At 29.6% G+C, this 72,089-nt stretch overlaps 2 protein-coding genes, 1 long non-coding RNA gene and 2 pseudogenes across 4 annotated transcripts; 2 read left to right on the top strand and 3 right to left on the bottom strand.

Annotated features, from left to right (window-relative positions):
- Nucleotides 1–19,361: 19,361 nt before the first annotated feature.
- LOC145960907 (aminopeptidase N-like) lies at nucleotides 19,362–40,157 on the bottom strand (annotated as a pseudogene). Its single transcript, XR_014435490.1, has 12 exons — nucleotides 39,644–40,157; nucleotides 39,027–39,531; nucleotides 38,707–38,893; nucleotides 37,947–38,097; nucleotides 36,520–36,613; nucleotides 35,271–35,647; nucleotides 31,510–31,787; nucleotides 30,129–30,310; nucleotides 29,621–29,956; nucleotides 29,468–29,533; nucleotides 26,910–26,913; nucleotides 19,362–19,487 (listed from the first exon to the last, which is right to left on the bottom strand). The product of XR_014435490.1 is annotated as an aminopeptidase N-like (transcript).
- Nucleotides 21,475–22,298, bottom strand: LOC145960808 (uncharacterized). The gene is made up of 3 exons (XM_083080513.1): nucleotides 22,292–22,298; nucleotides 22,052–22,197; nucleotides 21,475–21,846 (listed from the first exon to the last, which is right to left on the bottom strand). The coding sequence occupies exons 1-3, from the start codon at nucleotides 22,296–22,298 to the stop codon at nucleotides 21,511–21,513; spliced, it is 489 nt and encodes a 162-aa protein (XP_082936639.1). The 3' UTR covers nucleotides 21,475–21,510.
- LOC145960915 (uncharacterized) lies at nucleotides 24,929–25,963 on the top strand. Its single transcript, XR_014435495.1, has 3 exons — nucleotides 24,929–24,982; nucleotides 25,073–25,266; nucleotides 25,835–25,963. It is a non-coding gene; the product is annotated as an uncharacterized LOC145960915 (long non-coding RNA).
- Nucleotides 26,925–27,744, top strand: LOC145960807 (uncharacterized; annotated as a pseudogene).
- A 1,951-nt stretch (nucleotides 40,158–42,108) lies between the features above and the next one.
- LOC145960579 (aminopeptidase N-like) lies at nucleotides 42,109–56,018 on the bottom strand. Its single transcript, XM_083080152.1, has 12 exons — nucleotides 55,971–56,018; nucleotides 54,273–54,798; nucleotides 53,663–54,160; nucleotides 53,343–53,529; nucleotides 52,549–52,699; nucleotides 51,074–51,167; nucleotides 47,309–47,670; nucleotides 44,533–44,810; nucleotides 43,099–43,280; nucleotides 42,600–42,929; nucleotides 42,437–42,506; nucleotides 42,109–42,234 (listed from the first exon to the last, which is right to left on the bottom strand). The coding sequence occupies exons 1-12, from the start codon at nucleotides 56,005–56,007 to the stop codon at nucleotides 42,109–42,111; spliced, it is 2,841 nt and encodes a 946-aa protein (XP_082936278.1). The 5' UTR covers nucleotides 56,008–56,018.
- Nucleotides 56,019–72,089: the final 16,071 nt, after the last annotated feature.

Raw genomic sequence — 72,089 nt, 5'->3', positions numbered from 1 at the left:
ACCGTGGTGCGGGGGGAGTGACGTCACGCGCGGGGAAGGAGGAACTGCAGCGCTCGGTGAGTGACGTCACACGCGAGGAAGGGAGTCTGCGAGGAGAAGGGGGATCCGCGGAAAGAAGACGGTGGTGTGAGAAGGATAGCGCTACGTGTGGGAAAAGGACAGCGCTACATGTGGGAAAAGGATAGCGCTAAGTGTGTAAAGAGGACAGTGCGACAAGGATGACATCAACGTGCGACAAGGATGGTGCAATGTAAGATGGCGTGAGAAGGACGACGCAAAGGTAAGTGAGCGACGAGCATATGAAAGAGAGAAAACGACAATAGCGCGAGAACAACGCGTGCGAGAGAGAACGATATCGCTATACTTACAACTAGCGCAAGAGAGACGCAAGGGATGGGAGCGCAAGGAGAGGCGCGTAAATAATTGCAATTTTTTTTTCGTTACAATTAAAAATATGTAGAATTTATTTAAATGTGTGTATGAGTATTACAAATTGTGTGTGTGTGTGTGTGTGTGTGTGTACTTAATATTAAAATTTAAAAATTAATAAAATATAGGGAAAGAAAATAAAATGATGAATATAAAATAATGCGGACGGTGCGCCGGGCTGTAAGGGGGAGGCAGCTCCTGAAACAGGAAAAACGCTACATTAATTTTATCTTAATTAAAATAAAAAAAATAAAAAAAACTAATTTAAAAATTTTAAAAAGAAATATGTACCTTAGCCCCCTGGAACTGCAGAGCCGTACCAGTATTCCAGTAACCGTCTTCTTCTTTCCTCTCCCAGTCTTCTTTGTATTTCCCGTATTCTCTCCTCTTCGATTATTCTGTTCTCTTCGTATCTTATAACTGATAGTTCGCAGCTTTCGTCAAATAGGGACTCCATCCCGAAGAGCAGCCGCAGATTAAAAATGTCGAGATATCTCCACGATCCATTTACATCATTATCCTGGCGACTCTCCGGGGTGTCGCCCCATTCCTCCGCGAGATCGTGTCGCGCGTTCCAGCGCTCCGCCCGCACGTTGCGTCGATGCTGTATGTTGATGAACCCGGGAATTTTGACATCATCGGGGTACTATAAAATAATATATATTAAAAATCCACATACACATACGCACAATTGTTTTCACAAAAACACTACCTACCTTCCAGACAAATACCACTTTTAGTATCACAGAAAATAAGAGCTCTACAAAACTCCTCTTCCAAAATGAAAAATGAAAAATAGAATCCATTTTATTTGCAGCGTAAGAAATAATCACACACACACACGGAAAAAGAAATACCACGGTTAAACTCGCTGACGCTCTCCTTTCGGACAATACACGACTGAGATTGAAATCGAATGTTACTCTCCGCTGTAAGAATTATAAAGGTCTCAAAACTGGAAGGGTTACACTAGTGTACGAATATTTTTTACACCCACTGTATATATTAACCATTCATGATCCTTTCATGGTCTTTTTCTACGCTCGGTATAAACAATATGAACAGTATTCCTATGAAGAGAAATGGATCTTGGAACCTTCCTTCTTTTTATGTTTTCTGTTTATGATATCAATATTCGACTGCTTTACACCCTTGCCGCGCGTGTGAGAGAGAACGCGTACAAGAGAGAACGATAGCGAGACTTATAATTAATGCGAGAGCACGCAAAGGATTGGAGCGCAAGGGAAAGGCGTGTAAATAATTGCAATTTTTTTTGTTACAATTAAAAATATATAATTTATTTAAATGTGTGAGTTTAATAAAAAAAGTATACAATATAAAAGAAAAAATAATATATAAAATAGGCCGTCGGGCTATGTGGGGAAGCCGTTTCTGAAAACAGAAGAAAACATATGCATTTCATTAGTTTAAATTATTTAATAATTTATTTTAAGATACTTTTGATATATAATAAATTAAAAGATACTTACAATGTTATCCATGACTCATCTATTTTAATTTGTGCAAATAGGGCACATGTTGCAGGGCAATATTTGATTCAAACATTTTTTTGCACCCTTTGCATGACATATTATCCATATTGCTACAACCTATGGTTCTATGTTCCCGAACAGAACTAGTTTCTTCAAACTGATACGGGTCTTCTAGAAAGCATTCGGTACAATATTTCGATCCATTTTCCATATAGTAATAAGAAATGCAACATATCTTTGTTGCTTCGTTTAATGTTATTATTTCAGGTATGCTTAAATTTCGCTGTTTCTTTTGTAACTTTTCATCAAGAATATCGTCACTATTGTCACTATCGTAATCACTGTCCTTCGCCAAGGGTTCTATTTCTATATTATTGAACTTGTAAATTTCTATTTCCCTTTTTAATAATAAATTGCAGATTATAATTTAAACATTAATTGCATACATGTGCTATGATAATTACGTTTAGATTATTTTCTAATGCAAAGTATATAAAATGTTTTATCAAATATACTACAATGATCAAATTGTGTATGTGTAGGTGACAGAACAAGAATTAATAGACTTAGTGGCAAATAACATGATGATGATCAATACAAACTTCATGCTGAAGTGATATTTCTGAATGCTTTTCCACGTACAAATTCAGGAAAGAATTAAAAGTTATGGCTAAGAAATTAATTTCAGAGCAAAAGGATAAATTATAATTATATTTTTTATAATTATTATAATATTGAATTATAATTTAATATTTTCCATATAACTGTGGGCATATATAAAACTTAAACATATATTGTTAGAAATTTCTTTCAAGTTATTAATAAAATAAAAATCATACACATTTAAAGGCAATGGAAAATGGAATGTATATGTATATATAAATATATACACATATAAATAAAATTAATAAAATCTACATATGCACGTCTATTTTCAAATCTTTTTCCTTTATGTATTTTTTTTTTATAATATAAATGTATATCTCTTCTATACGAAATGATAATTATAATGATCAGTTTTATTATCGAGAAATATATGTTAGGCCATTGATTCTTATTTTCATTTAAATTTAAAATAAAAGCGTTCTTATAATTCAAATGTAACTTCATTTTAATATTTCAGAGTAATAATGTTGATCATGTTTCATACAAATCGTTATGGTATAAGAAGTATTTTTACAGAAAGACTTAATATATGTTGCATTGCGATGTTAGCAGCTTATATCCGTAACTGTACCATGCATACTACCGATTCTTTCAATTAATTACTATGCTTCTGTAAGTTATACTGGGATACCTGAGATAATTTTGGCGATATACATAATTTAACATATTTCTAACCATTTCTCTTTGCAACAAAAACACAATGCAAAAATTCCTAGTAAATAATAGTTGCTGTTTTCGAATTATAAATATTATTATTTGTATATTTCAAAACAAATAAATTTCTGTTTGCAGAAATATTTGTTACTTAAATTAAACTATAAAATTAAAAATCATTTATGTATTGGGAAAAATAATTAGTTAATTAATCTATATATGTTCAAAAACTATATAAAAATCCTAATTTAACTATAATAAATTTTGTCGAAATATATTTGTTGAATATGTATAAATCTTTGTTTCATTATTCAAATTGCAATTCTCTCTATATCTACAATTAATATATCTTAAATTCATATTTGATCAAAAATAAATGCACATAGGCGAAAGTGAAAGTAAAATAAGTAACATAAAATTAAAACATATAAGTAGATAAAAATAATATAATATATAATATATAATATAAGAACGACCAGAAATGTAAAACTTACTGCTCGCATATGTGTTAAATTAAAATTAAAATTTGAATGGTGTAGACTTCATTGCCGGAGCGTTTAAAATTAAATAAAATGAATCCATTATATATAAACTCAAGCTACAAATTTTATTTATCTGTTTTGATAATTCCTCATATATTTTGCGAATCTTTATTAATTCTTTTGTAATATTGCATAAATAAATAATTAAAAAAAAAAATAAGATAAGATAGCAAAAATGAAAAGAAGAAGTAGAGATATAGTAGATAGAAAGGCAAAAAAATTAAGAAAGGAATTCTGCGGATCTATTAAGAATTTTTAATAACTAAATGTGTATTCTTTTACACTGCATTTAAGTACAGTGTATTAAATAAAAAATTGATAGCATTCGATCGATTTGCATTTCGATTTCGTTGAAAAATTAGTTTCCAATTTTTTTTTTTTATATGTTCCGCTTTATTATATGATGGGCATTAACCATAAGTTTTATAAGCAAAAAAGAGAATATGAAAATCAATAATCTATCTCTTTAGCACATACATGTATAAATTTTGTCTAATTGAAATAAAAAAGTTCCATATTTATATCAGTCACGTAATATTTTTAAGGAAATCACAAAAATTAATGAAATATAATCAAGCAATTATTGAATATGTCATATTGAAGTGTATACTAATATCATATTCAAAAAATTACATAATTATAAAAAATATATAATAATGAATAATAAATCTTTTATTAAAAATAATTTATAGGCAAAGAAATTTAATTAAAATCATAAAATGCCGGAAAAATTATTACGCTATCCGAATCGTTATGTGGAATATGTAGTTTAGGCAAATACGCTTATTGTTTGACAGAATAGAATGTTGGAATGCGCAGCAATTTCTTTCTAATTAGTTTTTATCTTCTTGCGTTTTACAAAAAAGTATCGTATATATTACTTCAATTTTCTCTCTCTTTTGTTTGATATATTTATTCAAATCTTATCTTCTTATCTTCTAACAATACAAAACAATCACATCTTCTTCTCTCTTAAGCATATAATAAAAGTAGAGGTAATATATTTTTACTGTATGGTACAGTAACTTTATGGAATAATATCTTCCAGTACGTTGATAATAGGACATCGTCAGTATTCACTATAGTGATTACTACATAATATTGTACCAGTGAGTATAATTTTTAGCATATTAAGTGTATTCATTCGTTACAAAAACTTTTTACAAGCAGTATACAACTAAAAAAAGAAAAGCAAGTCAACATTGTTGTCGACGTGTAAATAGGAACGAGTGATATTTGGTTTTCTCAAGATGCCTCGATTACTAAGGAATTATTCAAAACTTTTTGTTTTGGAGAAACTGAAATGAGGAATGAAATAAGGAATCGTGTTAAGAATGGAATGAAATATACAGCTCAGACTTGATAAACGGTTTTTTATTTTTAATTTAGACGCACGCTTCTATTTAGAACCTATGCAATTTAAATATAATATATTTTTGAATGTTATTAAAGATCGTAAACCTACATTGTATATTTAATATCTTAACAATAAAATATGCATTTTTTAAATTTGTATGATTATATAAAACTATTTTAAAAAATTATGAATTTTAATTTGTTAGTTTTATAATTTTATTAAAAAATTATTATCATAATATGAAATATGCGACAGTGTCTAAACACTATACTTTCTATGCACTAATTTTAAAATCGTAAAAATGCTTCAAATTATGCTTTTTACCAATTATATCCCAATCACTCTTGATTTAATTTTAAGCTATGCAATACTCATTTAAAAGAAGATTCATTTTATTTTAATGAAAATGTATATTATATCCACTTCACTAATTTAATTTTCGTTTAATTAATTGAGACGACCAAAATAAAATTTATTCAGTGCAATTATTTAGGGTACAGTGCTATTAATCGCTAAATCGATTTTTAATTGAATTCAATGTTTCATACCTAGGATCTAAAATTCAAATATTTCCGGCAAAATGGATGATTCAAAGATAAATGCAAAAACAAATATAATCTTATATAATATTTAAATAGCAAACTATACTGTCAATATGAAGTGAGATATGCACAGAGCATTAAAGATATGAGATGCAAATTTACTAGGTTTATAAAAATTTTATAATTAATTAAAAAAATAAACATCTATTATTTTTAGAATTTTACTGTGGAAAATAATGTTTATGGCTGTCGAACGGCTATCGAACGGGTCAGAAACGACTGTGAACGAGGCTACGGACTACCAACAGGGCCAAGGACGGCAACAAACGGGTCAAGAACGTCTATCGAACTCCAACGAACGGGCCAGGAACATCTATCGAACGTCTATCGAACGCCAACGAACGGGCCAGGAACGTCTATCAAACGCCAAGCGAGGAAGCGAAGAACGACTGTCGAATGACTATTGAACGTTTGTCGAATGGAAATGAACGACCGTTGAACGGTTATCGAACGGAAATAGTGTATGTGTGTGTGTGCGTGCGTGCGTGCGTGCGTGCGTGCGTGCGTGCGTGCGTGCGTGCGTGCGTGCGTGCGTGCGTGCGTGCGTGCGTGCGTGCGTGCGTGCGTGCGTGCGTGCGTGCGTGCGTGCGTGCGTGCGTGCGTGCGTGCGTGCGTGCGTGCGTGCGTGCGTGCGTGCGTGCGTGCGTGCGTGCGTGCGTGCGTGCGTGCGTGTGCGTGCGTGCGTGCGTGCGTGTGTGCGTGCGTGCGTGTGCGTGCGTGCGTGTGCGTGCGTGCGTGCGTGCGTGTGTGCGTGCGTGCGTGTGCGTGCGTGTGTGTGTGTGTGTGTGTGTGTGTGTGTGTGTGTGTGTGTGTGTGTGTGTGTGTGTGTGTTGCCATTTCTCTAAACTATGTTGTTTCTTCGCTTCCTCGGTTATTCCCGATCGTCGATCCATCGTTGTTTCGATTCGTCGATCAAACGATATGTGCCCCGAGTATCACCGTGCGTTTTATCATTCGTTGCCACTCTTTAGCTCTTCGTTTCTGAGCTGTTCACTACCGTTTGTCGTTTTTCAATAGCCGTTCTGTATCGTCCGCTACCGTTCGTAGCCGTTCGACAGCCGTTCGATAGCTGTTAGTTGCCGTTCCTGCTCCGTTCGATAGCCGTTTCTGACCCGTTCGATAGCTGTTAGTTGCCGTTCCTCCCCCGTTCGACAGCCGTTTCTGACCCGTTCGATAGCCGTTCGTTAGCTGTTCCTGCCCCGTTCGATAGCTGTTCGCAGCCGTTTGTTGCCGTAATTGACCCTGTTGGTAGTCGCTTCTAAGTAGTCCGTAGCCTCGTTCACAGTCGTTTCTGACCCATTCGTTGGCGTTTGATAGACGTTCCTGGCCCGTTCGTTGGTGTTCGATAGACGTTCGATAGACGTTCCTGGCCCGTTCGTTGGAGTTCGATAGACGTTCTTGACCCGTTTGTTGCCGTCCTTGGCCCTGTTGGTAGTCCGTAGCCTCGTTCACAGTCGTTTCTGACCCGTTCGATAGCCGTTCGATAGACGTTCCTGGCCCGTTCGTTGGCGTTCGATAGACGTTCGATAGATGTTCCTGGCTCGTTCGTTGGAGTTCGATAGACGTTCTTGACCCGTTTGTTGCCGTCCTTGGCCCTGTTGGTAGTCCGTAGCCTCGTTCACAGTCGTTTCTGACCCGTTCGATAGCCGTTCGACAGCCATAAACATTATTTTCCACAGTAAAATTCTAAAAATAATAGATGTTTATTTTTTTAATTAATTATAAAATTTTTATAAACCTAGTAAATTTGCATCTCATATCTTTAATGCTCTGTGCATATCTCACTTCATATTGACAGTATAGTTTGCTATTTAAATATTATATAAGATTATATTTGTTTTTGCATTTATCTTTGAATCATCCATTTTGCCGGAAATATTTGAATTTTAGATCCTAGGTATGAAACATTGAATTCAATTAAAAATCGATTTAGCGATTAATAGCACTGTACCCTAAATAATTGCACTGAATAAATTTTATTTTGGTCGTCTCAATTAATTAAACGAAAATTAAATTAGTGAAGTGGATATAATATACATTTTCATTAAAATAAAATGAATCTTCTTTTAAATGAGTATTGCATAGCTTAAAATTAAATCAAGAGTGATTGGGATATAATTGGTAAAAAGCATAATTTGAAGCATTTTTACGATTTTAAAATTAGTGCATAGAAAGTATAGTGTTTAGACACTGTCGCATATTTCATATTATGATAATAATTTTTTAATAAAATTATAAAACTAACAAATTAAAATTCATAATTTTTTAAAATAGTTTTATATAATCATACAAATTTAAAAAATGCATATTTTATTGTTAAGATATTAAATATACAATGTAGGTTTACGATCTTTAATAACATTCAAAAATATATTATATTTAAATTGCATAGGTTCTAAATAGAAGCGTGCGTCTAAATTAAAAATAAAAAACCGTTTATCAAGTCTGAGCTGTATATTTCATTCCATTCTTAACACGATTCCTTATTTCATTCCTCATTTCAGTTTCTCCAAAACAAAAAGTTTTGAATAATTCCTTAGTAATCGAGGCATCTTGAGAAAACCAAATATCACTCGTTCCTATTTACACGTCGACAACAATGTTGACTTGCTTTTCTTTTTTTAGTTGTATACTGCTTGTAAAAAGTTTTTGTAACGAATGAATACACTTAATATGCTAAAAATTATACTCACTGGTACAATATTATGTAGTAATCACTATAGTGAATACTGACGATGTCCTATTATCAACGTACTGGAAGATATTATTCCATAAAGTTACTGTACCATACAGTAAAAATATATTACCTCTACTTTTATTATATGCTTAAGAGAGAAGAAGATGTGATTGTTTTGTATTGTTAGAAGATAAGAAGATAAGATTTGAATAAATATATCAAACAAAAGAGAGAGAAAATTGAAGTAATATATACGATACTTTTTTGTAAAACGCAAGAAGATAAAAACTAATTAGAAAGAAATTGCTGCGCATTCCAACATTCTATTCTGTCAAACAATAAGCGTATTTGCCTAAACTACATATTCCACATAACGATTCGGATAGCGTAATAATTTTTCCGGCATTTTATGATTTTAATTAAATTTCTTTGCCTATAAATTATTTTTAATAAAAGATTTATTATTCATTATTATATATTTTTTATAATTATGTAATTTTTTGAATATGATATTAGTATACACTTCAATATGACATATTCAATAATTGCTTGATTATATTTCATTAATTTTTGTGATTTCCTTAAAAATATTACGTGACTGATATAAATATGGAACTTTTTTATTTCAATTAGACAAAATTTATACATGTATGTGCTAAAGAGATAGATTATTGATTTTCATATTCTCTTTTTTGCTTATAAAACTTATGGTTAATGCCCATCATATAATAAAGCGGAACATATAAAAAAAAAAAATTGGAAACTAATTTTTCAACGAAATCGAAATGCAAATCGATCGAATGCTATCAATTTTTTATTTAATACACTGTACTTAAATGCAGTGTAAAAGAATACACATTTAGTTATTAAAAATTCTTAATAGATCCGCAGAATTCCTTTCTTAATTTTTTTGCCTTTCTATCTACTATATCTCTACTTCTTCTTTTCATTTTTGCTATCTTATCTTATTTTTTTTTTTAATTATTTATTTATGCAATATTACAAAAGAATTAATAAAGATTCGCAAAATATATGAGGAATTATCAAAACAGATAAATAAAATTTGTAGCTTGAGTTTATATATAATGGATTCATTTTATTTAATTTTAAACGCTCCGGCAATGAAGTCTACACCATTCAAATTTTAATTTTAATTTAACACATATGCGAGCAGTAAGTTTTACATTTCTGGTCGTTCTTATATTATATATTATATATTATATTATTTTTATCTACTTATATGTTTTAATTTTATGTTACTTATTTTACTTTCACTTTCGCCTATGTGCATTTATTTTTGATCAAATATGAATTTAAGATATATTAATTGTAGATATAGAGAGAATTGCAATTTGAATAATGAAACAAAGATTTATACATATTCAACAAATATATTTCGACAAAATTTATTATAGTTAAATTAGGATTTTTATATAGTTTTTGAACATATATAGATTAATTAACTAATTATTTTTCCCAATACATAAATGATTTTTAATTTTATAGTTTAATTTAAGTAACAAATATTTCTGCAAACAGAAATTTATTTGTTTTGAAATATACAAATAATAATATTTATAATTCGAAAACAGCAACTATTATTTACTAGGAATTTTTGCATTGTGTTTTTGTTGCAAAGAGAAATGGTTAGAAATATGTTAAATTATGTATATCGCCAAAATTATCTCAGGTATCCCAGTATAACTTACAGAAGCATAGTAATTAATTGAAAGAATCGGTAGTATGCATGGTACAGTTACGGATATAAGCTGCTAACATCGCAATGCAACATATATTAAGTCTTTCTGTAAAAATACTTCTTATACCATAACGATTTGTATGAAACATGATCAACATTATTACTCTGAAATATTAAAATGAAGTTACATTTGAATTATAAGAACGCTTTTATTTTAAATTTAAATGAAAATAAGAATCAATGGCCTAACATATATTTCTCGATAATAAAACTGATCATTATAATTATCATTTCGTATAGAAGAGATATACATTTATATTATAAAAAAAAAATACATAAAGGAAAAAGATTTGAAAATAGACGTGCATATGTAGATTTTATTAATTTTATTTATATGTGTATATATTTATATATACATATACATTCCATTTTCCATTGCCTTTAAATGTGTATGATTTTTATTTTATTAATAACTTGAAAGAAATTTCTAACAATATATGTTTAAGTTTTATATATGCCCACAGTTATATGGAAAATATTAAATTATAATTCAATATTATAATAATTATAAAAAATATAATTATAATTTATCCTTTTGCTCTGAAATTAATTTCTTAGCCATAACTTTTAATTCTTTCCTGAATTTGTACGTGGAAAAGCATTCAGAAATATCACTTCAGCATGAAGTTTGTATTGATCATCATCATGTTATTTGCCACTAAGTCTATTAATTCTTGTTCTGTCACCTACACATACACAATTTGATCATTGTAGTATATTTGATAAAACATTTTATATACTTTGCATTAGAAAATAATCTAAACGTAATTATCATAGCACATGTATGCAATTAATGTTTAAATTATAATCTGCAATTTATTATTAAAAAGGGAAATAGAAATTTACAAGTTCAATAATATAGAAATAGAACCCTTGGCGAAGGACAGTGATTACGATAGTGACAATAGTGACGATATTCTTGATGAAAAGTTACAAAAGAAACAGCGAAATTTAAGCATACCTGAAATAATAACATTAAACGAAGCAACAAAGATATGTTGCATTTCTTATTACTATATGGAAAATGGATCGAAATATTGTACCGAATGCTTTCTAGAAGACCCGTATCAGTTTGAAGAAACTAGTTCTGTTCGGGAACATAGAACCATAGGTTGTAGCAATATGGATAATATGTCATGCAAAGGGTGCAAAAAAATGTTTGAATCAAATATTGCCCTGCAACATGTGCCCTATTTGCACAAATTAAAATAGATGAGTCATGGATAACATTGTAAGTATCTTTTAATTTATTATATATCAAAAGTATCTTAAAATAAATTATTAAATAATTTAAACTAATGAAATGCATATGTTTTCTTCTGTTTTCAGAAACGGCTTCCCCACATAGCCCGACGGCCTATTTTATATATTATTTTTTCTTTTATATTGTATACTTTTTTTATTAAACTCACACATTTAAATAAATTATATATTTTTAATTGTAACAAAAAAAATTGCAATTATTTACACGCCTTTCCCTTGCGCTCCAATCCTTTGCGTGCTCTCGCATTAATTATAAGTCTCGCTATCGTTCTCTCTTGTACGCGTTCTCTCTCACACGCGCGGCAAGGGTGTAAAGCAGTCGAATATTGATATCATAAACAGAAAACATAAAAAGAAGGAAGGTTCCAAGATCCATTTCTCTTCATAGGAATACTGTTCATATTGTTTATACCGAGCGTAGAAAAAGACCATGAAAGGATCATGAATGGTTAATATATACAGTGGGTGTAAAAAATATTCGTACACTAGTGTAACCCTTCCAGTTTTGAGACCTTTATAATTCTTACAGCGGAGAGTAACATTCGATTTCAATCTCAGTCGTGTATTGTCCGAAAGGAGAGCGTCAGCGAGTTTAACCGTGGTATTTCTTTTTCCGTGTGTGTGTGTGATTATTTCTTACGCTGCAAATAAAATGGATTCTATTTTTCATTTTTCATTTTGGAAGAGGAGTTTTGTAGAGCTCTTATTTTCTGTGATACTAAAAGTGGTATTTGTCTGGAAGGTAGGTAGTGTTTTTGTGAAAACAATTGTGCGTATGTGTATGTGGATTTTTAATATATATTATTTTATAGTACCCCGATGATGTCAAAATTCCCGGGTTCATCAACATACAGCATCGACGCAACGTGCGGGCGGAGCGCTGGAACGCGCGACACGATCTCGCGGAGGAATGGGGCGACACCCCGGAGAGTCGCCAGGATAATGATGTAAATGGATCGTGGAGATATCTCGACATTTTTAATCTGCGGCTGCTCTTCGGGATGGAGTCCCTATTTGACGAAAGCTGCGAACTATCGGTTATAAGATACGAAGAGAACAGAATAATCGAAGAGGAGAGAATACGGGAAATACAAAGAAGACTGGGAGAGGAAAGAAGAAGACGGTTACTGGAATACTGGTACGGCTCTGCAGTTCCAGGGGGCTAAGGTACATATTTCTTTTTAAAATTTTTAAATTAGTTTTTTTTATTTTTTTTATTTTAATTAAGATAAAATTAATGTAGCGTTTTTCCTGTTTCAGGAGCTGCCTCCCCCTTACAGCCCGGCGCACCGTCCGCATTATTTTATATTCATCATTTTATTTTCTTTCCCTATATTTTATTAATTTTTAAATTTTAATATTAAGTACACACACACACACACACACACACACACACAATTTGTAATACTCATACACACATTTAAATAAATTCTACATATTTTTAATTGTAACGAAAAAAAAATTGCAATTATTTACGCGCCTCTCCTTGCGCTCCCATCCCTTGCGTCTCTCTTGCGCTAGTTGTAAGTATAGCGATATCGTTCTCTCTCGCACGCGTTGTTCTCGCGCTATTGTCGTTTTCTCTCTTTCATATGCTCGTCGCTCACTTACCTTTGCGTCGTCCTTCTCACGCCATCTTACATTGCACCATCCTTGTCGCACGTTGATGTCATCCTTGTCGCACTGTCCTCTTTACACACTTAGCGCTATCCTTTTCCCACATGTAGCGCTGTCCTTTTCCCACACGTAGCGCTATCCTTCTCACACCACCGTCTTCTTTCCGCGGATCCCCCTTCTCCTCGCAGACTCCCTTCCTCGCGTGTGACGTCACTCACCGAGCGCTGCAGTTCCTCCTTCCCCGCGCGTAACGTCACTCCCCCCGCACCACGGTTCCCCTCGCGCCTCACCCCCCCTGAGAGGACCTGCGTTAGAACCCGCCTTGTATACCTACTCGCCGTTATAGCCCAACAACCTCATGAGCATTCACATTAAACCTGTAAACTTTGAACTATAAACCCGAAAACCTGGACTGAAAACTGTATATATGGGTTTTTGGGATCGCTGATGCTCATGAGGTTGTTGGGCTATAACGGCGCAGGGTTTGGAATTCATCATGTCATCTTAAAATGACCGTAACTTTGCAAGGAAAAATCGTAGATGACCATTCGACAGCTCATTTTGAAGGGAAAGAGTAGTACTAAATGATGCAATTAGAAGAAAAGAGCTAAAAAATTTTGTGCGTCCTGTACATAACCTCAAAAGTAGCCCAAAAAGCCATTTTTCGAGTATATAACCTCAAATATCTCAAAATCCTGACGTGATGGGCCAATTCTGACCTCGGATTCGCATTCTACGCAGAAAATTACTTCGGAAATGACCCCCAGCTGCCCAACAACAAAACCTTGTAGACCTGTGTAATTATTGTCTGTAAAGATTGCAACGAAATGATTATTTATTATCTTAGATTTCTATCACTTTGATTTTTGATTAAATTATACACATCGCTAAATATGCATTTTAAGATCTATCATCGCGACACAATTTTGCGTATTATTTAGCATATATAAAATTATTAAGTAATAATCATATCAAATTATATAATATCTTATATAATATTTCTATAATTTCTAATATACTTCTCAAATTACGCGTTTAGAAAAGGAATTTGATGAAGCTTCTCGCATCACTATTTTGTTCGAATTCATTTCGCGAATGATAATATAACTAAAACATGTAAATATTAATGCGTTATATGTTGCAAAGATCGGACGCGGTATTATTATTAATTTATTGCAAAAATATTTCATATATAGCATACATATACGCGCGAAATATTAAATTAATTTAGAAAAGTATTTTAAATTATTGATTAATTTACTATACGATTGATGTATCACGAATCTTTATATTAATCGACTTTGCGATTTGACTGTCAGACTGAAAACAACGAAATAAGCATATTTAGTCAAGTTAATATTTTTTTTGTATAATATCTATATATATGTTATGATTATTATATAAATAAGACATCTAAATAATTTTCTTTTTTTTAAGAAAGAGAAAAAGGGAAAGAGGAAAATGACTCGCAGTAATATTAATTACAATATACTTTATATACAATATACTTACTGTTGATGTATGTATATATAGTATATGTGTATAAAATACAAATCTCGTAAGATCAAAAATTAATTAATTGTTAATTATTAATCATAGCTAATTATATTTAAATATTAGTTGCAATCACGTTTAGAAAAAGAATTTAACAATTATAAGGAAACGTTTCGTACGATTATTTCACTGCTCGAATATCGCCGTTCGAATAATAACAAGGTTGTACTACATAAACAATAGCGCGCTCCCCTCTAACGCTTGATTATATTGTCAAGGCCATACATACCATGTTATTGAAAATTTATTGCTGAAATATTTTATACTGTAACGTATATATACAATATACAATATATTGAATATTAAATTGTAAAAGAGTATTTTAAATTAAAAATTAAAATTATTTATTGTAAATTAATTATTAAACGATTATTTGGAGAACTTTTTGTCGTGATAATTATTCGAATGTTTTGATTCCATATTTTGATAATCGAAAAGTAGATCATTTCGTTATGATCTGTACGTACAATAATTACTTCTTTAATAATACATACAGTCAAATATATTTCGTCTATGATAAAGTATAATTTATTATTTTAGGTTCAACGATTTTTACTTGAGAGAGGGAGAGAGAGAGAGAGATTAAATAGATAAATTACGTGAAATATGCGAAATCTATCGCATTATATATAGTTGCATATTATTTATAAAATTGATTATTCATTAATTATACATTAATTATTATATCATTAATTATATTGAAAACATAACGATATATTAATCAAATGACCATAATTTTGCTAATTTCGCGATAGTAATTTTTTAAATTAAAGACTAATATGAATAATAAATAAAAAATTTATAAATCACTCACCGCGCAATTTCGTTTCTCCGTATGTTGCCCAATCTCCTTTTCTTCCCTTATTCCTTTGCTTTCTTCATGGCACTCACACTCACTCCCGAAAATTAATAATAATTAATCATATGTGGAACGATCGTGAAATACTTTGCACGGCACTCCCGATCGCGGAATAATACACAAGAAACACACTTTATTATATTGGAAGGGATAGATAACACGAGGGAAGTACGATTTTCGCTCGACATTTATACGAGGTCAAATTCAATACTGCTTGTTATAAATGCTATTTTCATTGTGATGTATGTATTTTAACACGAATTATAAGATCGAAAAGTTAATGTAATTAAAGTAATTAATGTAATGTAATTAATGTAATTAAAGAAGTCATCATATAGTAATCATTTAATTATTAATTCGATAATATACGAAATATTTCGCACCACTACTTCATTGCTCGAGTGTCGCTGTGCGAATGAAACTAAGGCCGCGGCATGTAAACATTAGCGGGCTATTATTTACACCGTCAAGGCCGACACCGTGTTATTGTCTGTCATATCGAAATATATTTTACGTACTTTAACATATACAAATAAGCGAAATATTAAGTATAGAAGTATTTTAGAGATTATATAGATTAAAAAATGCATCACGAAGCCTTTTATAATAATTACTAAGATCTGTGATTTCATTGTTTTACTACGCGTTCTCAATCCGAATTATATTAAATTTAAATTATCGAAAAACAGAATGATAAAGCAATAATAATAGAATCGAAAAATTAGTCTGACCTCATAGATCGAAAACCGTGTTATTATTATTTTTTTACCAAAACATTTTTCAAAACTATGGCATATAAACATTAGCAGGCTATTGTTTACGCCGCCAAGGTCGATATTATTGTCTGTTCGTCATCGAAATATTTTATTTTAACATATATATATATATGTGTGTGTGTATATATACGCGGAATATATTAAAATATATAGAAATATTTTAGATTATATAGATTTTTTAAATTATATGATTATTTATTAAAAGATTGCTGTATCATGGAGCCTTTGATTACATATTAATTGTTTGGATCCACGATTCAATTATTTTACTGCATGGTTAGGGATATGCACTTTATGCTTTGAGCATAATAGCATAATGTGTCAAAAATTGTTCTTAAGCTCTAATTTTGATAGTTATGCATAGTACACACTTAATATTGATATTAAGTGTGTACTATGCATAACTATCAAAATTAGAGCTTAAGAACAATTTTTGACACATTATGCTATTATGCTCAAAGCATAAAGTGCCTATCCCTATGCATGGTCCCACACAGCACCAAGTCGTCTAAAAGTACTACTAAAACTGGACATTTTTTTGTCACAGACATCTTTTACTGACATCGTTAAGTCGACGGAAAGATGGCTAAAAGTCGTCTCATGACCCGAATTCAGTGACTTTTTAATCTTGTCCATATGATGACTAAAAGATGACTTGATTCATTCTATATAGATTATCGACACTCGATAGTAGGAATACTTCAATACACGCAATAAATGGATTATTTCTCTCATTTATCCGCCTAATTTCTAATAATCCGTTTAATATTCTGAATCCCAACAAGGGATCCAGATTATTAAATAAATTATTTTAAATTCCATTTGTCAGAAATTAAACTGATAAACAGTAATGTCAAGAAAAGGATGCGGCTCACACGTATACAATCATTCTGCATAGCACATGTATGTGGCTCTCTCTGATTGATGCGTGCGAGCAGTATCCTCTTTCTGGCATTACTGCTTGTAAAAGGCAAAAATATGCTTCAGATCTTATATTAATTGCTAATTCTTTATATACATTTCGTGATAAATATTAAATACGAGATAAGTTAAGAGTGGCTCGCCGCGTAGCGGCAAGCGAAGAAACACGTGCCACATACTATTATGTCTCTTTTATGTCATCTTTTTCGACAAAGCGAAAAGATGTCTTTATAGACATCTTTTCGTTTTGTCGAAAAGATAACTTAAAAAAGACATCTTTTCGTTATCTTTTAGTATAATGTGCTGTGTAGAGGAGTTATCAGTTATTAATAACACGACGTTCGGTCTTGATGACGTATGCGCGCTATTGTTTATATAGGCGACGACCTTGTATCATTCGCACGGCAACATTTCAGCGGTAAAGTAATGATACAAAACGCTTCGTATTATTGAATTGAATTCTTTTCCTAAATGCGATCGCGATTAGAATCGAAATATAATTTGCTACGAATATTACAATTAACAATTAATTAACATTTAATAAATAATGAAACTATATGAAACTATATAGCGACGATAAATCCATCGAAAATCAAAACGCGATCCTTCATCATTGTAAATAAAAATTGAAGCGAAAAAGGCAAAAATTTACGGATAATTATTTCTCTAACATTGCATAGAATCAAATTCGATTTCGCCCGATGTTTTAAACTTTCATAAAATGCAAGCATATATATTATATTAATTAAACGATTGCTGTATCATCACTTTACATTACTTTAATGTTTTAATCTTATGATTCGCGTTATTGTGCATATATTATACATCAACAAATAGAAATAATTAATTAATGTAAAGATCGAGTGGTGCATGATTTTGGCTTCGTTTAAATATCGAGCGAATTGTAATATTTTTCCTTTCTTACAATATAATAAAATACGTATCTCGTATGATTATTTTGCGATCGGGAGTGCCGTGCAAAGTGTCTCGCGGTCGTTTTTATACGACTGAAATATAATTAATTGTTTGTTCGCGAGTGAATGTGAGTGCTACGAGGAAACAGCAAAGGATGAAGAAGAAAGGAGAAAGACATCTGGAAAAATATCGGACAGCCAAAGAGCAGTGAGAGAGCCTGAAGCAGCCAGAGAGATATGCGGTGAGTAATTTATAAAAATTATTTATTATTTATATATACTATTTTTAAAATAGATATAATGGTTATTATTTTTTTATCGTTCTATTTTTCGACCATTTAAATATAATTCGGATTGAGAACGCACAGTAAAACAATAGAATTGTAGATCTAAATAATTAACTTAAAAGCAGTGACAGCTAAAACTTTTTGCAAGTTAATAAGGGACATGATAACATCCTTGATAACATATGTCAAGGTCATCGAAATTAGTGAGATCGTCGCTAACATGCAGATTTACTATAATTTTATAGCTATAATATAAAATTAATTACACAGTAACTTTATAATACCAAAAAGAAATTTAGCTTATAAATTTTCTATATGTCAAAAAATGTCAAAAATGGTCGAAACATGCTATCACAGTACAAACGTAAATGTCTTTATTTCTATTAACTGTAATGTATGCAAAAGATAAAAATAATATTTACAATAAAAGAAGTTAGTCGATTTGAAAATTAAAGAAAGTGTCTTTTATAAAATAAAAGCGTTACCTGTTAATCCACACAATTTTGAGTAGGAGTATAAAGCCGGTTCTAATCCTCTCAGGGGAGGTGAGGTGCGAGAGGGGATCTCAGTGAAGCCGGGGGGGATGACATCTCGTGGGACGTAAAAGTAATACAATAATATAAGAAATATAATATGTAATATAATATAATATAATATAATACAGAAATATAATACAATATAATACAATATAATATGTAATATTATAATATAATATTAGAAATTAATATAATATTAGAAATTAATAATATAATATTAGAAATTTGTAATATTTATAATATGAATTATATTGTAATATAATATAATATTTTTATACAATATTATATAATACAATATTTTTAATATTATATTGATTAAATATATACAATTAAACAATTATTAACTTTTATATAACATTAGTGAATAATTAAATATATACATTATAAAAATTATCACAATCATTTATGCTGTATTTTTAATTTCTAAACAGTTAATGTCTTAGAAATCTAGTTATTCAATTGTTGAATAAAGACCGAAAATATTTTATATCTTTTTCGATTTCCGACCAGCGTGTTTCTATCTTGTATTCAACAGTGGAAATGATTGAATTATTTAGCTCCTTTTTTACGAATTTCTTTATCTAAAATGGATTATTTTAATAATTATCATCAAAAAATGATTTCGTATTTTTAATAATTGCACTGTCACACATGCGAAGTATTATTATGTGAACAGAACTATAGAAAAATATTATATAAAATATATAACACTTATAGTGAAAAGTAAATTTTAAAATTAACACTCAATAAATATAGAAATATAGAATTTAATTTATTTAAAATTTACCTCGCCCAACTGTCCCTTAGAATACACTGAAAAAACTGATTGGTAATAATTATCAAATATATTTAGTTGTGAATTTTAATTGAATATTTGATAAATATTACCATATTTGATAATAATTACTAAATCTTCAATTGATCTAGTTGCAAACAAATTTTGTTTGCAATTGAATCAATTAAACAATTTAGTAACAATTATTAAATATTTAATATTTATCATAAAATCTTTGATGATTGTTATTAAATATTATATGTATTAAACTGTTGTAAATATTACTAAATTATTCAATTTAAGATTATTAGATATTTGATAACTATCATTAAATGATTTAGTTTAGCCAACATGTTTGATAAAGTAATTGGTAATTATTAACAAATTTTGGTAAGATAGTCGTGTAAAAGAGTTGGCAATTATTGCCAAAATTAGCAGTAATTATAACTAAATCATGATAACGAGAAATTAAAAAATCTGGTAATTGTAATTAAATGTTTGATAGTAAAAAATAATATATTTGATAAGTATTATCAGATATTTGGTAATTATAACTAAATCATCTTAAGGGGAAATTAAAACTGTGATAACTATTACTAAATGTTTAATTTAAAAAAATAAGCAATTTTATAATAGTTAATAAATATTTAATTACTAGAGCTACATATTTAGTTAAAACAAATGAGCAATTTATTTACTATCACTAAATATTTAATTGAAATAAATAAATGATTTGGTAATTATTAATAAATATTTAAATAAATAATATTTTTAATATTATGATAAAAAGTGGTAAAATATGTGAAATAAATTTAAAGACAAGTCAATATTGAAATATTGAAAAAGATTTATTATAATATTTATATAAGAACCATTTTTTTAATATTAAAATACATATATAATATATTTATATATATATTTTTTATAATTTATATTTTAGAACAAGTGCGTGCGTGTTTTATCAGAACATTAATATTAACGCTAAGATATTATTTCTTAAACATCGAACATTGAAATAAAATATCGACCTTCGCCTGAAATATGAAAATTGCATGTCCTCACATTACATTCTTTCGAAACATCAACTGTGTAAATTTCATATGTACTATTCTCACGTGGCAATTCGATTTCATAAGCTTTAAAATGAGTATCTAAACCAAAAGTAATACACTTTTTATATACAACATAAAAAAATTCTCTGTTCTTTAAAATAATACATTGCATTATCCCGAATGACAAATTATTTTCATCAGCATTAGAAATGATCACATATTTAGGTCTAAAGACAACGCTGTTATATCGAATCCATGCAACTTCCATTAAAATGTTATCATCTACTTGAGATACATTCGTAAAAATTGAGTTGAAACAAGTTGCCAATGTCTTCCTACGAATGAGTGTTATTAAATGCGCATCTGAATCACTTGATACTAATCTTATTTCTGGACCTATTTCAATTATATCATTAAGCCCTCTTTTACAAAGAAATCTATAACAAGAATGTAATTGCAATTTGATCGCTAATGTTAATGTTATATTTTTCTCTGATGTTACGATAGACGCATAATTCTTCGAAATTTTATGAAATTCCTCATATAAAACCTAATATTAATGAGAAAAAAGTTCGGTGGCATATACTATATATATATGTATGTAAGTGTGTGTATGTGTGTACATATATATATATATATATATATATATATATATATATACATTACAATAATTAGCAATAAATCAATATTACTAAATAAAAAATAATAGATTTTCAAAAAAGCAAATGATACAAACAAGTTGTGAAAACAAGTTTTCAGATTTATACACAATGAAGACTAACCTCTTTTTATTTTATTTAATGCGGTGCATAGAAAGGGAATGTTTTCGTCCCAAATTGTACGGATCTCATAAATTCCCCACTGAATTAAATACCACATATTTTCACATTCTTTCGGATAACACGCATTAAATGTTACAAAAATCTTAAAAAGTACATCCAATGCTTTTAATACCGTCGGCATAGAATACAATGTTGTATCGAGCCGAATGTATACATTTTCGATTGCAGTTATTTCTGGTCCAACGATGATTATAAAAGGTTGCATCGTAAGGTTCATTTGACGCATTTTATTTTGTTTGTCTTGACATATTTTTTCAATATCGCCAGGTACCTAAAGTAAATTACAAATCGTAAGAAACCTCTAATTATAAATGTTAGTTTAACTTTAACAAATCTTTTCAAAAAATTGAAAAAGCGCCCAGTAAAAATGTCTGTTGTAAAAAGCTTTTATAGACACATCAGTGTCTCTTGATAAAATATCAATTTCGATTTTTCTTTTTATTTCGGATCTGGAACAAGAATGGAATTTAACTTACTTTACAGTGTATTAGAATTCCTTCCTGACTTTCCGAGATTGTAGGTTTCCACATTCTTTTCTTGTTCCCAATTTTAAAAGTAATTTTACTTGATTTAGGAGCTACAACACTTATTAAAAGCCATATTTGAAGGGCTGTTTTCGAATCTACGAGGAAATCAATAGATATGTATTAATAAAAAAAATATTCATATACAGAGTGTCTAATAATGATATACAGGATGTTTCAGACCACCCGTACCACCCATTTGGAAACTAGAGAAGTGGTTATTTCAAAAAAGTAAAAACATTTTCTTTATAAATCGGGTGCGCTCTATCGAATGGTGATATTTTCAACTTCTGGTTCCGGCCGGCAATAGGCGATTCAGACCGGAAGTGCATTTTTTAAATGGAACCCCCTATTTTTCATTACATATTCTTGTAGCTCATCTCGAGAGCTTTCCGAAACACTATAATTAAGTTAGTTTTCATTAAGTACTTTCCGAGTTATGAGGCTTGAAATCATTTCTTAATTTTACATAAACCATAAAATATCTTGTAAAATATTCATTTTTCGATTATCTTATCTTAATACTTTTACGTACAAAATAATGAGAGGAATCAATTGGTGTAATTCTGCGTATCCATTCTGGCATCACTGGATCTCATCCGTAACATTCTAGCATTTTCCTCATTGTCGAAGTAATCGCATCGATTATTATACGCATTTATATGTGAAGACTAATTCTGTTCAAAATCGGATATTTCGAAACATTTCGAGGAAATGGATTTTCTTTTAAAGAGTTGGGGATTGCCTCATCTCTATGATATTTTTCAAGGTAATTCTAATTTATTATTTCTTTTCAAATAAAAATTTCTTTGTAACTATAATATTATCTTATTTATTATTTAACCAACCTTGGATATTTTTGATTTACGGTTATTTTTTATTACGATCTTTTGAATCTTATTTGTTGTGCACAATAAATTAATACATTTTTATAAATTATAATTTATGTAAAGAATATATAAAAATATATAATATATTTTATAATATAATTATATAAATATATAATTCGTTTTTTCTTTTATTTTATTTACACTGAAGTTTGATATATATTTATATTTACATTTGGCATCTTCTTATATTTAACATTTTATATTTTCTTTATATTTTCTTTCTTATATTTTACATTTTATATTTTCTTTATGTAGCGAATGATATTAAAAGTGTAGATGATTTGGGCGATCTTTTAAACGAATGTAATTCGTCTGATTTCAATAAATTGATTCCCAACGTTTTAAATCGATTCAAACTACGCAGACATTTCAATGAATACAATGTATGTTTTCTAATATTTTTTCTCTATTTTTTTATAGTAATTATTATGTAATTAGACTGACTCTATTTGCTACTATTTTTAATCAGTGTAATTATAAAATGAAAAAATAATAAAAATTTGAATTATTTTTACAGATTCGCAATAAAACAGTCGACTTTGATTGTTCAAGTTTTAGTACAGAGAATAATAATATAAATAATTCAATTCTTGTTGATTTAATAAATCTTCCAACAAAACCTGAGAATGCTATTATCATAGAAGATATTAGCGATAACTGTCAAAATGTGAATAATTCTTTAGTCGAAAATAAAGAAATATTACCATATGAACCACCTATAGAGAAAACAAAACTAAATATCAAAACAGTGGAATTTAATTTAAAGGAAATATTATCAAAAACAGCTTTCGGTAATTCTCTGATACTAATAAATGAACATGGAGGAAATATTACGTCTCAATGCCAATCCATTTTATGTGATATAATTATATCATATCATTTTTATCATATCATAATTAATTTATTCATATCATAATTAATTATATCATTTTTATTCATATCATAATTAATTATATCATTTTTGAATTTAAATATCAAGTATATTTATATGTTAATTTGTCTATAATTTTTTATTGTGTTATTCATTTTACAATATTTTATCTTTTATGTATTATTTATGTATGTTTTATGCTCTTTATTACTTTATAACTCAATTACATATCTATATAATTTTCAAAGTAATTTTTATAATAATTATTAATACTTTTGATAATATTATCAAAAAATTTGTTTACATGTTTTTATTACATAATTATTTTCATAATACTTATTGACGCCAACTATTATATACTATATACATTTTTGTGCAATCCATATACATAGTTAAAATATTTATCTTATATATTTTAAACGTAAATAAATATAATAAATCTGGATTGATAACAATTTTTACATTCTTTGTTAATATATATATATATATATGTATATATATATATATATATATATATATATATAAATTTTATAAAAATTATTTTTCATTTTAATATATTATTATATATTATTATATATTACATATATATTTACATATATTACATACATATTACGTGTATATATATATATATATATATATATATATATATACGTATTATGTATGTAATATATGTAAATATATATGTAATATATAATAATATAATAATATATTAAAATGAACAAATAATTTTCATAAAATTGATTAACTAATACAAATATAAATACAAATCATTTTAACTTGTTTAATATTTACTAAAATATCTTTTTCATTTGAGATCCAATAATCTATATTTACTATATCTCTATATCGTGATATTTACATGTTAAATTTTCTTTTTTTAAAGAACACTTCAAAACGAAGATTTTGCTAAAATTACAGAAGAAATAATTGAGTTATTTCCAAAAGAATGTAAAGAAACTTACTATATGCCACCTATACGAAAAAAGTATTCAAAAATTGATAAAGCTGGTATCTCAAGAGGAAAATTAGTCGATAAATTTCGTAACGCATTGAAATTTATCCGTTCTGCTGAAAAGTTGAAAAATAATAACCACATTGAACAAAATGTCATTGTAAGCCAAGGTATTAATATTTTGTATTAAGATTTATCATGGAATTGTTGAAAAATATATAACTGGTCCAATAAATATTAATTTTTTTAATGCTTCTCAGCTGATGATCAACAAATCGCAGAAGAACATAGAATTTGGTTGATCCATAACCAAAAACCACAGAATGAAGTTGATGAAAAATGGGATGCGTCATATATATTACGCGTTGAAGATTGCGCTAGTAAAACATACAAGAATGTTAATGACATATTCATAAAGTGGCCTATATTGAAATTGGATTCTTCTTATATATTGGTAAATGTCTTTATTTTGAAATAATATAATAAAATAAGGCTTTATAATAAAATAAGACTATATTTAAATATAAATAACAGAGGATGAGCTAATAAGACTCAAGCACGGAAATGAAGCGTATGATTTTTTCGTTTAAAATCTTTATTAAAGGAAGTGAACATTTTGGTCCTTCCTTTGGGCCTCAGCACAATTGTGATAAAAAGTTGTTTCAATTCTGCATCATCGTCTCAATATATTCCATGAGCTCTCTATTAATTTATTAACTCTTTTAATTAAAATTTGAAATGATATAATGTGATACAATGATATTAAAATAATTGAATGATATAATGTGATACAATGATATTAAAATAATTGAAACAGTGCCGAGGCAGTGATTAAATTAATTAAAAACTGTTATAACAATAAAAATGCTCTTTTAAAAATACTTTTAACTGCAAATTTTACTATTACTACTAACAACTACAAACAAAATACTATAAATTTGAGTATTAAATCTTTATTAATAATTTATTAAGGTGCTAAATTCACCAGTTTTAGGTATGATAATTTGTATTTATTCTTATAGATTGAAAGGGATTTTGATCGAAAATTTCCTCAATATAAAGAAAAGTTATTGAAATCTTGGAACGTAAATTTTGAAAAATTTTTCACTTATTTAAAAAAAAATTTATCTGCAGGAGGGAACATTTATGAAAGTTTAATGAATGCACAGCATTTAAACTTAGGTAAATATTTGTACATTAAAAGTTTTATTTTGATTTGTAATAAGAACGATACACACATTCACATACATATGTTTCATATACAGGGTGTTTCAGACCACCCGTACCACCCATTTAGAAACTAGAGAAGTGGTTATTTCGAAAAAGTAAAAACATTTTCTTTATAAATCGGATGCGCTCTATCGAATGGTGATATTTTCAACTTCTGGTTCCGGCCGGAAATAGGCGATTCAGACCGGAAGTGCATTTTTTAAAATGGAACCTCCTATTTTTTATTACATATTCTTGTAGCTCATCTCGAGAGCTTTCCAAAACACTATAATTAAGTTAGTTTTCATTAAGTACTTTCCGAGTTATGAGGCTTGAAATCATTTCTTAATTTTACATAAACCGTAAAATATCTTGTAAAATATTAATTTTTCGATTATCTTACCTAATACTTTTACGTACAAAATAATGAGAGGAATCAATTGGTGTAAAGAAAACATATAGTTGTTTCGAAGAAGAAATATGTAATTTACAATTAACAATTACATATTTTTTTCTTAAAAATAACTCTGTGTTTTCTTTACACCAATTGATTCCTCTCATTATTTTGTACGTAAAAGTATTAAGATAAGATAATCGAAAAATGAATATTTTACAAGATATTTTATGGTTTATGTAAAATTAAGAAATGATTTCAAGCCTCATAACTCGGAAAGTACTTAATGAAAACTAACTTAATTATAGTGTTTCGGAAAGCTCTCGAGATGAGCTACAAGAATATGTAATGAAAAATAGGGGGTTCCATTTAAAAAATGCACTTGCGGTCTGAATCGCCTATTGCCGGCCGGAACCAGAAGTTGAAAATATCACCATTCGATAGAGCGCACCCGATTTATAAAGAAAATGTTTTTACTTTTTTGAAATAACCACTTCTCTAGTTTCCAAATGAGTGGTACGGGTGGTCTGAAACATCCTGTATATCATTATTAGACACTCTGTATATGAATATTTTTTTTATTAATACATATCTATTGATTTCCTCGTAGATTCGAAAACAGCCCTTCAAATATGGCTTTTAATAAGTGTTGTAGCTCCTAAATCAAGTAAAATTACTTTTAAAATTGGGAACAAGAAAAGAATGTGGAAACCTACAATCTCGGAAAGTCAGGAAGGAATTCTAATACACTGTAAAGTAAGTTAAATTCCATTCTTGTTCCAGATCCGAAATAAAAAGAAAAATCGAAATTGATATTTTATCAAGAGACACTGATGTGTCTATAAAAGCTTTTTACAACAGACATTTTTACTGGGCGCTTTTTCAATTTTTTGAAAAGATTTGTTAAAGTTAAACTAACATTTATAATTAGAGGTTTCTTACGATTTGTAATTTACTTTAGGTACCTGGCGATATTGAAAAAATATGTCAAGACAAAATAAAATGCGTCAAATGAACCTTACGATGCAACCTTTTATAATCATCGTTGGACCAGAAATAACTGCAATCGAAAATGTATACATTCGGCTCGATACAACATTGTATTCTATGCCGACGGTATTAAAAGCATTGGATGTACTTTTTAAGATTTTTGTAACATTTAATGCGTGTTATCCGAAAGAATGTGAAAATATGTGGTATTTAATTCAGTGGGGAATTTATGAGATCCGTACAATTTGGGACGAAAACATTCCCTTTCTATGCACCGCATTAAATAAAATAAAAAGAGGTTAGTCTTCATTGTGTATAAATCTGAAAACTTGTTTTCACAACTTGTTTGTATCATTTGCTTTTTTGAAAATCTATTATTTTTTATTTAGTAATATTGATTTATTGCTAATTATTGTAATGTATATATATATATATATATATATATATATATATATATATATATATGTACACACATACACACACTTACATACATATATATATAGTATATGCCACCGAACTTTTTTCTCATTAATATTAGGTTTTATATGAGGAATTTCATAAAATTTCGAAGAATTATGCGTCTATCGTAACATCAGAGAAAAATATAACATTAACATTAGCGATCAAATTGCAATTACATTCTTGTTATAGATTTCTTTGTAAAAGAGGGCTTAATGATATAATTGAAATAGGTCCAGAAATAAGATTAGTATCAAGTGATTCAGATGCGCATTTAATAACACTCATTCGTAGGAAGACATTGGCAACTTGTTTCAACTCAATTTTTACGAATGTATCTCAAGTAGATGATAACATTTTAATGGAAGTTGCATGGATTCGATATAACAGCGTTGTCTTTAGACCTAAATATGTGATCATTTCTAATGCTGATGAAAATAATTTGTCATTCGGGATAATGCAATGTATTATTTTAAAGAACAGAGAATTTTTTTATGTTGTATATAAAAAGTGTATTACTTTTGGTTTAGATACTCATTTTAAAGCTTATGAAATCGAATTGCCACGTGAGAATAGTACATATGAAATTTACACAGTTGATGTTTCGAAAGAATGTAATGTGAGGACATGCAATTTTCATATTTCAGGCGAAGGTCGATATTTTATTTCAATGTTCGATGTTTAAGAAATAATATCTTAGCGTTAATATTAATGTTCTGATAAAACACGCACGCACTTGTTCTAAAATATAAATTATAAAAAATATATATATAAATATATTATATATGTATTTTAATATTAAAAAAATGGTTCTTATATAAATATTATAATAAATCTTTTTCAATATTTCAATATTGACTTGTCTTTAAATTTATTTCACATATTTTACCACTTTTTATCATAATATTAAAAATATTATTTATTTAAATATTTATTAATAATTACCAAATCATTTATTTATTTCAATTAAATGTTTAGTGATAGTAAATAAATTGCTCATTTGTTTTAACTAAATATGTAGCTCTAGTAATTAAATATTTATTAACTATTATAAAATTGCTTATTTTTTTAAATTAAACATTTAGTAATAGTTATCACAGTTTTAATTTCCCCTTAAGATGATTTAGTTATAATTACCAAATATCTGATAATACTTATCAAATATATTATTTTTTACTATCAAACTACTATTTAATTACAATTACCAGATTTTTTAATTTCTCGTTATCTTGATTTAGTTATAATTACCAAATATCTGATAATACTTATCAAATAATACTTGTCAAATTACTTTTTATTATCAAACATTTAATTATAATTACCACGTTTTTTAATTTCTAGTTATCATGATTTGGTTATAATTATCAAATATCTTATAATACTTATTAAATATATTATTTTCTGCTACCAAAATTTGATTACAGTTATTAAAGTTTTGTTAAACGAATCAAATTTGTAATTGAATGAATTAATTTTAAATAGTCTAAACTAAATATTTTTTTATTTACTCAATTAATTCTTTTTGTAATTGTTACCACACTTTTAATTAGCACTATTTACCCAAATCATTTAGTAATTGTTATTAAATTCTAGTGTTTACTACTAAATTCTTTTTTCAGTGTACGCATTGTTAATTACAACAGTTAATGTCACAATATCATTGACTTTCCTATGAAGAATAAAACAATACATTTATAATTCATTCAATAAATCTTCATGTCTATGTGTAATGTATCTTTATTAAATAAATCGTTACCTGTGTCTTATTATTTTGTAATTATTTAATAAACTTGTAAGCATATATTTAGTATGCCTCTCAATGACAGAAAGAAATATATTAGCAGTTAAGACATAAGCTCGCTCTATCGATTCAAATAGAAGATGAGATATATTATACCAAGGTTTAAATAAAATTTGTGATAATTTTTTTTCTAAATAATTGATTATAATTTCAGAATTTTTACTGTAAGCCAGACATTCTAAAATTGTATCATTTCCATTGATATAATCATTAAAAACTTTATTCCATGTATCACGATCTGCCGTTTTCAAACCATTACAATATGTCCATCTCTTCCATCCAGGCAAAAGTCTACAGAAGACAGTCCAGAAAAGAAGTAAAAAACTTCTAACGAAATTGTGTTAATAGTTTTTTTAATATCTTATAAATAATTATTGACATAAGTGATAACTAATTTCTCAAACATATGCAAAATATAAAAAATATTCCTATAAAAAGAATTAAATATTATGAAAAGAATTACTTGTTTTCTTAAGGATTTGCTAGATGCCATTTCAAATAATGTGTAGATTCTTTTTTGCAAGGATAATCACTTATAATACATTCCCACTTTGCGAGTTCTTGTTCTAAACATTTAGTATGATCGTTAGTGTTATTTTCGTCATACAGATTCCAGTTACGCACAAAATCAAACTTTAGCACGCCCTAAAATTTAATAAGTATCATTATATTTAGTTTATTCATTATTTACAAGAACAAATAAAATCTACGCGCAAATAAACATTTTTACTAAATAATTTTCTTTATATTTCTTTAATATTTATGTGACTTCGTAGCATCAATACCATAATAACCAAATTTACCAATTTCTTATTTGGGTGTGAATAATTGTGTATATATTTTATCATCTAAATAGGTATGGATTTTATATCATCTAATGAATTCTTAACACATATATATTAATATACAAAGTGTTTAATAAGAATGTGTTAACGCTTGTAAATGGGTAGAATGTAACAAACTGAATAGAAAGGTCCTTTATCATTTTGCAATTTTCTTAATAATTATTGAAATAATTAATTAAAATTAATTAAAAAGGTAAATAAGCGCGCATTTCGCGAGGCTAAATCGTAGGATATGCGCAGTAGGAGTGTCAGCGGCTAGTGTCGCATAACAATGAAAAAACAAGAGTCGAAGCACGCGCGATCAAGCTTTACGAGACGCTCTGTATATATATTTTAGTCTATGCATATTGATGTATCGATGATTTTGATATATAATTAATTATTTTTTTAATTTAAATCTGTGGCATATCAATATAGATTTTAAGTGTTTCAAACTTTAAATCAATTAATTTTTTTATCAAACAAGCATTTACAAGTGGATTATTATGTATTAAATTATTAAGTGTTATATAATGTAACAAAATTATCTTAAAATTATAAATCAATTTCTCTGCAAAATGTTTGTATATTTTTAACACAATAAGCATTCTAATACTACGGAAGAAAATTAATGTAAAAAAGATAATTGTTATACTGTGTTCTATAAATTCCTAAAACACTCATTATTAATTACATAATTGATCATCAATTAGCATATAAATCCTAAAATATTATTTTTATAGGAAAACGACTTTATGAAAAATTCAAAATTTAAAATGTGATTATATTAAATTTAAAGAAAAAAACATATATAAGGGCCTTTTGAATTTAAATTTCTGACTTTTGAAACAAAAAAAATAAATAATAATGTATAATTAATTTTTTTGTTCAGCTTACTACATATATCTATTTTAAAAAAATTCATTATTATAATACGAAATCATTATATTATGTAGAAATAATTGGTGAAATAATGGATGATATTTTATAAAAGAACTGTTATTATATCTATATATATACCTTAAATTCAGGATAAAAATCCAAGAATGGAAAGATATTCGACAAAAATTCAAAAGCTTTGAACATAGGATACCATGCTATATAATCTTTTTCCTGTGCCAAATAAGAAGCGAGTTCCCAAAATATGGAGAATTCAAGTTTCTTCTCTATCGCAAAATGAAACGCATCATTGATGATTTGCGCCCGATTGAGAACATGTATATTACTATAATTTTCAGAATGTAAGTATTGTGCAATTTTTCGCCAATTCGCAGTATCATAATTGACGCGATAATATCCTGTTATAAAATAAATTACTTTTGTCGATTATTAAATACTTTGAAATAATATATATTAATTAAATATATTTCGAGATGTTAAAGATAATTCGATATTAAATATATTATTATAATTAGAGATATCTGCATCTTCCGTTTTTATTATTTAACATAAAGGCTGTATCAGCAATTCTATATATTACAGCAAGAATTAAAAATTTCAAATATATTGATAAAATTTCAATATTCTTGTAATATCTTTTGTTATATCTTTTCTTATATTATATATATTTCATGATTATTTTTAATTAAAACTTATGTCATATATGATACCTAGTCTGATATATATGATATATATATATATATATATATATATATATATATATACAGGGTGGACCATTTTAACCTTTAATGGAGAATAACTCGAAAACCAAGCCCGGGAGAGAAAAATGTTTCAGACAAAAGTTGTTTGGTTTCGAGGGGGCCATAAGATGGTATCATTGGTTTGACCTTGAAGAGTTATTTGAAGGTCACATGAAGGTCACCTTCAATTTCTTAAATGGAACCTACTATTTGTCATTGCATATTCTTGTAGCTTATCTCCAGAGCTTTCCAAAACACTATAATTAAGTACCTTTTCGTTAAGTACTTTTTGAGTTATGAGGCTTGAAATAATTTCTTAATTTTACATAAACCGTAAAATATCTTGTAAAATATTCATTTTTCGATTATCTTACCTTAATACTTTTACGTACAAAATAATGAGAGGAATCAACTGGTGTAAAGAAAACACATAGTTGTTTTGAAGAAAAAATATGTAATTTGCAATTAACAATTCCATATTTTTTCTTAAAAACAACTATGTGTTTTCTTTACACCAATTGATTCCTCTCATTATTTTGTACATAAAAGTATTAAGGTAAGATAATCGAAAAATGAATATTTTACAAGATATTTTACGGTTTATGTAAAATTAAGAAATTATTTCAAGCCTCATAACTCAAAAAGTACTTAACGAAAAGGTACTTAATTATAGTGTTTTGGAAAGCTCTCGAGATAAGCTATAAGAATATGCAATGACAAATAGTAGGTTCCATTTAAGAAATTGAAGGTGACCTTCATGTGACCTTCAAATAACTCTTCAAGGTCAAACCAATGATACCTTCTTATGGCCCCCTCGAAACCAAACAACTTTTGTCTGAAACATTTTTCTCTCCCGGGCTTGGTTTTCGAGTTATTCTCCATTAAATGTTAAAATGGTCCACCCTGTATATATATATATATATATATATATATATATATATATATATATATATAATTGGATAATTCTGAGAATTTGGATATACAAGGAATTTTGTACTAATATAAAGTGATTTAAACTACAAACATGATATATATGTACTGAAATATATACAGGGAGTCATGGAAATTTTAGCCCATACGAAGTAAGGAGGTAGATTGGCTCAAATTAAGAAGGAAGGACTTGTACCGTTTTGTGATATTCGCAATAATTAACGAAAAATTAAATAAAGAATATCGGCCAATCTGCGTGAGTAGAAGCGCGCGGCGACGAGAGTCGTCCCACTGTAATCCTATACTAGGCGCGCGGCGAAGCGATGGGCGGATCGCTCTCCGAGACATGATGGTGGCGTGCGATATATCGCAATACCGCGCCGAAAAATGACCCGTCCTTTTAGTGGCGAGAAAATGATGCGCTATCATTTCCACACCACCTTGCGGTAAATAGCATGGTGCGCTTTTTTTATAGTGGTTTCCCCCATAGGCCTATTCCACTCTCAATTTAAATATTTGTGAAAATTGTTCAAAATTTTACTGTACGCTGAATGTATCGTAAATGTAAAAAATTGATGATGACAGTACCTTCACAAAAATTGATCCGTGGTTGAAAATCCCTCGATAAAATGTGTTACACACGTTGGTAATGATACGGACCGTAATCCATTACACGTAAAGCGTGATGTACTGCGTATCGCGAAAAACCAAATTCGTGTGCCACATGACGCACGCTAGTTCCAGGATTTTCATAAAATGCTTCCAGAATCCTTTCTTCATCTCGTACACGAAGACGTACTGCTGGACCGGTTATCCCGATATTATGCACGACATCCAGTTTCACATAATTATTGCACAACACGTAATATTGTACGTCCACTTGGTTTTCGTACACGCCCGGGAAATCATTCCACGTAAATTGCGGCCGCGCGATAAGTATTTTCTCCGGCTAGCCCGTATGCCACCATCATATCCGTATATTCCTGCAGAGTATACTTCATTTTCACTGTTAATTTACTACGCGAACACATGATTTTTACTAAAACCGTCTCAGCTCTCGCAGGCTGTTGCCAGAGTGCATACGCCAGCAGCATGCAACTACAGCTGAGCGGACATGTGAGTGTAATCATAATGCGCAGGCGCGGAGCTCACACGTACGCTTAAACTCGCATGTCCGCTCAGCTGTAGTTGCGTGCTGCTGGCATATGCACTCTGGCAACAGCCTGCGAGAGCTCAGACGGTTTTAGTAAAAATTTTGTGTTCGCGTAGTAAATTAATAGTGAAAAAGAAGTGTATTCTGCAGGAATATACAGGCTAGCCGGAGAAAATACTTATCGCGCGGCCGCAATTTACGTGGAATGATTTCCCGGGCGTGCACGAAAACCAAGTGGACGTACAATATTACGTGTTGTGCAATAATTATGTGAAACTGGGTGTCGTGCATAATATCGGGATAACCGGTCCAGCAGTACGTCTTCGTGTACGAGATGAAGAAAGGATTCTGGAAGCATTTTATGAAAATCCTGGAACTAGCGTGCGTCATGTGGCACACGAATTTGGTTTTTCGCGATACACAGTACATCACGCTTTACGTGTAATGGATTATATCTGTATCATTACCAACGTGTGCAACACATTTTATCGAGAGATTTTCAACCACGGATCAATTTTTGTGAAGGTACTGTCATCATCAATTTTTTACATTTACGATACATTCAGCGTACAGTAAAATTTTGAACAATTTTCACAAATATTTAAATTGAGAGTGGAATAGGCCTATAGGGGAAACCACTATAAAAAAAGCGCACCATGCTATCTACCGCAAGGTGGTGTGGAAATGATAGCGCATCATTTTCTCGCCACTAAAAGGACGGGTCATTTTTCGGCGCGGTATTGCGATATATCGCACGTCACCATCATGTCTCGGAGAGCGATCCATCCATCGCTTCGCCGCGCGCTTAGTATAGGATTACAGTGGGACGACTTTCGTCGCCGCGCGCTTCTACTCACGCAGATTGGCCGATATTCTTTATTTAATTTTTCGTTAATTATTGCGAATATCACAAAACAGTACAAGTCCTTCCTTCTTAATTTGAGCCAATCTACCTCCTTACTTCGTATGGGCTAAAATTTCCATGACTCCCTGTATACTTGAAATTATATACAATATAAATAGACAATAAAGATATAAATTTATTATTCACTATTTACCAGCTTGTTGTAAGTTGAAAATAATCCATTCATTTTTCTCAATAAAGAGTTGCAGCTTTGAATGCAATGGTGTTAACCAAATATTTGTAAAAGTTGTATTAGAAAAATCGAGTTTCGACTCCGTAGTATAAGTAACAGGTATATAATATTGTTTCTGATGTAATATGTGTAATTCTACCGATACGGTTACAACAGAAGAAGAAGAATCATTAGCAGAATAATTTCGTGTCACCTCCAATACAGAAGGATACCTCTGCATAATCCACGAATCTATCGTGTCTTTTATATTAAAATCATACTTGGGATCCAATTTAATCATCTTAGATCTCAAAACGTTCCATAAATGATCGGAAGTTGTTGCTTCAGGCTCATGGAATCTATAAGATTTAACATTATGATAATTTTAACACTATATTAAAATTAATAAATAAATAATAAAAAAGAAAATCAAAATTTACAAAATTTATTATCGTATTTTAATCTATAATGTAACTCCTGCAGAGATAGAAATTCATGAACATTAATATAATTCTATATAGTATATATTATTCTATATATATATATATATATATATATATAGAATAATATAAAACTTCTATATACGTATATATATGTATATATATATATATATATATATATATATATAATTTTTATTTTAAAAATAATATATATATATTTTTATATATATTTTATATTATTATATATATATATATTTTTTTTTCATTTTTATAACATAAAAAAATAATAAAAATATATATACATATATGTAATATATACTTTTAGTATATATTTTTAATAAAAATATTTTATTTATATTTTATGTATATATTTTTATTTAATATATATTAATATATATTTACTAATAATTATGTTAGCATTTGTCGTGACTGAATAAATAATAATTTAATTTTTATATTACAAAGATTTTAAAATGTTTATATTGTATGTTTGTAAAACTAGATTCTCGAAATTATTTAATTTGAATTGTTTGTTATTTAGAAAATATAAATCTCTATTATACATATATTTATTAAGAAATATTCAAGTTGAAATTTACAAACTCGACAAAAACTCATAAATATGAAATAACAGTATAAATTTGAGATTTCAAATATCTGTCTTGTAAACGTTACAATGGGATAAATATCTTATTAAATTTATTATATATTTCGATTTCCTTTTCCTCTATGATGTATATTATTACATTACAATACATTATACTTACTGTGGTGCTGCAGTACTGTTGTACTGTTGTGTATAAATATTATTCCAATATTTGTTAAATTCTTTTAAAAATATATCAGGTGGCAATGTTTGTTCTAACATGCGCCATATAATGGATCCTATAATGTTTAAAAGAAAAAAAATTTAATATATTTAAAATCCCTTTACTGAAATGCGCAATAGAGGTTTGTGAATATATTTGTAACTAATAAAGCTAAATATATCACACACAAAATTTGTGTAATTAAATCAAAGTAAACAGCTATAAAAAATTGTTAAATACATTTCAACGAAATAATTTATAATAATAGATAAATACTGAATGATGTAATATTTGTTAAAAATAAATTTTTTCTTAAACAATTATAAGAAATCATTTTATATTTTATTATGATTTTTCGAAGTCTTAGATAAACATGTTGTAATTTACAAAACTATACATTATAAAATTATATAAAAGTTATATAAAGTTAAATTTTAGTTAGATATTTTTCATATTATTGTTTTTGCTAATATTATAATAAAATCTATTAAAAATAATAATAATTAAATTAAATTTTACAAATAAAGGGCCTCGTACGGTTCTTGTGGAAATTGAATTTCGATGAAATTTGCTGAAACTTTGGAAATAAATAGTTTATGTGAAAACGCGATAAAAGTTAAACAAATGTCAAAATATAAATGCGATATTGGTTGATAAAGTCGTTTCGTCGCTACAAGTCAATTTATTCAAATATCGAAATAAGGCGATATTAAGGAAAAGTAAATAATATATTAGAATAACACAGTTCATTTTTATTAATACATTTTACTTATATATTTACATGGAAAAAATGTGTGTCGCTGCATCGCCGCTGTTGTCGCCATGCTTTGATATTTGATAAAATATAATTAATTTAAAAAAGTATAGTAATATGGATTTTTCCTAAGTCTCCTCCTTCGGATGAAGGAAAGGTACAACTTCCCTAATTCTTTCAAAAGACTAGCCCTTCAAAATAATTGAACACCTGTTTCATGATTTTTAGTAATTTTTGAACCGTTTATGAAATATAATGGATGGGAACTTTATGGACACTCTATATATACATGCATGTATATTTTTTCCACATAATACCTATATATTAATAAAAGTGATAAACTGTGCGTGATTCTACTCAATAATATATTATTTATTTTCCTCAGTACTATTGAAATAACGCTTTATTTCGACATTTGAACGCTTGTAGTGACGAAACGGTTCCATCAAACGATATCACGCTTATTGTGACCTTTGATTTGCCACATAAACTATTTATTTCCAAAGTTGCATATTTCACAAAGCTTCAAATTCAATTTCCATATGAATCGTACAGTGTCTTTTGTTTAAAAATGAGTTTTCTCATATTTTATAAAATAAACATTCAAAAATTAACAATTATTTAATTCTTTATTTATGCAGTGTTATACGCATACCTTTGATATGAGTAAGAGAAGAGTGTAAATAATTTTCATAATAGCTTTTATATACTATAGTAGAATTTATAACAACGTAAGTATTTAGATAGAGTAATTCATGTTGAACTTGAACTACAAACAAATCCATCATTCGAGAATTTGGCAGAGCCTAAAATCAATTCGATATAATCATAACTAATCATAAATAATCAAAAAGAAAAAGTTTTCGGTACATATCTAAAGTAAAATTAATAGTTTTGGAATTAGGCTGAAAAATGAAAAATAAAAAATAAATTCAAAATTGGCACATCAGAGCTACAGCGCGGTAGTTGGAGCGCAGGGAAGAAATAACACTTCTTTCTTTTTGAGGATGGATCAAAAGAAGATCCGAAACATTTGCCCGTTATTTTTAATTTAATTTTAAGTTTTAAGTAAACAAATAATAAAAAAGAAGGAAATGTTATTTCTTCCCTGCGCTCCAACTATCGCGCTGCGGCTCTGATGTGTCAATTTTGATTTAATTTGTTAAGAATAAAGATTTTATGTGTGTTTGAGTGTATAAATATATTTTTCTACGATAATTTTAATATATAAATATATATTTAGTTCTTATAAAATTTCATTTACTGGAATTTCTAGAAATTTAAACGACTTGGATTCTTATTATTTCTTATAATTAAGAAATAAAACAGAATATTTGCACAAATATTTAATAATTATCTACATTGCTAAACGGTTAATCATTTGACTGCGTATTCAAAAAGCGTAATAAAATAACCTTGTCGATAATGTATGCTTGATAATACATATTAAATCCTTCGTTTAACCATGTATGAGACCATAAGTGAGTTGGTTTGAACAGATTTCTAATATATTTTTGTACCATCCCACGTGCAATTAAGCGCGCAATTATCGTTTTGTATGCGACAGAATCTAATTCTACATTATAAGTGATATCTGCTTCTCTAAAAATAATTATACTAATATGTATGAAAAATTTTGAATATTAACACAATTTCGTATGTAAATAGATTATAACATGATAGGTAATTAAAATAATTTTTAATATAGCGCGCTATTTTTAATTACATATATTACCGATAAAAAATGAAACCGAAAGTCTGTTTGATTTCATCTTGTAAATCCGGGATTACGACATAATCCACTTTGCTCTCAAATGAAACAGAATTCTGCTCAAGGGCTTTCCTCAAAATGATCCATTTACGCATGTATACATTAGCGGAAGAAATAACAGTTTTCGCAAATTCTAGATGCGGTTCCGATTCTGGTCTGAACCATATGTCTTGACTAAAATAACCACGCGAGATGTTGATTTGATGAAAATCGGATACCAGAAACGCTACACTATCTATGGAGATCAAAGCAGTCTCGTGAAAATATGTCCACATCATATGTATATCATCCAATTTAGTTTCTCGTATCGGCATATTTGACAAAGCTTTGTATTTTGGATGATGCATTATAGAAATAACAAAAATAATTCCTAATTTAGGCTTGTTCCAATATGGAAATATTCTCTATTTTATGCTCTATTTTTGCTTGATATTTGTTTCTTCGCTGGATACCTGTTGCGATTAACCACCTACCGTATTTTAATGACATGCTTTAGATAATGACTAGTTTTAGATATTTGTAAGCGTAGAATGCACAAATATAAAATTTAATTTGATATTTCAATATATTCTTCTACTTACTCTTTTTCTCCATCTATTTATGTACGGAGTTCCGAAAGATTCTCCTATGATATTAATTTTAAACTCTATATACAAATCGTACATTCCATGCAGCAAGATATCACCGAAATCGAGCACGACAATATTGCTTTTATCATGATTTGTTGGTTTTGCTTCATAAATCATACTCTTATTTTGAATTAATATTAATTTCGATGCTATTATTTTCGTTGAATTCGATACATAAGTTTTTATGTTTTGCATAAGAAATATTTAAAGTAATTATGCATTCGCTATCGAGATGATTATTGAATAACATTAACTTCATGTTATAATGTATCGGAAGTATATAATCTGATATATTGCTTGATTTGTCGTTTAATACACTGCGCACGATTTTCGATTCTTCATCGATTTTTATTCCTTTGATTTTTGATTCTTCATCATGCATAGGACTCGCTATTGCCATTTTGGTAATGTATATTATACTACTACATAATAATAGTTTTAAGAATGTCATGTTAAATTTCACTCGGATATCTATAAAAAATATTTCTTCATTAAAAACGAAAGTATTTACAAGGAGTATGCAATAAAATCGACTTTTGTGTGAAAAAACGTTCAAGAGAATTTACTAACTTTTGACAAGAAAATACGATAAATATAAAGAAAGATTAAAATAATATAGTTTAATAAATAAGGGAATGATTAGAAAAGATAAAAATAAAATTTACTGAAACGACATATGAAATATTTTTCTTGGATTTGAATATTAGGAGACATGATGGATGTATTTAGATAATTCCAAAAGGACAAGCACAATAAACATAACTCTTATTTATCTCAAATTTAGTTATCTTTAAGATTTCTTCTAGTGCAATTACATATTTCGGTATCTTGCATATTGTGACATACATAACAAATTTTGAAAATATTAATCTTTTTCTTATACATATATATGTTATATTTAAGCATTAAAGTGTATAAGAAATGAAGGAATATTCTCAACAATGGGATTTTATAAGTAATATGGATTGTACGTTTACTAACATGTTATTCTCAAGATCAATCTGTTCCGTAAGTGAGAAATGTATTAAAAACATATACACAATACACGTATAACGAAAATCAAATATTATCAAATATTTGAAATTTTGATGATGTAGCGAATTGGATCAAACATTCGGACAAAATTCTAAAGAGAACTATCTTAGTATTTTTTATAACACACCGTTTTGAATAAAATGTTAATTTTTCATTGTTTGTTGTTCATTCATTCATTACATATCCAAATTAACATATCCTTTTCTGGTCCTAGACATTCATTATAAAAAATATTTTAAAAACAAAACACAGGTAATATTATTATTAAAAACACAGGTAATATTATTATTAAAAACAAAACACAGGTAATATTATTACGTTTTTAAGATAGATAATGTTATAGCTATAATATAAAATTAATTACACAGTAATTTTATAATATCAAAAAGAAATTTAGTTTATAAATTTTACATTTTCTATATGTCAAAATAGTCGAAATATGGTATCACAGTACAAACGTAAATGTCTTCATTTCTATTAACTGTAATGTATACGAAAGATAAAAATAATATTTACAGTAAAAGGAGTTAGTCGATTTGAAAATTAAAGAAAATGTCTTTTATAAAATAAAAGCATTGCCTGTTACTCCACATAATTTTGTACGCACATTTAAAGGAAGAAAGATAAACATTTTATTATATGTTTATTTAATGGCTTACCTTTTCTATTAGTTGAATCAGCCAGATTTAATACCAGATTTAACACCAAAAGCATTCAATCGCGAACTTATCGCTTCAAGAGACTATCATAAACTGATGGTTCTGTCGGCGTATACGACAGTATATAGAAGGTAGGGTACGTAGTGTTATATAAATATCATTTTGATTATACGTAGCATAGGATATCTTATAGTTCATAATATTTCAGTTATATATATGTATATATATATATATATATATATATATATATATATATATGTGTGTGTGTGTGTGTGTGTGTGTGTATATATATATATATATATTTGTGTGGGTGTGGGTGGGTGTGTGTGGTGCATTTTTATACATATATACATATATTTATATCTGTATAAAATAAACTTTACGTAAATATATAATCAACATCTATATATTAAATTTGTAATACAGAAAAAAGTAACAATATAATATTTAATATAATATAACATTAAAAATATTTATAATATTCATAATATGAATTATATTGTAATATAATATAAAATTTTTATACAATATTATACAATACAATATTTTTAATATTATATTGTAAAGTTAATATTATATTGATTAAATACAATTAAATAATTATTAACTTTTATATGACAGTTTAGTAAATAATTAAGTATATACATTTATAAATATTATCACAATCATTTATGCTGTATTTTTAATTACTAAACAGTTAGAGTGTCGTAGAAATATAGTTATTCAGTTGTTGAATAAAGCCCGAAAATGTTTTATCTGTTTTTCGATCTCCGACCAGCGTTTTTCTATCTTGTATTCAACATTGGAAATGATTGAATTTTTCACCTCCTTTTTTACGAATTCCTTTATCTAAAATGGATTATTTTAATAATTATTATCAATAAATAATTTCGTATTTAATAATTGTATTGTCACACATACAGAGTATCATTATGAACAGAATTATAGAAAAATATTATATAAAATATATAACAATTATAGTAAAAAGTAAATTTTAAAATTAACACTCAATAAATACAGAAATATAGAATTTAATTTATTTAAAATTTACCTCGCCCAATTGTCCCTTAGAATACGCATTGTTAATTATAACAATTAATGTTACAATCTCACTGACTCTCCTATGAAGAAATATAAGAACAATATTATAACTAATTCGTACAATAAATATTCACATCTATGTATAGTATATCTTTATTAAATAATATCGTCACCTGTGTCTTATTATTTTGTAATTACTTAATAAACTTGCAAGCATGTACTTAGTATTCCTCTCAAGAACAGAAAGAAAAATCTTAGCATTTAAAGCATAAGTTCGTTCCATCAGTTCAAACTGATGATCAGATGAATTAGATTCGAATAAAATTTGTGATGATTTTATTTCTAAATAATTGATTATAATTTTAGAATTTTTACTGTAAGCCAGACATTCTAAAATTGTATCATTCACTTCCATGTACTTATTAAAAACTTTATTCCATGTGTCACGATCTGCCATTTTTAAACCATTGCAATATGTCCACCTCTTCCATCCAGGCAAAATTCTGCAGAAGACAATCCAGAAAAGAAATAAAAATCTAACGAAATTGTGTTAATAATTTCTTTAGTGTTTTATAAATAATTTTTGAAATAAGCGATAACTAATTTCTCAAACATATGAAGAATATAAAAAATAATTCTATAAAAAGAATCAAATATTATGAGAAGATTTACTTGTTTTCTTTAGGATTTGCTAGATGCCATTTCAAATAACGTGTAGATTCTTTTTCGCAAGGATTATCACTTATAATACATTCCCACTTTGCGAGTTCTTGTTTTAAACATTTAGTATGATCGTTAGTGTTATTTTCGTCATACAGATTCCAGTTACGCACAAAATCAAACTTTAGCACGCCCTAAAATTTAATAAGTATCATTATATTTAGTTTATTCATTATTTACAAGAACAAATAAAATCTACGCGCAAATAAACATTTTTACTAAATAATTTTCTTTATATTTCTTTAATATTTATGTGACTTCGTAGTATCAATATCATAATAACCAGATTTACCATTTTCTTATTTGTGTGTGAATAAATGTGTATATATTTTATCATCTAAATAAGTATAGATTTTATATCATCTAACAGATTCTTAACACATACATATATATATCGATATACAGAGTGTTTCTTAAGATTGCGCTACCGCTCGTGAGTGGTTACAGCGCAGTAAACTGAACCGAAAAGTCCTTTACAATTCTGCAATTTTTGCAATACTTATTAAAATATTAATTAAAAATATGAATAAGCGCGCGTTTCGCGAGGCTAGATCGTAGGATAATGCGCGGTAGGTGTGTCAGCGGCGAGTGTCGCATAGCAATGAAAAAACAAAAGTCGAGGCACGCGCGATTAATCTTTACGAGATACTCTGTATATATATTTTAGTCTATGCATATTGATATATTGATAATTTTGTTGTATGATCAGTTATTTTCTTAATTTAAATCTATGGCATATCAAATACAGATTTTAAGTATTTCAAATCAATAAATCAATTAATTTTTTTTATAAAACAAGCATTCACAAGTGAATTATTATGTATTAAATTATTACGTGTCATATAATGTAACAAAGTTATCTTTCAATTATAAATCAATTTCTCTGCAAAATGTTTGTATATTTTTAACACAGTAAACATTCTAATACTACGGAAGAAAATTAATGTAAGAAAGATAATTGTTATACTGTGTTCTATAATTTCCTAAAACATTTATTATTAATTACATAATTAATCATCAATTAGCATATAAATTCTAAAGTATTATTATTATAGGAAAACACCTTCATGAAAAATTCAAAATTTATAAAATGTGATTATATTAAATTTAAAGAAAAAAAAAACATATGTAAGGGCCTTTTGAATTTAAATTTCTAACTTTTGAAACAAAAAAATTAATAATAATGTATAATTAATTTTTTTGTTCAGCTTACTACATATATCTATTTTTTAAAAATTCATTATTATGATACGAAATCGTTGTATTATGTAGAAATAATTGGTGTAATGAACGGTAATTTATAAAAAACTGTTTATATATATATATATATATAGGTATATATATATATATATATATATATATATATATATATATATATATATATACCTTGAATTCAAGATAAAAATCCAAGAATGGAAAGATATTCGACAAAAATTCAAATGCTTTGAACATAGGATACCATGCTATATAATCTCTTTCCTGTGCCAAATAAGAAGCGAGTTCCCAAAATACGGAGAATTCAAGTTTCTTCTCTATCGCAAAATGAAACGCATCATTGATGATTTGTGCGCGATTGAGAACATGTATATTACTATATTTTTCAGAATTTAAGTATTGTGCAATTTTTTGCCAATTCGCAGTATCGTAATTGACGCGATAATATCCTGTAATAAAATAAATTACTTTTGTTGATTATTAAATACTTTGAAATAATATATATTAATTATAAACACATTTCGAGATGTTAAAGATTTTTCAATATTAAATATATTATTATAATTAGAGATGTTTGCATCTTCCGTTTTTATTATTTAACATAAAGGCTGTATCTGCGATTCTACATATTACAGCAAGAAATAAAAATTTCAAATATATTGGTAAAATTTCAATATTTTTATAATCTTTTGTTATATCTTTTATTATATATATGAGTTTTAATACATTTCATGATTATTTTTAATTAAAACTTATGTTATATATGATATCTAATCTGATATATATAATATGATATATATAAATGTAAATAATAATCAAGCGACGCGGTAGCGTCGCGACGCCAAGTACATAAAAAACTGATAAAAAATTGGATCCGAGCATTGAGAGTCACTGTTCTCGACGCGGCGCTACCAAGTAGCTTATCCGGAATTTTAAATGACGTCACATAAACTTTCGATTGAAATATTTCAGAAACTAAAGTCGTAATTAAAAATCTAACGGCATTTTTCTTGTATAATGTGAATACAAGCTTTCGATTGTGACCAGTTTGAATAAAATCGGTGCAGTCAATCCCGAGAAACGATAATCGCATGTCAGAATTGTGACATTTTTCATTTTCCGTCATAATAAGGTTCAGACTCATGAACGTATCTTCGCATGCACACATTCAAAGTGATTTTGTCCCTCAAGCTGCGTTCATACCGCGCATATATGATTATTCGCTTTAGTGTGCAAAAATGCTTTAAGAAACAAAACCATTTATGTACATGTGTGTGCATACGTGTGATATGTGTATATGTGTATGTATACGTGTGAGAGATTAATTTATCGCACAACAATTTTCGAAAACCTCTTGGGGGTAAAATCTAATCTATCTCGAAAACGGTATCACAAAAATATAAAAACTGTGCCGTTAGATAAGACTTCTAAGGAGACTAATTTATCGTATTATAACAATATTCAAAAACCACCCCTTGGGAGTGAACTCTAATATCTAGAAAATGAAACCTTGTAAAAATACGCGACTTACCCTTAGTAAAGATTTTTAAAAATGCGTATATATTTTTTGCAGAAATAATATAAATTTTTACAAAAAGGTGGTGATATCCCTCTAGAAACAACCTTATAACGGTAAAATAAAATACGTCAAGTATAAAAAAATATCTTTAAAAAATCTAACATATATTTTCTGTAGAAATAATATTTTTTACAAAAAGCAGTGAGATCCCCTAAAAAAAACCTTATAAAGGTAAAAAAATACGCCAAGTACATAAAAAAATCAAAAAATCTAAAAGAGTGATAAAAATAAAATATTTAAAAACCGATATGAGATCAATACTATTAGCCAAGTACAATAAATTATGTGATATTAATTCGTAACCGATACTAAATGAGTTAAGATTACTTTAATTCCTAAAGCATTTTTTATATGATGTATATAATTTAAAAAAGTTTTACACAAATTCTAAATCGCATAAATGACCTTCAGGTCGAAGTAAGATATGAAAACTTGGCGTGCCTCCCCTCCCGCTCCGTCGTTTACATATCTTGAATAAAATAAAAAATTTGATTATACAATATACATATATACAATATATATTTGTTAATCCTTTCATTTAGTAAGTACAATTTACATTTTTATATAATAAACTTTAGACTACGAATGTGCAACAGGCAGCCTGTGGGTAAAAAACGACCTGCGAAGCTTTTCAATCCGACTTACAACAATTAAACTTTACTTGCAGAGAAAATAAAAAAACTCATAAAAAAAGAGATTTCACTTTGCCTAATCTCTATGTGATGATTTCCAGGTAATACAGAGGAGACACGATATATAAGTTCGAAATTTAGCTACGCGCGTGCGCGGTCAGTAGTGTAATTTTAAATTTTACATTGGGCCCATCAAAAATCTAGCTTTTTCCTGTTTTAAACTATATGATTTAAATACGGGGCACGCCAAGTTTTCATATCTTACTTCGACCTGAAGGTCATTTATGCGATTTAGAATTTGTGTAAAACTTTTTTAAATTATATACATCATATAAAAAATGCTTTAGGAATTAAAGTAATCTTAACTCATTTAGTATCGATTACGAATTAATATCACATAATTTATTGTACTTGGCTAATAGTATTGATCTCATATCGGTTTTTAAATATTTTATTTTTATCAATCTTTTAGATTTTTTGATTTTTTTTATGTACTTGGCGTATTTTTTTACCTTTATAAGGTTTTTTTTAGGGGATAAAACAATTCTGAGAATTTGGATATGTAAAGAATTTTGTACTAACATAAAATGGTTTTTTTACAAACATGATATATGTACTAAAATATACTCGTATATACTTAAAATTATATATATATATATATATATATATATATATATATATATATATATATATATATATAAACAATAAAGATATAAATTTTTTATTGCATATTTACCAGCTTGTTGTAAGTTGAGAATAATCCATTCATTTTCCTCAAAAAAGATTTCGATTTTTGAGCGCCATGGTGTTAACCAAAAATTCGTCCAAGTTACGTTAAAATCGAGTTTCGACTCTGTAGTATAAGTAACAGGTATATAATATTGTTTCTCATCTAATTTGTTGTAAAATTCTACTGATACGGCTGGAAGAGCAGTAGCATAATTTCGCGTCACCTTCAACACGATAGTACACCTCTGCATAATCCACGAATCTATCGTGTCTTTTATATTAAAATCATACTTGGAATTCAATTCAATCATGACAGATCTCATAGCATTCCATAAATCATAAGAAGTTGTTGCTCCAGGATCATCTAATCTATAAGATTTAACGTTATGATAATTTTAATACTATATTAAAATTGATAAATAAATAATAAAAAAGAAAATCATAATTTATAAAATTTATTATCGTATTTTAATCTATAATGAAACTCCTACAGAGATAGAAATTTATGAACTTAATATAATTGTATATATATATATATATATATATATATATATATATATATAAAATCTACGAATCTATCGTATATATAATACATATATATAATGTATACAATTATTCATTATATACACGATAGATTCGTGGATTTTATATGTTATAAAAATAAAAAAAAAATATATATATATATTTATTTTTATAAAAAATATATATATATATTTATTTTTATAAAAAAAAATAAATATATATATATATAATTTTTATTAAAAAAAATATATATTATATATATATATACAGGGTGCGCCAAAAGTCTGGATACACCTAAATATCTCACAAACAGTGCATTTTAGAAAAAAATGTTTCAGGCAAAAGTTGTTTGGTTTCGAGGGGGCCATAAGACGGTATCATTGGTTTGACCTTGAAGAGTCATTTGAAGGTCACGTGAAGGTCACTTCAATTTTTTTAAATAGAACACCCTATATATTTTTGCACACTCTTGTAGCTTATCTCGAGAGCTTTCCAAAACACTATAATTAAGTACCTTTTCGTTAAGTACTTTTTGAGTTATGTCTGAAGAAAAAATATGTAATTTGCAATTAACAATTCCATATTTTTTCTTAAAAACAACTATGTGTTTTCTTTACACCAATTGATTCCTCTCATTATTTTCTACATAAAAGTATTAAGGTAAGATAATCGAAAAATGAATATTTTACAAGATATTTTACGGTTTATGTAAAATTAAGAAATTATTTCAAGCCTCATAACTCAAAAAGTACTTAACGAAAATGTACTTAATTATAGTGTTTTGGAAAGCTCTTGAGATGAGCTACAAGAATGTACAAAAATATATAGGATGTTCCATTTAAAAAAATTGAAGTGACCTTCACGTGACCTTCAAATGACTCTTCAAGGTCAAACCAATGATACCATCTTATGGCCCCCTCGAAACCATACAACTTTTGTCTAAAACATTTTTCTCTATCTTGCTTATTTTTCGAGTTATTTGGCTGCCTAAGTTAAAATGGGTCACCCTGTATATATATATACGGGTTTTGTATATGTTATAAAAATAATATATATATTAGGTGTACAACTTTGCTTCCGCCGTTTTCCTATAGATGGCTTTAGCGGTAAGTAGTGGTCGAAATAAATAGATCATAGACGTCATGCAATAAACTTGGGCATCTGTCAACATAACCCCATAGAAACATTAGTCGATTTGTGTCTGCATCATAAAGTTATTCTCGATTGAAAATGTCAGTTTACGAGCCTAATTCTGGTCATTTGCGGGAGGTTTTAATTTTCTGCTTCAATATGAAGAAATCTGCGGCTGAGGCTCCTCGAATGCTCTCAAATACTTATGGTGAGGCCGCTATTAGTGAAAGAATGTGTCGTGAGTGGTTTCAACGCTTCAAGAACGGTGATTTTCACGTCGAAGACCGGCATAGTGGTGGAAGAGAGAAGGTTTTCGAAGATGCAGAATTGGAGGCATTACTTAATGAAGACTCGTGTCAAAGTCAAGAAGAATTGGCACGATCATTGGGAGTGACTCAACAAGCAATTTCAAAACGCCTCAAAGACATGGGAATGATTCAGAAGCAAGGAAATTGGGTGCCGTACGAGTTGAAACCGAGAGATGTTGAACGGCGTTTGTTTGCTTGTGAACAGTTGCTTGAAAGGCAAAGACGGAAGGGATTTCTGCATCGCATTGTGACTGGGGACGAAAAATGGGTTCATTACGATAACTCCAAGCGCAGAAAATCATGAGGATATCCCGGCCATGCTTCCACGTCGACGGCCAAACCGAATATTCACGGCTCCAAGGACATGCTCTGTATTTGGTGGGACCAGCTCGGCGTAGTGTATTATGAGCTGTTAAAACCGACTGAAACAATCACAGGCGATCGTTATCGAACGCAATTAATGCGTTTGAGCCGAGCATTGAAAGACAAACGGCCGCAATACAACGAGAGACACGATAAAGTGATTTTGCAGCATGACAATGCTCGACCCCATGTTGCGAAAGTGGTCAAGACATACTTGGAAACGTTGAAATGGGAAGTCCTACCCCACCCGCCGTATTCTCCAGACGTTGCTCCCTCTGACTATCACTTGTTTCGATCAATGGCACACGGCCTGGCTGACCAGCACTTCCAGTCTTATGAAGAAGTAAGAAATTGGATCGATTCGTGGATCGCTTCAAAAGATGACCAGTTTTTTCAACGCGGGATTCGTACGCTGCCCGAAAGATGGGAGAAAGTAGTGGCCAGCGATGGACAATACTTTGAATCATAAATGTATAACCAGTTTTTTACAATAAATCCTCGAATTTCGGAAAAAAAACGGCGGAAGCAAAGTTGTACACCTAATATATATATTATTTTTATAACATATACAAAAATAATAAAAACATATATACATATATGTAATATATATTTTTTAGTATACAGGGTGTCCCATTTTAAAGGACCCACTCAAATATCTCAGAAACACTGCGTTAAATCGAAAAATGTTTCAAACAAAAGTTGTGAGCCTCATAACTCGAAAAGTACTTAATGAAAAAATACTTAATTATAGTGTTTTGGAAAGCTCTCGATGTCAGCTACAAGAATACTAAATAAAAAATGGGGATTTCCATTTAAGATTTTAAAGTTAACCTTCACATGACCTTCAAATGATTTTATAAGGTCAAATCATTGTCACCATCTTATGGCCCCCTTCGAACCGAATAACTTTTGTTTGAAACATTTTTCGATTTAACGCAGTGTTTCTGAGATATTTGAGTGGGTCCTTTAAAATGGGACACCCTGTATATTTTTAATAAAAATATTTTATTTATATTTTATGTATATATTTCTATTTAATATATATTAATATATATTTATTAATAATTATGTTAGCATTTGTCGTGACTGAATAAATAATAAATTAATTTTTATATTACAAAGATTTTAAAGTGTTTATATTCTATGTTTGTAAAACTAGATTCTCAAAATTATTCAATTTGAATTGTTTGTTATTTAGAAAATATGAATCTCTATTATATATTTATTAAGAAATATTCAAGTTGAAATTTACAATCTCGACAAAAATTCATAAATATAAAATAACAGTATAAATTTGAGATTTCAAATATCTATGTCTTGTAAATGTTACAATGGGATAAATATCTTATTAAATTTATTATATATTTCGATTTCCTTTTCCTCTGTGATGTATATATTATTACATTACAATACATTATATTTACTGTTGTGCTGCAGTATTGCTGTACTGTTGTGTATAAATATTATTCCAATATTTGTTAAATCCCTTTAAAAATATATCAGGTGGCAATGTTCGTTCTAACATGCGCCATATAATGGATCCTATAATGTTTAAAAGAAAAAAAATTTAATATATTTAAAATCCCTTTACTGAAATACATAATAGAGGTTTGTGAATATATTTGTAATTAATAAAGCTAAATATATCACACACAAAATTTGTGCAATTAAATCAAAGTAAGCAGCTATAAAAAATTGTTAAATACATTTCAACGAAATAATTTATAATAATAGATAAATACTGAATGATAAAATATTTGTTAAAAAATTAAAAATTAAAAATTTTTAATTAAAAATTAAAAATTAAAAATTAAAAATTTTTTTTAAACAATTATAAGAAATCATTTTATATTTTATTATGATTTTTCGAAGTCTTAGATAAACATGTTGTAATTTACAAAATTATACATTATAAAATTATATAAAAGTTATATAAAGTTAAATTTATTTAGATATTTTTCATATTATTGTTTTTGCTAATATTATAATAAAATCTATTAAAAATAATAATAATTAAATTAAATTTTACAAATAAAGGGCTTCGGTTCTTGTGGAAATTGAATTTCGATGAAATTTGCTGAAACTTTGGAAATAAATAGTTTATGTGAAAACGCGATAAAAGTTAAACAAATATCAAAATATAAATGCGATATTGGTTGATGAAGTCGTTTCGTCGCTACAAGTCAATTTATTCAAATATCGAAATAAGACGATATTAAGGAAAAGTAAATAATATATTAGAATGACACAGTTCATTTTTATTAATACATTTTACTTATATATTTACATGGAAAAAATGTGTGTCGCTGCATCGCCGCTGTTGTCGCCATGCTATTTGATATTTGATAAAATATAATTAGTTTAAAAAAGTATAGTAATATGGATTTTTCCTAAGTCTCCTCCTTCGGATGAAGGAAGGGTACAACTTCCCTAATTCCTTCAAAAGACTAGCCCTTCAAAATAATTGAACACCTGTTTCATGATTTATCGTAATTTTTGAACCGTTTATGAAATATAATGGATGGGAACTTTATGGATACCTTTATATACATATATGTATATTTTTTCCACATAAATATAATACCTATATATTAATAAAAGTGATAAACTGTGCGTGATTCTACTAAATAATATATTATTTATTTTCCTCAGTAGTATTTAAATAACGCTTTATTTCGACATTTGAACGCTTGTAGTGACGAAACGGTTCCATCAAACGATATCATGCTTATTGTGACCTTTGATTTGCCACATAAACTATTTATTTCCAAAGTTGCATATTTCACAAAGCTTCAAATTCAATTTCCGTATGAATCGTACAGTGTCTTTTGTTTAAAAATGAGTTTTCTCATTTTTATATAAAATAAACATTCAAAAATTTACAATTATTTAATTCTTCATTTATGCAGTGTTATACGCATACCTTTGATATGAGTAAGAGAAGAGTATAAATAATTTCCACAATAGCTTTTATATACTATAGTAGAATTTGTAACAACGTAAGCATTTAGATAGAGTAATTCATGTTGAACTTGTACTACAAACAAATCCATCATTCGGGAATTTGGCAGAGCCTAAAATCAATTCGATATAATCATAACTAATCATAAATATTCAAAAAGAAAAAGTTTTCGGTACATATCTAAAGTAGCATTATTATGTATTGTACTATTGTTAAGAATAAAAATTAATAGTTTTGGAATTAGGCTGAAAAATAAAAAATAAAAAATAAATTCAAAATTGGCACATCAGAGCTACAGCGCGGTAGTTGGAGCGCAGGGAAGAAATAACACTTCCTTCTTTTTGAGGATGGATCAAAGGAAGATCCGAAACTTTTGCCCGTCATTTTTAATTTAATTTTAAATTTTAAGTAAACAAATAATAAAAAAGAAGGAAATGTTATTTCTTCCCTGCGCTCCAACTATCACGCTGCGGCTCTGATGTGTCAATTTTGATTTAATTTGTTAAGAATAAAGTTTTTATGTGTGTTTGAGTGTATAAATATATTTTTCTACGATAATTTTAATATATAAATATATATTTAGTTCTTATAAAATTTCATTTACTGGAATTTCTAGAAATTTAAACGACTTGGATTCTTATTATTTCTTATAATTAAGAAATAAAACAGAATATTTGCACAAATATTTAATAATTATCTACATTGCTAAACGGTTAATCATTTGACTGCGTATTCAAACAGCGTAATAAAATAACCTTGTCGATAATGTATGCTTGATAATACATATTAAATCCTTCGTTTAACCATGTATGAGACCATAAGTGAGTTGGTTTGAACAGATTTCTAATATATTTTTGTACCATCCCACGTGCAATTAAGCGCGCAATTATCGTTTTGTATGCGACAGAATCTAATTCTACATTATAAGTGATATCTGCTTCTCTAAAAATAATTATACTAATATGTATGAAAAATTTTGAATATTAACACAATTTCGTATGTAAATAGATTATAACATGATAGGTAATTAAAATAATTTTTAATATAGCGCGCTATTTTTAATTACATATATTACCGATAAAAAATGAAACCGAAAGTCTGTTTGATTTCATCTTGTAAATCCGGGATTACGACATAATCCACTTTGCTCTCAAATGAAACAGAATTCTGCTCAAGGGCTTTCCTCAAAATAATCCATTTACGCATGTATACATTAGCGGAAGAAATAACAGTTTTCGCAAATTCTAGATGCGGTTCCGATTCTGGTCTGAACCATATGTCTTGACTAAAATAACCACGCGAGATGTTGATTTGATGAAAACCGGATACCAGAAATGCTACACTATCTATAGAGATCAAAGCAGTCTCGTGAAAATATGTCCACATCATATATATATCATCGTCCAATTTAGTTTCTCGTATCGGCATATTTGACAAAGCTTTGTATTTTGGAAGATGCATTATAGAAATAACAAAAGTAATTCCTAATTCAGGCTTGTTCCAATATGGAAATATTTGCTCTATTTTTGCTTGATATTTGTTTCTTTGCTGGATACCTGTTGCGATTAACCACCTATCGTATTTTAATGACATGCTTTAGATAATGACTAGTTTTAGATAGTTGTAAGCGTAGAATGCACAAATATAAAATTTAATTTGATATTTCAATATATTCTTCTACTTACTCTTTTTTTCCATCTTTATTTATGTACGGAGTTCCGAAAGACTCTCCTATGATATTAATTTTAAACTCTATATACAAATCGTACATTCCATGCAGCAAGACATCACCGAAATCGAGCACGACAATGTTGTTTTTATCATGATTTGTTGGTTTTGCTTCATAAATCATACTCTTATTTTGAATTAAAATTAATTTCGATGCTATTATTTTCGTTGAATTCGATACATAAAAACTTATGTATCGTTTTGCATAAGAAATATTTAAAGTAATTATGCATTCGCTACTGAGATGATTATTGAATAACATTAACTTCATGTTATAATGTATCGGAAGTATATAATCTGATATATTGCTTGATTTGTCGTTTAATACACTGCGCACGATTTTCGATTCTTCATCGATTTTTATTCCTTTGATTTTTGATTCTTCATCATGCATAGGACTCGCTATTGCCATTTTGGTAATGTATATTATACTACTACATAATAATAGTTTTAAGAATGTCATGTTAAATTTCACTCGGATATCTATAAAAAACATTTCTTCATTAAAAACAAAAGTATTTACAAGGAGTATGCAATAAAATCAACTTTTGTGTGAAAAAACGTTCAAGAGAATTTACTAACTTTTGACAAGAAAATACGATGAATATAAAGAAAGATTAAAATAATATAGTTTAATAAATAAAGGAATGATTAGAAAAGATAAAAATAAAATTTATTGAAACGACATATGAAATATTTTTCTCGGATTTGAATATTAGGAGACATAATGGATGTATTTAGATAATTCCAAAAGGACAAGCACAATAAATATAACTCTTATTTATCTCAAATTTAGTTATCTTTAAGATTTCTTCTAGTGCAATTACATATTTCGGTATCTTGCATATTGTGACATACATAACAAATTTTGAAAATATTAATCTTTTTCTTATACATATATATGTTATATTTAAGCATTAAAGTGTATAAGAAATAAAGGAATATTCTCAACAATGGGATTTTATAAGTAATATGGATTGTACGTTTACTAACATGTTATTCTCAAGATCAATCTGTTCCGTAAGTGAGAAATGTATTAAAAACATATACACAATACACGTATAACGGAAATCAACTATTATCTTATACTTGAAATTTTGATGATGTAGCGAATTGGATCAAACATTCGGACAAAATTCTAAAAAGAACTATCTTAGTATTTTTTATAACACACCGTTTTGAATAAAATGTTAATTTTTCATTGTTTCTTGTTCATTCATTCATTACACATCCAAATTAACATATCCTATTCTGGTCCTAGACGTTCATTATAAAAAATATTTTAAAAACAAAACACAGGTAATATTATACGTTTTTAAGATAGATAATGTTATAGCTATAATATAAAATTAATTACACAGTAATTTTATAATATCAAAAAGAAATTTAGCTTATAAATTTTATATTGTCATTTTCTATATGTCAAAATATTCGAAACATGGTATCACAGTACAAACGTAAATGTCTTCATTTCTATTAACTGTAATGTATGCGAAAGATAAAAATAATATTTACAGTAAAAGTTAGTCGATTTAAAAATTAACGAAAATGTCTTTTATAAAATAAAAGCATTGCCTGTTACTCCACATAATTTTGTATGCACATTTAATGAAAGAGAGATAAACATTTTATTATATATTTATTTAATGGCTTACCCTTTTTATCAGTTGAATCAGCCAGATATAATACCATATTTAACACCAAAAGCATTCAATCGCGAACTTATCGCTTCAAGAGACTAAACTGATGGTTCTGTCGGCGTATACGACAGTATATAGAAGGTAGGGTACGTAGTGTTATATAAATATCATTTTGATTATACGTAGCATAGGATATCTTATAGTTCATAATATTTCAGTTATATATATATATATATATATATATATATATATATATATGGTATATATATATATATATATATATATATATATATATATATATATGGTATATATATATATATGGTATATATATATATATATATATATATATATATATATGGTATATATATATATATATATATATGTATGTATATATATTTGTGTGTGTGTGGTGCATTTTTATACATATATACATATATTTATATCTGTATAAAATAAACATTACGTAAATATATAATCAACATCTATATATTAAATTTGTTATACAGAAAAAAATAACAATAATATTTAATATAATATAACATTAAAAATATTCATAATATTCATAATATGAATTATATTGTAATATAATATAAAATTTTTATACAATATTATACAATACAATATTTTTATTATATTGTAAAGTTAATATTATATTGATTAAATACAATTAAATAATTATTAACTTTTATATGACAGTTTAGTAAATAATTAAGAATATACGTTTATAAATGTTATCACAATCATTTATGCTGTATTTTTAATTACTAAACAGTTAGTGTCGTAGAAATATAGTTATTCAATTGTTGAATAAAGCCCGAAAATGTTTTATCTGTTTTTCGATCTCCGACCTGCGTGTTTCTATCTTGTATTCAACAAATGCTGAAATGGAATTGGAAATGATTGAATTTTTCAGCTTCTTTTTTACGAACTCCTTTATCTAAAATGGATTATTTTAATAATTATTATCAATAAATGATTTCGGATTTAATAATTGTATTGTCACACATACAGAGTATCATTATGAACAGAATTATAGAAAAATATGGTAATTATGCAGATATACGGAGCCACTTCCGATTTCAATAATTTTTACATATGTTGTCAAGGTCAACACTCTGAATAATGTTATAAAGATTTTAGCCCGCGCTCGTTGTTTATTAATAAATTATTAACCAAAAGAGTTTAATGACTAGAACACAATTTTACGTCATAGAATGGTTATATGACGTGTACACACACACACACACACACACACACACGCGCGCGCGCGCGCGCGCGGGAGGTGCAAGGGGGGCCTTCGGCCCCTCTCCCGCAACCACCCCGCCGGTAGGGGACGTATTGCAAAGAGTTGAATCACAATGGATATATGTTGTAAGTTATAAAGCGAGGTCCACCTTGCCTACCGGCGGGGTGGTTGCGGGAGGAGGGCCGAAAGCCCCCCTTGCACTCCCCGCGTGTGTGTGTGTGGATGTGTGTGTACACATACATTTGTGATAATTTTTAATTGTATTAAATTGTGTTAAATTCTATATAAATTTAAATTGTATTTAAAATTATTATTTTTTTATATAACAGCTAAAATAGTAGGTTTATGGGAAAAATGCATATAACCTTTTTTGTAGAGTTTTTCAACGGCTTTATTTTTTGCTTAAAATTTTTTCTCTCAAATCAATATTTTCGGAGATAAAAAGCATTAAAATTGTGAAATTCTTTTGTTAATAATTTTTAAATAAACAACGAGCGCGGGCTAAAATGTTTATAACATTATTCAGAGTGTTGACCTTGACAACATATGTGAAAATTATTGAAATCGGAAGTGGCTCCATATATCTGCATAATTACCAAAAATATTATATAAAATATACAACAATTATAATGAAAAGTAAATTTTAAAATAAAAACTTAAAAAATATAGAAATATAGAATTTAATCTATTTAAAATTTACCTCGTCCAATTGTCTCTTAGAATATTACGCATTGTTAATTATAACAGTTAATGTCACAATATCATTAACTAGCCTGTGAAGAATAAAACAATACATTTATAATTCATTCAATAAATCTTCATGTCTATGTGTGGTATATCTTTATTAAATAATATTGTTACCCGTGTTTTATTAATCTGTAATTATTTAATAAATTTGTAAGCATATATTTAGTATGCCTCTCAATGACAGAAAGAAAAATATTAGCATATAAGGCATGATCTCTCTCCGTCAGTTCAAGCTGATGATGAGACAGATTACGATCGAATAAAATTTGTAATAATTTTATTTCTAATAATTTTTTATCAATTATTTTTAAATAATTAATTATAATTTCAGAATTTTTACTGTAAGCCAGACATTCTAAAATTATATCATTTGTATCATCAATTGTATCATTTCCTTTCATGTAATTATTTAAAACTTTATTCCATGTATCACGATCTGCCGTTTTCAAACCATTACAATATGTCCATCTCTTCCATCCAGGCAAAAGTCTACAGAAGACAGTCCAGAAAAGAAATAAAAAGCTTGTAACGAAATTGTGGTAATAGTTTCTTTAATGTCTTATAAATAATTATTGACATAAGTGATAACTAATTTCTCAAACATATGCAAAATATAAAAAATATTCCTATAAAAAGAATCAAATATTATGAAAAGAATTACTTGTTTTTTTTAGGATTTGCTAGATGCCATTTCAAATAACGCGTAGATTCTTTTTCGCAAGGATAATCACTTATAATACATTCCCACTTTGCGAGTTCTTGTTTTAAACATTTAATATAATCGTTATTTTCGTCATACAGATTCCAGTTACTAAATGTACAATTCCGCATAAAATCAAACTTTAGCACTCCCTAAAATTTAATAAATATCATTATATTTAATTTATTCATTATTTACAAGAACAAATAAAATTTACGCGCAAATAAACATTTTTACTAAATAATTTTCTTTATATTTCTTTAATATTTATGTGACTTCGTAGCATCAATATCATAATAACCAAATTTACAAACTTCTTATTTGTGTGTGAATAATTGTGTATATATTTTATCATCTAACTAGCAAATAGATTTTATATCATCTAATAAATTCTTAACACATATATATTTATATACAAAGTGTTTCATAAGATTGTGCTAATGCTCGTGAATGGGTAGAACGCAATAAACTGAATAGAAAAGTTCTTTATCATTCTGCAATTTTCGCAATAATTATTGAAATATTAATTAAAAATATGAATAAGCGTACGTTTCGCGAGGATAGATCGTATGATATGCTCAGTATGTGTATCAACGGCCAGTGTCGCATAGCAATGAAAGAGCAAAAGTCGAGGCGTGATCAAGCTTTACGAGACACTCTGTATATATATACTGTATATATTTTAGTCTATGCATATTAATGTATCGATGATTTTGATGTATGATCAATTATTTTCTTATTTTAAATCTGTGGCACATCAAAAATAGATTTTAAGTATTTCAAACTTTAAATCAATTAATCTTTTTTATAAAACAAGCATTTACAAGTGAATTATTATGTATTAAATTATTAAGTGTCATATAATGTAACAAAATTATCTTTCAATTATAAGTCAATTTCTCTGCAAAATGTTTGTATATTTTTAGCACAGTAAGCATTCTAATACTACGGAAGAAAATTAATGTAAAAAAAATAATTGTTATACTGTGTTCTATAAATTCCTAAAACACTCATTATTAATTACGTAATTAATCATCAATTAGCATATAAATTTTAAAGTATTATTATTATAGGAAAACAACTTTATGAAAAATTCAAAATTTAAAATGTGATTATATTAAATTTAAAGAAAAAAACATATATAAGGGCCTTTTGAATTTAAATTTCTGACTTTTGAAACAAAACAAAAAATAAATAATAATGTATAATTAATTTTTTTGTTCAGCTTACTACATATATCTATTTTTAAAAAATTCATTATTATAATACGAAATCATTATATTATGTAGAAATTGGTGAAATAATGGATGATATTTTATAAAAATACTGTTATTATATCTACATATATACCTTAAATTCAGGATAAAAATCCAAGAATGGAAAGATATTCGACAAAAATTCAACAGCTTTGAACATAGGATACCATGCTATATAATCTTCTTCCTGTGCCAAATAAGAAGCGAGTTCCCAAAATACGGAGAATTCAAGTTTCTTCTCTATCGCAAAATGAAACGCATCATTGATGATTTGCGCCCGATTGAGAACATGTATATTACTACATATATTTTTCAGAATGTAAGTATTGTGCAATTTTTCGCCAATTCGCAGTATCATAATTCACGCGATAATATCCTGTTATAAAATAAATTACTTTTGTAGATTATTAAATACTTTGAAATGATATACAGGGTGTTTCATTTTAATAGCCCCAGGCAAATATCTCGAAAAATATGGAAATTATGAAAAAATGTTTCGGACAAAAGTTGTATGGTTTCGAGGGGGCCATAAGATAGTAACATTGGTTTGACCTTGAACAGTCATTTGAAGGTCACATAAAGGTCACCTTAAATTTCTTAAATGGAACCTACTATTTGTCATTGCATATTCTTGTAGCTTATCTCCAGAGATTTCCAAAACACTATAATTAAGTACCTTTTCGTTAAGTACTTTTTGAGTTATAAGGCTTAAAATAATTTCTTAATTTTACATAAACCGTAAAATATCTTGTCTAAAATATTCATTTTTCGATTATCTTACCTTAATACTTTTACGTACAAAATAATGAGAGGAATCAATTGGTGTAAAGAAAACACATAGTTGTTTTGAAGAAGAAATATGTAATTTGCAATTAACAATTCCATATTTTTTCTTAAAAACAACTATGTGTTTTCTTTACACCAATTGATTCCTCTCATTATTTTGTACATAAAAGTATTAATGTAAGATAATGGAAAAATGAATATTTTACAAGATATTTTACGGTTTATGTAAAATTAAGAAATTATTTCAAGCCTCATAACTCAAAAAGTACTTAACGAAAAGTTACTTAATTATAGTGTTTTGGAAAGCTCTCGAGATAAGCTACAAGAATGTGCAAAAATATATAGGGTGTTCCATTTTAAAAAATTGACCTTCACGTGACCTTCAAATGACTCTTCAAGGTCAAACCAATGGTACCCTCTTATGGCCCCCTCGAAACCATACAACTTTTGTCCGAAACATTTTTTCATAATTTCCATATTTTTCGAGATATTTGCCTGGGGCGATTAAAACTTAGTGATAGAGTCATTAGTAAATTTCTCGTCTCATCGAGTGAGTAAATAAATGTGATTACGTTAAAGTTTATAAAAGAATACAGTTCATGAAAGAAGAAAAACTTTCAGTTAATAATTTAATGTGGATTTCTTGTCTTTTGCAACGTGATATCTACGTTAAATTTGAGAACGTACGATCTATCGGAAAATTCATTTCTCCTTCAAGCAATTACAGCAATACATCAAAAGTCATCGAACAAGGTAATAATAACTATTTTTTGACGTTATGTGAAAACAGATCTCGGGAAGTCAGAGGGACAGTGTGTTAAAGGAAATTCGTGAAAAGAGAGGGGTTTTTAGTGGGTAGGGAATACCAAGTTGTAATTCGACTTGGTACTCGAGTCCCACATAACTCACTGGATCGACCGGTGGGTATGCATAAAATGCATTTTCCCCTCTCTCGTAAAAAAAAATAAAAAAAAATACAGGTGAGTGAGCGAATGAGAGAGAGAGAGAGAGAGAGAGAGAGACAGACAGACAGACAGACAGACAGACAGACAGACAGACAAACAGACAGACAGACAGAGAGAGAATGTATGTGTTCGCATGTGTGTCTGTATGTGTATAGCGACCAGCTGATCGCAGCAGGCGCCCCGCGTAAGCACCCGCGTTTGACGGTGAATCGCTCCACCCTTGCCTGCCTCTTGTATTCGACCCGTCATACGTTAACTACTTCCTTTAATAATTCAAAAACTAAGCTTCAAACGAAATTTTGCCAAAGGAAAAATCGTCTTAGAATTCGGTCAAGATTATGTTTTTGCAAAAGCATAAAGTTATTTAGAATCACCCTGTATATGTACTGAAATATATATACTTGAAATTATATACAATATAAATAGACAATAAAGATATAAATTTATTATTCAATATTTACCAGCTTGTTGTAAGTTGAAAATAATCCATTCATTTTCCTCAATAAAAAGCTGCAGTTTTGAAAGCAATGGTGTTAACCAAATATTTGGAAAAGTTGTGATAAAATCGAGTTTCGACTCCGTAGTATAAGTAACAGGTATATAATATTGTTTCTGATCCAATATGTTGTGAAATTCTACCGATACGGTTACAACAGAAGAAGAAGAATCATTAGCAGAATAATTTCGTGTCACCTCCAACACAGAAGGATACCTCTGCATAAACCACGAATCTATCGTGTCTTTTATATTAAAATCATACTTGGGATCCAATTCAATCATCTTAGATTTCAAAGTGTTCCATAAATGATCGGAAGTTGTTGCTTCAGGCTCATTGAATCTATAAGATTTAACATTATTACGGGAAAAAATCAGTGGAACACGGAGTTAAATATAAGCAAATATATTCTGAGCTATTTGATACAAAGTCGTAATAAAAGGAAGTATATTAGCCAACGTGTCAGCGTCTCTCAGACGAACAAAGGAATGCGACAAGAAGGAGGGCGTTAGTCGTCCGAGGGCAAGGGAGTTCCCCATTGGCCTAGAGAAAAATGCGACAAGGGCGCTCACTGTGGTTAACAGCGCCATCCTAGTTGCCTGTGAGCGTGATGTGGTTGCGCGGGATTCAAACCTCACAGTCCCCCACTTTTGAATTCCGCGTCGGACTTCAAATTCAATCCTTTGATATGTTCTTCTAGACGTATCCGTGTCATCGCTTTGGTAAGGATATCTGCGACGTTCAGCGAGCTCGGGATGTAATTGATGTTCAACGTTCCATTGTCTATATTTTCTCTGACGTTGTGAAAAGCTATATCTATATGTTTAGTCTTGTTACGTTCAATTCTGTTCTTCGAAAAATCGATTGCTGATCTATTGTCGCAGTGCAGTTGGTAAGGCGTTTTCATCCATTTGTTTAGTCCTAATTCCTCTAGAAACATTTTCAGCCACTTTGCTTCTTTAGCGGCACTCGACATTGCAATGTATTCCGCCTCCATAGTTGATGTTGCAATGCATTTTTGTTTGGACGCCTTCCAGTCTGTAACATTTTTGCCCAGCATGATTATATTTCCGGAGTATGAATGTCTGTCATCTGGATTTCCTGCCCAATCCGCATCGCTCCAAATCGATACCTTTGTATCATTACTGTTGTATGTTAGGTTGTGATCCTTTGTCGTTCCTAAATATCTAAGAGTTCTCTTTGCTTCGTTCCAATGTTTCCTTCCGGGATTAGATGAGAACTGTGCTAACTTTGAAACGGCGAACGCAATGTCTGATCTTGTGCATTGATTGATGTAGTTAAGCGATCCAATTAATTCGCGATATGGTATATTTTTCATCTCTTGTTTCTCTTCACTTGTTGTTGGCGAATCTTTAGACGAAAGAAAGTTTCCAGGTTCCATCGGAATGTACGCTGTTCGACATTCTTGCAGTCCATATCGATCTAATAATTCTTGTATGAATCTTCTCTGATTTATCTGTATGTTGCCTTCAGGGTTTCTTAGGATATTTACTCCTAAAAAATATGAGATTTCGCCAAGATCTCGAGCTTCATATTTCTCTTCTATTATGTGTACAATTTTGTTTAGTTTTTCTTCGCTTCTGGAAAATATTGCAATATCGTCAACGTAAATTATCAAGAATGTATCAAGATCATACCTGTAAATGCAATTTGATGACTTTAGACAATCGAATCCATTTTCAATTAGAAAACTGTTTATTGTTTCGTTCCAATTATGTCCACTTTGTTTGAGTCCGTAAATGGGTCTGAGTAGTTTAACTATTCTCGGTTTCTCGTCGTCTTGTATTGTTGGTAGTCTCATGTACAATTGTTCCTTTAGTTGTCCATTTAGATATGCACATTTTATGTCTATATGACGTGTTGTCCATCCGAATATTACTGACATCGCTAAAAATAATCGTACAATGGCAAATCTTGCGACAGGTGCGTATATTTGATCATAGTCTATGACTTCTTTTTGCGAAAATCCTCTTGCGACAAGCCTGGCTTTGAATCGTGCGATTTCTCCATTTCCATCGCGCTTTATTTTAAAAATCCATTTGCTTTCAATGCAATTTACATTCGAGGTTTCTTCGACTTCTTCCCATGTTTGTAGTCGCTTCAAATTATTTAATTCTTCATTTATTGCTTGCATCCAGTGTGCCGATTCTGGTGATGCTTTTGCTTCCTTTAAATTTTGAGGTTCTCTCACCTGTGTTAGATTTATTTCCATCTGTTCTTTTGGTTTTCCTTTGCGTCCGTAGGGGTTTCTTATTATCCTTTTGGCTTGACCACCTGAAGCCCCCACTATCATATTATCCTCTGTGTTGTCTTCGTTGTCAGATCCTATTGAAGTATTTTTGTTATGTTCTTCCGCTTCGCGTTGCTTAACAGTTCTGGATCTCGTTAATATAGGCTCTGGTCTTGCATATCCCTTCTTGATGTTATTTTCATCGTCTTCATGTTCAAAATCCTCTTGTTCATTTTGTGTTTCCTCTTCCGGTTCGGAATCTCTCTCAGCATAATCATCATGTGGAAATATTGACAATATCTGATTCGTCGTGTTTTTCGTCCCATGGTAACCTAATTTTGTTTCGTCGAACCTCACATGTTTTGTTTGGATAATTTCCTTTTTGTTATTATCCCATAGTCTATATCCTTTCGTTTGACTTGAGTAACCGACGAGTGTACAGATACGAGCACGAGGTTCCAACTTTCCTCTTCCCTGATATGGTAAGTGTGCGTATGCGAGACATCCATATGCTTTGAGGTGCTTTACACTTGGTGATCTCCCATTCCATATTCCTTCAGATACTCCATCATTTAATGTGGCGTGTATCATTCTGTTTCTTACGTAAGCAGCCGTTGCAGTTGCTTCTGCCCAAAAATTTGGAGATAGCTTCGCTGAAGTCAGCATAGATCGAACTAAGTCCATTAGTGTTCGATTCGTGCGTTCGGCTATGCCATTCATTTGAGGAGTTTCGACGCATGTTCGTTCGTGCTTGATTCCCAGTTTATTGAAGAATGCTTGAAGATCTTTGTTACAATATTCTAATCCGTTGTCGGTTCTGAAACGAACTATTTTTAGTTCCTTTTCTCTCTCTATTTTGTTAATAAATGTTTTTATCGTATGAGCTACTTCGTCTTTACCTTTTAGGAAGTATACTACCGTTTTTCGTGAGTAATCATCTATTAGAGTCATAAAATACCTCGAGCCACCTCTAGATCTTACCGGCATTGGGCCACACAAATCGGAGTGTATTAGCTCCAATATTCGCTTCGACTGTCTTTCTTTTAAGCGTTTACATGGCACTTTCGTTGATTTTCCTATGCAACATCCTTGACATAGAACCGTAGTCGTTGTCTCATGGTATTCTAATCCGCGGACCAAATTTCTTCGTTTTAGATCGTCGATACTTTTATCGTTGATGTGACAGAAACGTCGATGCCATAGATCTCTTTCTGCTATGCTTGCCGTATGTAATTTGATTAACCTATCATTTTTAGGACTTACATCCGCTTGAACGATATATAAATTAAAAAGGTATCAGAGCTCCCTTCAAATTAAAAATTAAAAATTAAAGTGGTTAAGAAGGCATAAAGAGCTAAAAGTACAAGGTTAAGATGGTACAGTAATATATATTAATAGATCATAAATGGTTTACAAAACTTCAATAAGATACATATATGCGAAAATACAGATTGGGACGCAAAATATCGATAAAAAACATATAACGTGAGCGTGAAGCCGCAGATAAAGAATTATTAAAAATTAAGTGCAAGTTCTCTTTAACGAAGATAAATACAAATGGTACAAACCATTTGTATTTATCTTCGTTAAAGAGAACTTGCACTTAATTTTTAATAATTCTTTATCTGCGGCTTTTTTGTTCAACTTTTTAACGACTCACTGATTCTTTAATATAATCATGACATTTCTACCTTTTGGTTCACGCTCAACTTTGGGCCTATTAACCCAAACTAGAGATAACTCCTTCAATTGGAGAATAATCGTGAGCCGACCTAAACTAATCCGTATTGTTCACAGTCGCTTTCCCCCAATCATATAAATTATAAATTATTTATTCTCTCCGTTACTCTCCCTGCGAACTTTTTTAATCGAATTCCTTATTTCACCCATACGTTTTTGCGCTGAAGATGGCTTAAAAATAAGCTGAAACGTCCGCTCCAATTTATTTCACGTATATGTTTTTTATCGATATTTAGCGTCCCAATCTGTATTTTCGCATATATGTATCTTATTGAAGTTTTGTAAACCATTTATGATCTATTAATATATATTACTGTACCATCTTAACCTTGTACTTTTAGCTCTCTATGCCTTCTTAACCACTTTAATTTTTAATTTTTGATATAAATTGTTCCGTCTGCAGGCTTCAATTATTCTTTCGCCCGTTTTTATGTTAACTACGTAAGCCATTCCATTTTTGAATTAGACTCTTTTTCTGGCTTTTTCAATTTGTGCCACCGACATTAAATTTCTCCTACATTTAGGCGCGTAATAAACATTTTGAAGTATTATGCTCATCGTTTTGTTACCGATTCTTGCTTGTAGATTTATACTGCCAATTCCTTCCGCTGTCAGTGTTTCTTTAGTTTGATGTGTCGTTGTCTCCGCTGTATCGATAGGTTCAGATTGTATTCTTCGTAGATTTTCGAACCATTCTTTGTGTCTGCATACATGATGAGTCGCTGCGCTGTCTATTAGCCATGCATCCTTCGGCGTGATGCGTTCTACGTCCGCAAGTAATGCAATCGGTTTTTCCTTACTTCTATCAGCTTTCCTCTCTTTGCTTCTGCATTCTTTTGCGTAATGTCCCGCTTTTCCGCAGCTGAAACATTTTCCTGCTTTATTAAGTTTCGTTGTGGTGTCTTTCTTACCTTTCTTTATTTGGTACGCCTCAATTTCGTGTTTTTGTTTTTCTTCTTCACATCTGGACGTGCGTCTGTCATATTCAGCGCTCAATGCTCTTCTTACTTCCATTGAGGTGAACTTTTCGTCTCCCAAGCTTGCGAGCGTCATTGTTAGTACGTCATAACTTTCGGGTAGACCTGATAGCATTGCATAAGCAAGATCTTCGTCCTTGATTTCTGCTCCTGCCCCTCGCATATCATCCGAGCAAACTTTGAGACGATTCAAATATGATTCCATGCTTTCGTCTTCTCTCAGCCGAGTCCGTACAAATTGTCTTTTCAATTGCATTATTCGTTGCCGGGATTTGGGCTCGTGTATTTCTGCAAGTACTAACCATGCTTCTCTCGCCGTGTCACAGTTTACTATGTGAATCTGTTGGTCTGGGTCTATTGACAAAGCAATCGCTGATAATGCTTTTTCGTCGTGTAATTTGTGTCTTACCTTTTGTTCTCGCGTGGCGTCGTCTGACAATACAATCGAACCATCCACATAATTCCATAACTCTCGTTGTATCAAAAGCATTTTCATGGCGAACTTCCATGATCGGTAATTGTCACCGTTCAATCGATCGATGCGATCAAATGTGTTTAACGTCGCCATGTCTGAGTTCCTTTTTATCTTATTTTACTTACGAATCTGCTTTACAAGTCCGTATGCATTCCTGGGCCCATAACCTTGTTACGGGAAAAAATCAGTGGAACACGGAGTTAAATATGAGCAAATATATTCTGAGCTATTTGATACTGTAAGACCGTCGCCATGTCATGGCGCGTCCGTCGCCAAGTCTTGGCGCTAGTGCATGTCCGTCGCCATGTTTTGGCGCTAGCGTTTGGCGCTAGTGCGCTATGTTCGCGCATTGTGATTGGCTGCGGCGCTGCGCGCGTCTCAAGGTTGACGATCACGACCGGCGAGAGTAACAGTTGCAAACCGGCACCGAACAGAGTAACAGCTTTTGTGCGGTGAGACCGTTTACAGTATCAGCGCGTTTCGTTAATGCCTTTTCGTCGTGATCGTTTCCCTCGGGCAGTGATTAATCCGCTGCGCGTTTCAACGTTATCTTCGGGCGTTCGTGCTTAATATTAACGGCCTCGGTTCCGTTGCATTTGTGTTCGCTCTTTGTATATTCGATACAAGAATATATTTCTATTTGTCCCCGCAACTCTTAGTCTTTTCTCATTCCGCTTCCGCGAGTCAAACCAAAAACCCTCTCCGGCTCGTTCATCTCCTGATCACGTGATCGCGCCGTTAACCGCGATCTAAATCTACCACTCTTACAGCCTCAGAAGTGGGATAGTGACTGGTTTTTTCGTGGTTTTGTGCGGTTTTTTCTTTTTCCGATCATCTAAGTGTGGTGATCTCCGCGCTTTATTGCGCTTTACAAGCTGTAAAAGAAAGCGGCTTTTCCGCCATATTGGTCCCGCGCGTGGAGAACAAAGGAACAGGCCGCCATATTGGTTCTATGTCGGGCCATTTCGGGTGGTTTTTCCGCCATATTGGTCCCGCTTGAAGTGAACAAAAGTACATTGACTTTATTAATTGAACGCTGACTTTTTGGTGCACTTTTGTTTTTCGGTGTACTCTTGTTTCGGTGTGTTTTTGTTCGGGTGCAACGTTCGCGATTAGTCGAGAAAGTTCTTCGGGTTCGTCGAGTCAAAAAAGTTCTTCGGGTTCGTCCGGTCGACTTTTTTTTGGTTTCTTCCCGGTTTAAACTTTTTCCTAGTGTGTGCTCCCATCAGTGCCGTCGTAAAGACAGTTTGTCGTTTCGGTGAATTTGTGGTGCACGTTCTTTGGTCTCCGTTCAAGATTTTTCTCCAGTTCTTTTGGTTCTTCAAGATGTTCCGTAACCGCCTCGAAGAAATGTCTTACCAGGATTTAAGAAAGGAGGTATCCAGATATGGAATTTCGAATATTCCTAAAAGCCGTGAAGGCTGCATCGATGCTCTGCTCACGCATCTTGAAAATCATGGTCTTCTTGAAGAAGCGCAAGCTACCTTTTTGGACGCTCATGGAGAGCCTGATTTTCCCAAATCTGCTTCAGGTACGATACCTAAAACTTCAGACAAAATTCCACTTTCTGACTGCTCTAGTAAGGAAACTTCTCCAGAATGTTTACCGCAACTCTGCTCTCTCCTTGTCCAACAAATTTCTAAGCAGAATGAGCAGATGAGCATGTTGCAGCAAATGTTTTCTTCATTTATGAGCATTAATTCGGATCCAGGACGGCTCTCTCATGGTGATCCTCTCCCAAGACGGTCCTCTCAGGGTGATGTACTTCCAGATTCAAGAATACATCCCTCCAGTGAATTTTCTTCTTTGCCTCCAAGACATGCTGTCAAATTTCTTTCTACTCAAATTCCTCAATTCTCTGGATCTGAAGAGGATGATGTAAATATTTGGCTGAAGAAAATCGAAAACGTAGCAGACCTTCATAACCTGGCTACGTCTGTGAGGCTTACAGCGGCTACGAGCAGATTATCTGGTAATGCTCGTTGGTTCGACTTGGGCTCTGGTGAGTCCACTAGATCTTGGTTAATTTTCAAAGAATCGATTACTAGCCGTTTTAGAACAAGAATTCCTCATAGTGTTCTTGTCAAAAAATTAGAAGCTCGAAAATGGAATTATTTATCCGAGTCCTTCCAGGATTATGCCACGGACAAAATGGCTTTAACTCAGAAGCTGAATTACTCGGATTTCGATACTATCCACACTCTTATTGATGGGATCACTCATATTTCCATTCAAGCTGCCGCTTTTTCAATCGATACTGAATCTTTGGATGTCTTTTTGGAGAAAATGCAACGTATGACCTCTACGTGTGCTTCGTATCTCAAAAAATTCTCTACTTCTACGAAGATTATTAAATCTAAGGATGCTGCTTCATCCAAGTACGACAAATCCAATGACAACAAGGAGTCTTCAGTAAGCCCCAGTTCTCAAAAGAAAGAAGTCTTTTGTGCTTATTGCCATAATAAGGGGCATATCAAGTCCGACTGCTTCAAATTGAAGAAAAAAGAAGCGTCTTCTAAGGTTCAACCCTCTTTTCCAACGGTTGCTGCTGTGGAGAAAGCTGCTGAGGAGGCCGAGGAAAATCTCTCTTCAACTGTAGCTTCGGTGTCGCAAGACCGTCGGATTATTGTCCGCGACAAACAAGTTCTTAATGTGAATGAACTTAATGGAATTCCTTGTAAAATGTTTGCGTCGGTTGACTCAGGTAGTCCTATTTCTTTTATTCGTAGATCGGTTTTCGAAAAGTTTTTTGATCCTTCAGTCACTCCTTTAAAAGTTTCTTCTAACCTGTATAAAACCATTGATGAGTGTGTTATTAAATCACCCGGTTTTGTTTCATCTTTTTTAAGATTAGATGTGTTACCTAATTCTTTACTTTCTTGTGATTTTCATGTTTTGAATCATAATTCTTCCCCAACACATATTTTATTAGGTCGTGATTGTATGAGGGCCAATAAACTTTTTACGGTATGGATTTTACTGAAGAAGGGAATTGTAAGGATACGTTGGATCTCTTATCTCACGTCGCTTCTGCTGACATTATTGATTTTAAAACCGAAGTATCGGATTCTCTGAAATTAATATTGATTTTGATTCACAGGTCAAAGCAAAACTTTTATCTCTTTTGCAAAAAGTAGAGGACACTTCAGTCCCCATTATCGAAGATGACTATTTAGTTAAAATTAATTTAAAAGACAATTCAACGTTTGCTTACGCTCCCCGTAAATTCGCTTGGTCCGAGCGGATTCAAATCAGAGAAATTACAGATGATTTATTAAACAGAAATATTATTAAGTATAGTACTTCGCCGTACTGTTCAAGAGTAGTTCCAGTCAGAAAGAAGAACGGTTCTCTCAGACTTTGTATCGATTTGCGTTCATTAAATAGTCGTGTTATCAAGCAAAAATATCCCTTCCCCCTTATTGAAGATTGCTTGGCACGTTTAAGCAGTAAAGCTGTTTTTACTCTTCTTGACTTAAAAGATGGTTTTCACCATATTAAGATTCACCCGGATTTTACTAAGTATTTTGCTTTTGCAACTCCTGACGGGCAGTTTGAATATCTCCGTTTGCCCTTTGGTTTTTGCGAAGCCCCTGCTGAGTTTCAGAGACGCATTGTCCAAATCCTTCAACCTCTTATTAGGGAGGATAAAGTTTTAGTCTACATAGATGACATCCTTATTCCGTCTTCATCTATTGAAGAACATTTAGATACTCTTGAAAATGTGCTTATGCTGCTTAAGCGTTACGAGTTACAGCTTAATTATAAGAAGTGTTGTTTTCTGAAAACGACGATCGAGTACCTTGGTTATATTCTTTCCACTTCAGGAATTACTTTGAGTTCAAGGCACGTTAATGCTATTCAAAATTTTCCCCAACCCCGTAAAATTATTGAAGTTCAAAGGTTTTTAGGTCTCACTAATTATTTTAGGAAATTTATTAAAGATTATGCGATTAAAGCTAAACCTTTAAATAATTTATTACGGAAATCAGTAACTTTTTGTTTTAATGAAGATTGTCTGAAGGCCTTTAATCAATTGAAACATGACTTAACGGCCTATCCGGTCTTAAGATTATACAATCCTCTGCTCCCTACTGAACTACATACAGATGCTTGCAATGTTGCCGTTGCCGGTATATTGCTTCAAAAACAAGACGCTAAAACTTGGTCTCCTGTAGCCTACTATAGCCAAGCTACTAATGATGCTGAATCAAGGTATCATAGCTTCGAGTTAGAAATGCTCGCGATTGTTAGGTCTATTGAAAGGTTCCACATTTATTTATACGGATTAGAATTTACTATTGTTACCGACTGTAACGCTCTTATTCATGCTATTAACAAGGCCAATTTAAATCCCAGAATTGCTCGTTGGACTTTGAAAATTCAGAATTACAAATTTAATATCGTTCATCGTGAGGGTCGCCGAATGTCTCACGTTGATGCTCTTAGTAGAGCTGTGAATTTTGTTCAGGCAATGCCACTTGAAAACGAACTG

Source organism: Camponotus vicinus, unplaced genomic scaffold (genome assembly GCF_025532165.1).
Source record: "Camponotus vicinus isolate PSW18456_S1 unplaced genomic scaffold, iyCamVici1.0 SCAF_10, whole genome shotgun sequence".
Lineage (NCBI taxonomy): Eukaryota > Metazoa > Arthropoda > Insecta > Hymenoptera > Formicidae > Camponotus > Camponotus vicinus.
The sequence above is the reverse complement of the archived record's forward strand: the minus strand, read 5'-3'. Positions and strand labels throughout refer to the sequence as shown.

Excerpts from the sequence above, each read along its gene's own strand:
- LOC145960808 (XM_083080513.1), bottom strand. Across the intron at positions 21,847-22,051 it reads GAATTCTAATACACTGTAAA|GTACCTGGCGATATTGAAAA; the intron begins GTAAGTTAAATT and ends AATTTACTTTAG.
- LOC145960579 (XM_083080152.1), bottom strand. The coding sequence starts at position 56,007 with ATGGTATTATATCTGGCTGATTCAACTGATAAAAAGG. Across the intron at positions 53,530-53,662 it reads TTCGGTTTCATTTTTTATCG|AGAAGCAGATATCACTTATA; the intron begins GTAATATATGTA and ends AATTATTTTTAG. Across the intron at positions 42,235-42,436 it reads CTAAGGGACAATTGGGCGAG|ATAAAGGAATTCGTAAAAAA; the intron begins GTAAATTTTAAA and ends AATCCATTTTAG.